We start from the raw sequence: 72,089 nt of genomic DNA on the forward strand, positions 1-72,089 counted from the left end.
GTCTCTACCCGCACATTGTTTTTGCTGTATTCATTTTGTCCGTTTCTGTATATGAGCAAATAAATAAATAAAATAAAAACACTTCTGCCATCAAGGCTACATTACTAGTTAAATGTCCTTTGCTTTCATTGTTTATATATATTGTTTTCCAGCAACCATGATAAGTCTTCAGATCCATCAATGTGTGCTGAAACTCCCTGCCTTGACTCAACATTCACAATAGAATATTTGAACGTTCTAAACTGGACTCTGCCTGCTTTATTCTTCAAGTGAACCAGTGAGTGGGGAACAGATTAACCAGGTGGAACAACTAGTTTTTAGCTGTCATTAGTGTATCAGCCTCAGGAGATGTTTGTGTGGTAGCTACACTGTATCAGCCTCAGGAGATGTTTGTGTGGTAGCTACACTGTATCAGCCTCAGGAGATGTTTGTGTGGTAGCTACACTGTATCAGCCTCAGGAGATGTTTGTGTGGTAGCTACACTGTATCAGCCTCAGGGGATGTTTGTGTGGTAGCTACACTGTATCAGCCTCAGGGGATGTTTGTGTGGTAGCTACACTGTATCAGCCTCAGGGGATGTTTGTGTGGTAGCTACACTGTATCAGCCTCAGGAGATGTTTGTGTGGTAGCTACACTGTATCAGCCTCAGGAGATGTTTGTGTGGTAGCTACACTATCAGCCTCAGGAGATGTTTGTGTGGTAGCTACACTGTATCAGCCTCAGGAGATGTTTGTGTGGTAGCTACACTGTATCAGCCTCAGGAGATGCTTGTGTGGTAGCTACACTGTATCAGCCTCAGGAGATGCTTGTGTGGTAGCTACACTGCTGCTGCTGCTGCTGCTGCTGCTGCTTCTGTGTCTTGACCAGTGGGCATTTCAGCCTGCCTATTTTTGACGCCTATGCGGAAATTGCATTCTTTCAAATGGCCAGTGGGGGTCGCAGCTTGTGTAGCACTCCCGGGAACATCCATTCAACTATATGGGAAACGAGCCAACTTCTCTCTCGGTCTAGGTCATAAATAAACACTTTCCAAATTAGTGTATGGTCTGAAAAAACAATTTCAAGTCTTTTTCATGCTCTAACGCGCTCCGTTTTCCAAATGATAGCCCCATTTTGAGGAAAATTGACGACAAATATCGGATAATAAGAACAGTAATACTTCCGACCGGTAGAGGCAGCAATGTGCCGCAAGGCATCAGGTAGCAAGTAATAGTTGAGCAAATTATCAGAAAATAGCGTTACTTTATGATATTTTAATAATGTTAGTAGACACACGTAACTATATAGATACCATACATCTAACGTCCATAACATGGCGGACCATTTAACGTTATTTATACCGTTAGATAAAGCCTTAAGCCTTCTCTGTATTCAGACATTCAGACCATTGGATTCAGCACAGAAACCGGAGTACGTTATAAGGTTTTAAATAGAGTCACGTTATAAACAACTAACCAACGCTGGGGGTCCGTATGGAAACAGTGTTACTCGAAATGGTTAAAAGTTAAATCAATTTGGTCATTCAGTGCCGTTTTACTGCAATGTAAAGTAAGTAGCGTTAGCCGATACATTAGCCAAAGTAGCTGACTACCCATAATGCATTACGGCGATAAGGGAGACAGAGCAAATTCGGAAACTCCCCCGGCAGCCGCTAGGGGCAGCCGCCCCCTCCCCTCGTACTTCCGTGTAGCATTCATTCATTCAACCAATCAAACGAAATCAAACAATATCTGGAAGTGAGCTTCATTTTGCTGTGTCAAAGTCAATGAGCTATGTTGGTCCATTATATATAGGTCAATGGTCTTGACTGACATTAGGTGAACGTTGCTCTCCTGACTGATGAGGCTGCTTTAACGTCTGCCAGGCCCCCATGCGCCACAGAGAACACACGGCGACATCATCTAGTTGGCTTGTCAATCAAATCTGATGCTCTAATACAAAATAACCCTAACCCAACGGGATTGTTGTTGATAAACTCACCGCGGTCAGTAAACTGCCATTGTTAAAGTTAAAGGTGTTAAAGTCAGTTTGAAGCGGGTCAGTCCCGTTTGTGGCTTTTTGCGCTATTAACTCTTGAAGCTACTACTGACTATTTACGAACGCACCCTTTGTAGATTTTCATTAATATTCATTTTCATTTTCTCTGGAAGTGGATCACCACTTATTTGTGCTGTTATGGTTATTAGCTTAGTCACTCACGTCTACACTAGCTTCACTGCTGCTACTTTTAGCTAAATCTCGCTTCACCCAAAATGTTATTCACATAAAAAGACTATATCCACAATGTTAATTATTTTTAGAGGACTGCATCTTGAACTGGAGACATCAAATGGAATTCACGGTTTTGCTAACTACAGTAGGCTATGACCTGTGATAGTGGTGGTAAAAACAGCTCACTGCCATAACAGCTACATGACATGTAGCTAAGCAACACGATTGAGGGATGGCTAACATTATGCTAACTTTAGCTGCCTGGTAGCCAACAATGCAAACTATGCCTATAATAACTGACAGCATTTCATTTTCACACGTTTGAAAAGGGGGATTGATGCTCTACTACTAATGCTCTACTGCCATGAATTTTGTAAAACAAATATTAATAATCATATAATCCTAATTATCATAATGATTTTAGGGTTGTCCCGATACTGGCCTATTTTGCTGTACTCGATACCACTTTACACCTATGGCTCACACAGCAGAGAAGCTTGGCTGTAGTGTTCACTATGACAGTGTGTTTGTTAGCATCTCTGCCTGGAGCGCTTTGTGAGGACAAATAAAAAGCTATCAGGTCAGTAATCAGCTGATGCCTGCACCGCATCACTCGCCCATTCACTGTCTGACTGCGTCTGACTAGCAGTTAGCCGCGTAGCCTGCAACAAGATAGAACACTTTCTGTTCAACTTACAGGTTAACATTAGTTGCTCTTCTAGCAGACAACACAGTGCTGTGGAACAAGCAAAGGCTTACCAGATCGTTGTAATACGTGCTACGTGTCCCGTAATCCATACTGCCTTAAAGTTTAACGTTTTAAAAGTGGAACGTAACGTTAATGTCTGTTAAATTAGCGACAATTTTTACAATTTCACTTCCGGTTTATGTGTTTTGCCTTCAAAATAAAAGCACAATAAAGTTCGTTTTTACAATAAACATTCAAGTAGTAGCCTAATCTAACTATATGAACATAATGAACATAAGAACATGAGGAACCTCTACCTCTAGTTTAATGTTTGAATGAAAATAGACCAGCAGAACAAATACAAAGGAGATGCACAGATGTGGTTCAAATGGTTGATTCATAGCATACTTTATTTAATGGGAAAACTTATTTCCTTATTTAAGCGGAAACTTTTGATTATAAGGCATCAAGAGAAGAGACAATCAAGTATAGGCAATAGCCATTATGCGAAATTTGTGTGGTCTTGTGAAAACTAGGTACTTCTGCAGATATATACTAAAGAAAATGACTAAAACCCATAATCTTGAAAAGTTATCTTTTAATTAACCATAAGGGATAAAGAAAACAACGTTGTCAACCCAATTAATACTCAGTATCGGTATTCGGTATCGACAAGTACCCAGATGCCAGTACTCGTACTCGGTCAGCAAAAAAGTGGTATCGGGACATCCCTATATATATATACCGTATATATATATACTGTATATATATATATATATATATATATATATACATATACACATATAAGGCTGTACATGCATGTGTACATACAGGCTGTATATACATATATAAGGCTGTGTGTGGCTGCTCTAACCTGCTAACATGGCCGCCGAAATGAAAACCAACAGGTTCCACCAAACACATGCTGCTGCTCACGCAGGATGTGTCCCGGGTGTTAATGTGTAGTTGGAGCAATTTAACTTCCCAAGACATTAACATCTGTGTGACTTCCATCACAGCCACACATCATCATTCAATCAGAATCCTACCTGAACAGGTGATTACATTCACCTGTGTCACTCACAGGCTTCATTCAGCTGCCTGCTGCTGCTCAACACAAACGCATGCGTGATTCAACAATAGACCATTCTCATGGGGGCCATTTTGTGTCAAAAAGGCAGGATAAACACAGGTGCAAGCAAAACACTAATGAGGGTTTCAAACTTCCATGATTGGAAGTTGGAGTTATTTCAGTGGGTGTGAGTACTTGCCTTGATAGACAACTCCTTCAGCCAATCAGTGTCGCCAAATCCAGTCCTTAAGCCAATCAGTTAAATCAAAATCCAAAATCCACTTGGAAGATCAGTAAAAATGTAGAAACTCCGCTGTTGCATACTCCTGTGTCCTGTTGTTGTGTCATTGTTGTTGAGTCTATTTCTACCATAACTGCACTTATGGCTGTCTAAACTTGACGAACGTGATGTTACTGCTCGAGCCACAAAGCCCTGGGAGCAGCCATTACTGCTTTGCCGATGATTGGCCGGTTACCATGTCAACTACGAGACGGCTCCCTGATTGGTGCACTATGGAATTTCTGAAAACACCTGCAGCCCCGGTCCCACAGAAAGAAAAACAAAAAAGAAAAGTGAGTTGACGTGAGCGGATGGTTTACCAGGCTAGGAGTTCACTAGCTGTCGTAGACAAATGTCCAATGTGGGAATGAGACCATGAGCGTTTTGCTGGAGTTGTGGCGCGCTCCCGTCATCTCAATCGTTTGGTGTACATACAAAGACAAGTCTTGCTGATTCTCAGTTCATTTAATATGCTATTACATTGTTATCCATTTACATTTTCACACTCTTTTACAAAACAGAATGACACCAATAACATCAGCATAATTGGTACAGTATGTAAATGTATCCCAACACGTCTGAGGAATGTGACTTTCCATGAGTCCCTGACGCGTTTTCAACAGTTTGTTGTTTACACAGTATTTACACATCTGAACTGAGCTAACGGGCACCTGGACCCGGCACAGGAACCACGTGTTTGTAGCCATCTTATGCCGCCTTCCAGTTGTTCTGGGAACTAGGAATTTACCAGCTCACTTCACGGGAACGCCCCCGTGAGTTACCTGAACTGGGTTTTCCTGCTCTGAACTCGGGGGAACCTCACCAGCCCTGACCTCAAAATCCAAAATGGCAGCTCCGTGCTTCAACAGTACTGAAAACGGTAGTAATAGTAGTTTATTAGTACTTCTGTCTTATTTGTCTAATTAAATCACTTGTACACATGGTACTGTCTACATTGTATCTATCTTGCTACCGTGTTTGTATGTGCAAAATACTGCGTAATGCATTGACCTGGCTAGAGCTAACCCTGGCTGCTTTTGCGACTGTTTTACTGGAACGCGGTCAACTTGGGTGTGACGTCATTCAACTGTGAAATTCCTAGTTCCCAGTACAACTGGAATGCACCATTAGTTTGGAGTGTGTGCGTCTCCTTTGTGGATTTAATGCAGGGGGAAATCCCAGCATGCACAGCACTGGGACAGGACAGAATGTGCAGTCCCTCCTCCAACCTGCTATTTTTGCTTCATGTTTAAAAGGGCACTGGCCCAAACCTACATGTGTTCAGTTCAACATACAACACAACCAGCCTACATGTGTTCAGGTCAACATACAACACAATCAGCCTACATGTGTTCAGGTCAACATACAACACAACCAGCCTACATGTGTTCAGTTCAACATACAACACAACCAGCCTACATGTGTTCAGGTCAACATACAACACAACCAGCCTACATGTGTTCAGGTCAACATACAACACAATCAGCCTACATGTGTTCAGGTCAACATACAACACAATCAGCCTACATGTGTTCAGTTCAACATACAACACAACCAGCCTACATGTGTTCAGTTCAACATACAACACAACCAGCCTACATGTGTTCAGGTCAACATACAACACAACCAGCCTACATGTGTTCAGGTCAACATACAACACAACCAGCCTACATGTGTTCAGTTCAACATACAACACAACCAGCCTACATGTGTTCAGGTCAACATACAACACAACCAGCCTACATGTGTTCAGGTCAACATACAACACAACCAGCCTACATGTGTTCAGGTCAACATACAACACAACCAGCCTACATGTGTTCAGGTCAACATACGACACAACCAGCCTACATGTGTTCAGTTCAACATACAACACAACCAGCCTACATGTGTTCAGTTCAACATACAACACAACCAGCCTACATGTGTTCAGGTCAACATACAACACAACCAGCCTATGGACAAATGTTTAAAGGGATAGGCCAACGTTTTGAGAGATTCACCTATTTGCCATATTGTCCATACATAAACAAGATAACCAATGCCTTTACCATCACTCTGTGAGGCACAGCCATCCAGTTAGTTAGATTCGCAAATGCGCGCGTGTACAGCGCCTCATGGCAAACAAGGAAGTAACTTGAGTTACTCTTGCTTAGTTTGGCTAATCTGTTTAGTTCTCAGTGTGTGGATTTACTATCAAAATGACCGTTTCACGGAATTTTGGATTATTATTTCATCAAGTGGTGAGTACACGAGTCACAACATGTACATGTGAGTGTTTGTGGCGCTGTTGCAATGTGTATTTTGGGTGACTGAATGGGAGTATGCAGCTGTACCGGTCACCCCCGTTGTAGCGCTAGCTAAGTAGCAGCGATGGCTACCGCTCTTTGTAGGGCACGCAGATTGAAAATAAAACCATTGACAATATGATAATGGCCTAAAGTCCCAAAATGTTGGCGTATCCCCTTAAACCTGATATATAGGCTAACTGGGTTGGATTTAAACACACCTGAACACCAATTTATCCGCTGGATCATAGTAAGTCAATGGCACAAAAATAAGTTAGTGGTACCATATTAAAATAAGGGTGCAATGCATGCTTTTGCACCCTGTAAAACGTTGCGTTTGTGTGTGTGTGTGTGTGTGTGTGTGTGTGTGTGTTTGTGTAGGTGTGTGTGTGTGTGTGTGTGTGTGTGTGTGTGTGTGTATAATGCATACGTGCATGCATTGGCAGTGCACATTGTGGCAAAAATCTAATCTAAATCTACACTGACTCTGCGTCAGACTGTTGTAATCCATTCCATTTACTTTGTTAGCCTGTGAAATGTCCTTCCTTCTTTTTTTAATCAATAACCATAAAGATAACTCACTGCAGCTCAGCTACTCCAGATGAAGTACTCATACTTGTCCTGCAGTCACCCTCTCAGATGCTGTCTCCTACTGTGTCTCTAAGACCAGCAGGTGGTGCTGTTTCATAATTTCACAGCACCTGAGTCCACTGAGCTTCTTTCAGCCAGCAGCTTTCAACAGCTCAAGAGAATATAATATAATATAATATAATATAATATAATATAATATAATATAATATAATATAATAGAAGAGAATGTAGTATAATAATAGAATAGAACAGAATAGAATAGAATAGAATAGAATAGAATAGAATAGAAGTTAATCACTTTAACTTTCAGACTGTGGTTCAGCATGGCTCTGCCGTGCAGAGCTGTAAACACACAGACTGACTTCCTCCACTGCAGAAAGGCTCAGTGGCGTGTCTAGTGAGTGGCCTGGGGTGGCATGGGCCACCCCTAGAATCTGATTGGCCACCCCAGGTGCCACCCCATATGATTGGCTCTCTGCACAGTCAGTAAACCAAGCTTCCGTGTATAGGCGCAATCCAGTCTTAAACCTGAGAGGCAGTAATGAGCCATAGTAGTGTCTAGCCTGCCGAAAGCCCCAGAAGAAGATCTTGATTTGAGGATTTGGCGCAGCTGAGCAGCAAACAACTTAACGCTAAACCAATGTCGTGTGTGTGTGTGTGTGTGTGTGTGTGTGTGTGTGTGTGTGTGTGTGTGTGTGTGTGTGTGTGTGTGTGTGTGTGTGTGTGTGTGTGTGTGTGTGTGTGTGTGTGTGTGTGTGTGTGTGTGTGTGTGACGAAGTGAAGTGTCCTCTGTCTGATTCCTGGCGGCTACATGGACCAGGTGTGTTGATTCAGGAAGGTCTTTTTCTGGTACAAGGCATAAGTTATCAGAAGGTTAGTTTAGCCAATCTCTACTCTGCCTTCCCGGCGCGTCCCATGGAATGGTGAAGTAAAATAGAGTGAGACAATTTGTTACAGTATATCTGACATTTATTTCTGAGAATTAATTGACAACAGACATTGAATATAAAAAGCTCAATACAATACACAGATCTGGGTCAACTCCTCTCCTGGTATCAATCGGCCATCAGAGATTGACCCTTGACCATATCCACAGACCCTCTTAATAAGCAATTACAAAAGTGGGTGGTCCTCTGTCTTCTGACAATCATTTCCCGTCACTCAACTTCTCCTTTCGTATTTTTCCAGTTGGGGAGGGCTGGTGTTCTCCGGAACTGGAAGCTTTCACTTCCAGATGTGACACTGCCTCTTCAATCAGGAACTGGAGACTTACACTTTCAGATGTGACACTGCTTCTCCACAAACATGCATGCTCCCACATTTCATGCAAAACTTTCATATCTTACTTTATTTTATTAACGCTTAATATGCAAACAAATGGCAGAGGTGCCAGAGTAAAACAATTATAAATGATAAGCTATATTACTGAGTTCCTGCTAAGAATAACACATTTCATCCCCTTTACCTTACATCCCTTATGCAGCATTACTATGGCACAAAGCAACATTTTGCGACTGGTCTTCATGCTCGAGTTAAGTGTTGATGGAAAACCCCAGGCTTTTGCTATAAGTTTCTGGTAAACCTCAACATGGCAAATGCCACCCAATTCCGGCCTTCTCGATAAAAACATGGACCGTACAGTCTATAAGCCAGCAAGTAGCCTTTTGTTAACATTTACTATAACCCTTACTTCTATCAGAGACACACATAATGTTAACATTTTACTTAATTTGTCAGTACAAAGGAAACATGTCAACATGTCTACCTTAACACGAGAATCATGTGATTTTGGTGACCTTAATTTTAGAGAATTGATCAGATACATTTCAGAGAATCTGGGGATTTTCGATGGAACACTGCAAGGAAAGAGGAAGTTTGACGACACAGACAGGAGGGTTTCAGATATACATTTGACTCAACTTTACTATAGAAACGGATGTTTTCGTCTGGAGATTGGAATAAACAGGGAACAGAAATCATAGTTTCATTTTTAGACAGCATACCCAGCAGAGCCCCGTACACACACACACGCACGGACACACACAGACACACGCACGCACACACAGGGCCGGACAACATTATCCTACATATCAATACTGGGTATCATACATTAGGATATGGCACAAGCGCCATATACCCTCCATGGTATATTTCCGCATCAGTGTTCTATATGCTATTTATTTATTGTGGCATGCATGAGTAGACTCTTTGATACACATGACATAGCTACTGTGCCAGTGGTTTAAAGAAAGACAACATACTGTACATTACCTGCCAACAAACACGGAGATTTTCACTTTGAAATTAAGCACCCTCGCTAAAAAAAATATCATGACATGTTACGGTAGACTTGAAACTTCACCCTGTCTTGATGGAAAGGTTTGAAACTAAGCCTGCTACTAACAGGGTAAAGGGACAATACACCTGTGTGCTAGGCTACGTGATAATGTGGTGCAGCAGGTGTGTTTTCATCTCAGCTTGCTAGTTGCTAACATGAGCAAACCTGTCGTCAGTCATTGTTTGGATGTCAATGCTAATGCTAGCTAGGTAAATCTGTCTTGTGTAACTTTGTAGGCCTGATGTGAGCATGTCAAATGTATCCATGCATACACAAGGAAATCTATTGTGCAAGAGATATATAAAAGTGACATACAGTATGTATTCATGTGACTATTACAGTATGAAAAGAAATCAGAACATTGAGGATTTATTCTCCATCAAAACAAAGAAATTAAAAACTGCACAGCAGGACAGAGCAGCCAGCAGCACTGCTACCAGTCAGTTACAGTCAGAGCTACAGGAGAGAGCAGCAACAAGCTCTCCTCCTTGTCAGTCAGATGAGTCAAACCAGCAGCTTGACAGCAGGAGCCCCCAGCTGTATGTGTGCGTATGTATATACTGTCAAATCCTAATAGTTCCAGATTTCTCTTTAGTAAGCTAAGCACTTATCTTGATATTGCCTTGATGTCAATGGAATTGTGGTTAATTGCCAGACATTGCAACTAAAGTTGAAACTTGTCAATTATGTGTGTAGAACTGGGAAGCTTTATATTACATTTGTATGGTGCTACTCTGTGTGATTGATGGGTCTATTTCTCTTAAATTATGCTTTAAACACAGGAACGTAAGACACTGTAATGTTACTAATTAAAGTAGATATATGTAGTCTAGTTGGGACGAACATGGTAAATTAACGCTATTCTGACGTGTGCCGTGTGCGTGCACAGTGCGAGCGAGTGCGTGTGTTTTTTTGGCTAAAAGTCAAAAAACCGTCAAATTTTCTTCGGCACCGCCCTTGCGGGTGGCGCCGTGGCCACCCCTTCGTAAGTCTGTGCCCCACTTGTGCCACCCTGGTAAAAAAAAGTCTGGACACGCCACTGGAAAGGCTGCAGCACATTCAGCAAGAAGGACACTTCCTTTTCCTCAAACACATTTTCTCTTTATTCAGATTTCTTGGGGGGAACAAAGAACAAACATCAAAACAGAGAAAATATAATAGTGCCGCAGGAATGAGTCCAGAAGACCTGCATGTTAACACTTCAGGTTTCTACAGTATGTGTAAAAGTCAATGGGGTTTTTCTATGGGGATTTTGGTTAAATGTTTGAAATAAGGTCTGTGTTAACAACATTTTATGAAACAGAGAACTTTGTGTTGTGCAACGATACTTTTCACAAATGAGGACCACTTTTATGATTTTAGAAGCGTAAATGCATTTTTCCCCTCAAGAAAATGCTTCAAAAGTCATACAAGTGGTTCTCATTTGTGAAGATGATATCTTGCTGAATACAAAGTTCGCTGTTTCGCAAACCTTTGTTAACCACAGACCTTATTTCATGCATCTAATCAAATTTCACAATACTTTTACACATAGGAACCAGGAAGTGCAGGGACTTCTGGGTAAGCCTATAAAGATCCGTCATCCCTGTGGTACTATGAGAAATAGAAAGTTTGAAGTCTGAGCTCTGAGATGATTTTCTTGGGCTGAGGCTCGTTGACAGCAGACCATACAAACCTTTCATTCAAGCTAAATCTTCAAAAACAGCATAGGCCAGCATGGCCACGCACAGATGCATTCTGTTTCGAACATGTTGTGATCCAAACTGGAGCGGGACTGAGCGGTACTGAGCAGGTGATCGGTACCGCTCTGGTCCCCGCTCCCCGCTCAAGCCAAAATCCCCCCGCACGCTCCACGCTCCGCTCCGCTCACATGCTCTGATAGGGACCTCCAGCAGCAGCTGGTCAGCTGACCTCAAGGCTCTGGGTGGGGTATGGTGGTACAGGAGCTCGGTGAGGTACGGTGGGGCCAGCCCGTTTAGTGCTTTAAAAACAGTCAGCAGTCATTTAAAATCAATGCGGAAGTGGACGGGGAGCCAGTGGAGTGAGGCCAAGATTGGTGTGATGTGGTCGCGCTTCTTGGTGCCAGTGAGCAGTCGGGCAGCTGCATTTTGAACCAGTTGTAAGTGACAGAGCAGCGACTGATCCATGCCAACATACAGCCAATTACAGTAATCTAGCCGAGTTGTTCTGAAGGCATGGATCACCCTCTCCAGGTCCCTCTGGGGAAGATAGGCCTTGGTCTTAGCTAGGAGTCTAAGCTGGAAAACGCTGATTTTTACCACAGAGCTGAGCTGTTTAGAGAATTTAAAAGGGTATTATGGTCATGCTTAAAGGAGAAAATCGGAAATTGTGGGTTAAGAAGAGCTTGTGGTGGAGGGGTTTGGCCTTTGCCTGCAGTGCAGGGGAATGAAGGTTGATTTCATTTAAATTGTTAAGAATATTTTTCTTATTGGTTAATGTTATTCTTAATGTTATTCTTAAATGCTGAATTACAAAAGGTTGGTTGTTACAGTTAAAGGAACAATTCCACATTTTGGGAGATTCTCCTAGCTACCATGGCAACAGCACCTGGGGGTGGGAGTGGGGGGGGCTATGATACTCAAACACTGTTCAGATTTGATAAGGCCTATCTCCTGAGCTCTTCTGCAGAATAGTCTTAGCTCAATGTGTACTTCTAATTATCTGAGGTTTGAATTCTGCTACTTTCTTTCTGGCAAATGTTTCTGACAGTGTAGCAGAGGCTGTACTGTTCCTCTTGGCCCACAGTAGTCACATCTCTGCTTGTATTAGAATGATGTTTGTCACAGATGTATGGCTGATTTCATGTGGCCAGTAGGTGGTGCTATGCCTACAACTCAATATTGGCAGGTGGGCCTCTTCTGGCTGGGATGCTCATCAAAATATGACATTTGGAGCAGCTGTGACCCTGTACAGTCGAGTTACACACCACTGTTGTTGTTGCCAGTAGGTGGCGCTGTGACTATAACTGGATATTAGCATGTAAATAAAGACGGACACAATTCTGTCGCTTTCAGTGCGTTTAATTCCATTACTTTGCTCTGAAACAGTAATCACATAATGCACCAGCAAGAAAATGAGCAGCAAACTTTACAACAAAAAATATATTTTTTTCCGCCAACATGGACGATAGCATTTTGTCTTTTCTTTTCCTTTTTTTACATTTCTTTTTTTTCAGCACTACAATTTCTACTACATGGACTCTATAACATTGTATCCCTCTGTTAATATAATTCATCATTTCAGACATTACAGTACAGTGCATCTTACATTCAATAGAAGAACACAATGCAAAATGATATTTTAGGGACTGCCTCCTAGTCCGACACCTCATGCGTCCGACACCTCAATAGGCTGAATAATGAAGCATTGGACAGATGTCTCATTAGTCCGACAGCTCGTTATCACAGAAATCAAAAGCTCATTGTTCTGACATCTCGTTGGTCCGAAATGACCCTGTCCCTGTCCTGCAGTCAGAGATGGGAAGTAACTAAGTACAAATACTTTGTTACTGTACTTACAGTAAGTAAGATCAGGTAGCTGTACTTTACCGAGTATTTATTTTTCTGACTACCTTTTTACATTTACTCCCTACATTTTAACCCAACTATCTGTACCTTACATTTTCAAAACAGAGTTACTTTAGTTTTAACGCACAACAGACAAACATGACGTACTGTAACTGTTGTTTGTCTCTCTCTTCTCGCAGCCTCCCAGTTGTCACGCATTATGTGCACCTTTTTGGTGGAAAAATCAGATCACACAAACTATTAAACAAGTATCTTTATACACCTTAAAACATGTTTGGAGGGGATCTTTCAAGTTTAATAGTCTTTGAATGATATTAATATGACATGAGTATCAGTTAGCTTTGCACAGAAACAGCCGGTAGAAATACTTATACTTTATTAGCCTACATTTCAGAGGCTGTATATATTTTTTTACTTTGACTTGAGTAAACAAGTTGAATCAGTACTTCTACTTTGACCAGTCTTTTCTTTACACAAGTAACTGTACTTGTACTTAAGTAAAGAGTGTGTGTACTTTTACCATCTCTGCCTGCAGTGTAAGATTCATGGCTCTTAATCAGTCGGCCCTGCCTCCTAATGAGAGCAATAATGTAGTTCTGCATGATAATGATTTCATTTCATTGATTTATATCAGAACAGATACACAACGTATAACATGTGTCAACATCTGATGACATGTAGCATAGCATTTATAGCCTAGGCTCATTTGCAGTGCCCGTATTACATGTTATTAAACACACCTGTTAGAAGCAAAGTACATTAAAATGCAGTAAAATATACAGTAAACATAAACAAGGATATCATAAAATCATAATATCAGTCCATCATGGAGCAACACAAATAATCATATACAAAGGATATAAACATTATATAGGTCATAACCCACACACCCACAAACAGTCAATTGTGGGACCATTGGTAGTTATTCTTCAGTAACTCCTTTATATTGGTTTTAAAATTCTCCTAGCTATGATGCTGTTTAATTTGTGTGCAGACTTCCACATTTGGACCCCCTGTACAGTGAGGGCTGTTTGTCCTATAGGGAGGTTTTCCAGAGCGGCACTTTGCAGTTCCCTGCAACAGCACCTCTGGTGGCTGTGCCCGAAGCCCCCCGAGGTTTGACCATATCACAGAGAACATGAGCATGAGCTTCTGTCTGTTACAGAAACCATCATTCCATACAGTAATAATGTGTTTGTTTGAGAAACTATGACAAATAAATTTGCCTCAGATTCATTTCCTTCTCATTATTTGGAATGTTAGTTATTATAGTAGTTATTATAGTATTACTAAACTGTTCCCTTGTTGCACATAATAATGATCAGATTTTCATTTGATTCGTTTTGATATGTCCTTATTCATTTACTCTTTCTGCTAATCACCAGCACACTCAAGTGGAGAGCAGTCTAGTCAAGTCAAGTTGATTTTTGTAACAGCGTTGTGTTGATGGTAGTTGCAACAACCCATAAGAGGGCTTGCCCAGGGGTGGATTCCTGGCAATTGTCATATCATCACGATATGCCACTTAAAGACAAAAAATGATAGTACTGAAGTATCGCCCAGCCCTATAGGGAATACATACAGCTGTTACTCATTCTGACCGGCCACTCCGCCGCAGCACCAGTGCCACACCGCCACCGAGGCAGCAGCGGCACACCGGAACCGGCAGCAGAGCAGCCAAACCAAACGAGCAACAACTGCAGACATGTGACTACAGTCTGACAACACCGGCCTTCCCTCTGGCGCACACACAGTGTTGGGCATATGGCACTGAACTCAAACCACTTCCATTTACAGCCTTCAAAATAAAAGCATACAGTGCTTTGTAATATTATTATTATTAATAATAATAATAATAATAATAATAATAAAGGTAATAATAATAATAATAATAATAATAATAATAATAATAATAATAAACAATCATAATAATACTGACTTCAAAAGTTCCCCGCTGTGAAATAAGTTTGATTTTGAAACAGTACTGTGTTTGGTGTTATTTAGCCTTTTCATTGGCTATTGCATGGTTAAATCAATTAATTGAATTAAACCTACCACCAGAGTGATTTTAGGTGGTGACCTGGCAATCTGCCCCAGTTCATATCATGGTAGAATGGGTGAAATATTCAGGGGGGTCATGTGGGCGTGACCTCCAGTATATTTCAATATACTATATTTACACTTGAAACAATGACTCAAACGGGTAGCTTGATTTTAAATGTCAGAAGGGTAGGCTACTTTTTGAGTTCATTGAGTTGCCTCCTATCTGGCTCTGAGTGATTTAAGATTATTTTGGTAAGAATTTACGCAGCACAGAATGTATGTTTTTATTTTGAAGGCTGTAAATGGTTGTGTTCAGTGCCGTTTGTGTGCCCCTGCTGGGGAAGGGGGGGAGGGACCTGGCCTCTTTTGTTCCTAAATTGAAGTAGCCTCCGTCCATCAGCGATCCACTGCCTATTCAAGATGGCTGCATCTGTATCTTCAGTAGCTCCTGCAGTTTCTGCTTGTATCAAAGCATCTCTGATGTTTACTTCACCTGTTTGACAGTAGAGTATGCCTGGTCCTGATCCATGGTGGCTGGATTGAGGCTCTGGTAAGTGGAGTCTGGATTGGATTTAGAGGCTGGAACAGACTTCTTCTTGGTGGGAATCTGCAACAAACAAGGTGAAGTTTAGCAAGGTGACAAGACAGGACAGCACACCTCAAATACAGTGGGAGCCATGTATCTGTTCTGCATTAACACGACACATTCTAAACCACACATGGGCATCTAAATCCGGCCCTTAACGTTCTCAAAAGAAAACAAAACAACCCCCCAAAAATCAATAAAAGGCAGCATTATGTTAATACATCTGCAGGTGAATGTCTACAATGAGCATGTACTGCTGTTTAACTCCATTCCAACAGAGGTCGCTGTCTACAGTTAGATTGGACTAAAGGACTCAAGTTGACTCTTGCTCAACTTCTCTCAAGAGAGCCTGGTGCACATTACTACAGGCAGGAAGACCCGCCCCGTATTCTGGTGCTCTTTCCGCTTTGTCCTCCATAGAAGGATGGTTTTATATGATGTTAGATCATTTTATTTGTGTAGCTACATAGCTAGATAACGAGCATCACATTTATTTACGTTACTATGATGCCCTGTTTTCACAGCAGGATTACTTTTTTGGGCCGTTCCCTGCATTTCCGCCGGAATACCAAGTGTGTTTGCACCGGATGACGTGGTGCTACGCTTTTGGCCCCAGACTATGCTCAACTCAAGTGGCAGGTTAGTAACGTTGTAGACACACATTCTTAAATGTTACAATACAGAGAGATGCAAGGGCTTTCATCAATGGGCGATGGGCTCAATCACCATTGTGTTAAATCACTTGAGGATATATAGTGACTTTAAAGATATTTTTTTGCATTAAAATCTTCGTATTCTCACTTTAAGTTAAGTTTCTGTGTTATCTTTGTTTAATCTGCCAAGGACCTGTCAGGGATCCACCACCAATTCAAGTTGGCTGCATCTGTATCTTCAGTAGCTCCTGCAGTTTCTGCTTGTATCAAAGCATCCCTGATGTTTACTTCACCTGTTTGACAGTAGAGTATGACTGGTCCTGATGATCCATGGTGGCTGGATTGAGGCTCTGGTAGGTGGAGTCTGGATTGGATTTGGAGGCTGGAGCAGACTTCTTCTTGGTGGGAATCTGCAACAAACAAGGTGAAGTTTAGCAAGGTGACAAGACAGGACAGCACACCTCAAATACAGTGGGAGCCATATAAACAGTTCTACATCTTGCATGTACCCTACATCTGTTCTGTTTTAACACGACACACTCTAAACCAGGGATACTCAACTTGCTTTGCCAGGGGCCCACTTTCGTGAAATGATAGAAGGCCAGGGGCCAGTTAATAAACAATCAATATAAATTTTTCTGTAGCAGATTGTAGGTTTTTGGGGTGTCCGCCGGAGTTTAGTCTGACAATGTTGTGCACACCGGATAGTTAGTTAGGTTAAGTTAGTACATACATAAGTGCCTGGGTAGCGAGCAGATGGCGGTATTTGACGATTTAGCAGCTAAATCATAGCCTAGGTAAACCCAGCCACCACGTGACCTGCTCTCTCAGTTCCCAGTCACTATCGTCTAGCGAACGGGCCATTCAAATCGATTTCCGCGGCGGTTGAAAGACTCCCGCAGACCCGCAGCCACCCCGCAGCCAATGAGTGACGGCGTGACTGCCAACATCAGTCCTGCCGTGATCGGCCAATCAGAGAGTGCGTCTTTGTCAATGACGTATAACAGCTGCAGCGGCTAGCCATTAGCTTTTGGTCTTTCCAAAGCATAGCTCCCGAGCTAGCTACTAGCTATGGCTATGAACAGCTACAGCTACGTATTGTTGTGTCGCCGTTAAATGCGCTAATGGAGGACCAGATACGCGAGGCTTCTAATCTGGGAATCAAGGCGTTGCAGATCGGTGGGGTGAATGATAAAGACAAGGACATGGACGCTGCAAGCTTGTGTATGCAAGTCCAGAGGCCTTGATGAAGAAAAAGTGGCGAAATATGCTGGCACCGGCTACACGAAAATTAACGTTATTAAATGCTGTAACGTTAACGGTAATTCTCATGTGTATGGTTTATTTAGCCTACTCAATCTCTTCTGAGATTATAACGTTAACCTGTTAGGACGCTGTGAGCTTGTGTATATAAGTCCAGAGAACTTGATGAAAACAAAGTGACAAAATATCCTGGCATCGGGTACACGAAAATTAACGTTATTAAATGCTGTAACGTTAACTGTAATTCTCATGTGTATTGTTTATTTAGCCTACTCAATCTCTCAGCCCATGTTGATGCTGAACCAAATGACCAGTCCGGCTGCAATGGTTGATTTGTGAGGTTAATGGCAGCCAACAGAACTTCATATTCTTTCCATACTGTACTGCATGTTGTACTGTTCATACTCAAATTGTACTTTTTTGAATGGAACTGATTAAAAATGTTTTTGTTTGATACTCTTCTGTTGTATTGTCATGTGAGAATGAAAACAGCTATAGTAATAGTACTTCAAAACAGTGGTTCTCAAAATGTTTCCACATAAGGATCCTTAAACTGAATAATGTGATGCTAGGTCTGTTGATCAAAATAACACCTATATCGAAATCGGATTTTAGCGGACCATACAAGCCGGGGCTTCAGAGCTGATCACCTGGACACATTTTACGGCGAAATTATCTGATAAACTTGTCTGTGCAGCTCTGTGGTGATCAGCTAATGTCTTCATAGCATTGTGATTATGATTTAATGCATTATGGAAGATAAATGCTGGAAGGCTGGGTAGCATTAGCTAACGTCATCCAGGCTACAGTAACATTAGGCTATTATAGCTATGAAACGCTGATTCAAACGTTACAATAATAAGACACAATAGGAGCCAGTTACCCTACTGTAGATAGAGTAATTTCAGACCACCAGATATCACCATATTTATGTTATTAAATGCTGTAACGTTAACGGTAATTCTCATGTGTATGGTTTATTTATAAGCATTCATTGATTGAAGCAGAGTGCTGGTCGGTTAAGTTTCTCTGTAGTCATGTCCTCTGCTCCAATCTTCGGTTTCGTAGTTTCTTCTGTCTCTCGTCCAGCAGCTGCAGATGTCATCATTATCCACGTTATTAAAGATTATTTATAAAAAAATCTCATTGTGTAAATATTTTGTGAACGCACCAATAGTTAGAGAAGGAAACCTCTCTTTGCATTTTATTTTGTTTTTTAATAAAAGTAGGCTACTTAATATCTCACGTGGCTTTGATTCATCATTGCAAATTTAGCCCAATTTGTATAAAATGCAGATGTGAACAGCTAGGTTTAATGACAAATATGGAATATCACCCAAGGAAATACCACGGTTTAATGCCAACAGATAAACCATACAGATTTGTTGTAATTGTGAACACAAAGGGAGCAAAGACATGGTTTTCAAGTATAACACAATGTACAACTTTTATTCAAAGACAGGATTGAAAAATATAGGTCACTTGTATTCACTTCAGACAAGACACTACGTTAAAGTCTGAAATTTACCTAGATTTGCTATACGAATTGACATTTCAGCTTGTCACCTGATGTCATTATTAATGGACAGTACAGTAGTAAAGATTTTGAAAATTTTGATTAATCAATCCAAGTCAGAAACACGTGTACAAATATTGAATGCAACAGTCTCGTTCTGGAGCGAACCCCTCAGCTGAATTCACGTTGGAATATGATATCAAGGCTTGATAGATTTGATTGTACTCATACAGCAGTGTGGAGCTTAACATCTAGCTAGGTTGCATCTGGAATATGATCTGGATTATGTATAATATACAGTATAACACTACGCTCACTATCATGACATTCACGTTAACGCTATAGCCTCCAAAAATCTACTGTAGCTAGCTAGCGTCAGCTACATCTGTAACCACGCTGAAATGCGAGTGCATTAACGTTATTTCTAGCTAGGTCAAACACACCTTACCGTTATGAGTGTGGCCGTTTTTGATTAACATTAAGTCCACGATCATTTCCGGGCTGCAGCAGAGTCGAGCCCCGGAGGCAGCCTGGAGCTCTGTGAGCTCCAGAGGGGGTGCGCGATGCACTGCTGCTGCCCGACACCCTGCATGAGCTTGATTTGTTTTGAAGGTTTTGTCTGGTACTATTCAATATGATTTATGCAGATAAGACAGCGTGTCCCTGATAACTGTATAGATGATGACTGTTCTTCACAGCCACAAATATCTCTCCAGATCTGCGGCCATCTGCAGCAGGGATCGAGGTTTGGGTCCGTGTAGACAGTTGTCCTGTTCATTCCCTGACCACCGTCACAGGAGTCATTGGCAGAGGCGATGTTCTCTCTTCTTGGAAGCTCTAATAATATAAAACGTAGCAGTTACTGTATGTTACACGTGGCTAACGTTAGCTAGCTTCTGACATGTTTTTCTAGAATTCATTAGATCGTTAAATGCTCCCGTAATCTAGCTAACCCCCACACAGCCGATGAGGAAAAGTCAGTCATTTATCGAATGTCTTTCTTACCAAACACAATTACGCTAGTTTCTGAGATAATATATAGTGTGGCATATACCTGTGAATAACATATTCTTACCTGGAAATCACACATCGATCCGTAGGCCAGCTCTGAGTCTGTTTACATTTCGGGCGGAGGGGGGCTTGGTTGGTTGTAGCTGGTTGTAACCATTTGCGTGTTAGCAGTACTGAAATGAAAAGTGTTAGCTAATGCGCTAACAACAAAGGTCGCAGAGTGATGACGCCATCTGCTGCACTGCGCATGTGCTCTGTGCACTAAACTGGTTGGATGATGGTTGCGTAATGGAGCGGTCTATCGGGGGGGGGGGGCCCAACAACCGCAGGAAATCGTTTAACAATGGTGGGATTCCAGACCATAGTGACTGAGAACAGGTCTGAGAGCAGGTCACGTGGGGGAGGGTTTACCCAGGCTAGCTAAATCATAGATTATTGAAAGATATTCCATATTCCAGATTGAAATGCTATAACAGAAGTGAAGTATTGGCCAGAATCACATGAACATTTGGACACTTATTCACTTTTTTTTTTTTTGCAATTCCATCGCGGGCCACACAGGGGGCGCCCGCGGGCCGCATGTGGCCCACGGGCCGCCAGTTGAGTATCACTGCTCTAAACCACACATGAGCAAGATTCAGCCCCAGGGCCGGACCCCGGCCACTGGACCATATATCATCTCAATCTGGCCCTCAACGTTCTCAAAGGAAAACAAAACAACCCCCAAAAAATCAATAAAAGGCAGCATCATGTTAATGGTGGCTTGTGACCCTGAGATACCTGCTGAAGATGCAGAAGGGTTCTCAACAATGTGGATGCTCTGAGTCTGACCACCCTTCACCAAGGAAGACCACCATGAGGAGAAACCAACTGACAGCACCATACAGTGGCAGCCATCTTGAATTGGTGCTCCCAGCTGGATCCCAGCCAGCTGCCAGGCGGCTGCCATGTAAGGAACTGAACTTTGTTACACCATAAGGGAGTCAAGGGACCCTGCTTTGTAGTAACTAAGAATATCTGTCTTGTTTATTAAGAGGTCAAATTGGTTAAAGTTATAAGTTGAGTCGAGTTAAGTTAAGTATATTCAGTTAAGTTCCTGTGTTATCTTTGTTGAATCTGCCAAGGACCTGTCAGGGATCCACCACCAATTCAAGGTGGCTGCATCTGTATCTTTAGTAGCTCCTGCAGTTTCTGCTTGTATCAAAGCATCTCTGATGTTGACTTCACCTGTTTGACAGTAGAGTATGACTGGTCCTGATGATCCATGGTGGCTGGATTGAGGCTCTGGTAGGTGGAGTCTGGATTGGATTTAGAGGCTGGAGCAGACTTCTTCTTGGTGGGAATCTGCAACAAACAAGGTGAAGTTTAGCAAGGTGACAAGACAGGACAGCACACCTCAAATACAGTGGGAGCCATGTATCTGTTCTGCATTAACACAACACATTCTAAACTAAACATGAGCAAGATACGGCCCCAGGGCCGGACCCCGGCCACTGGACCATCTATCATCTCAATCTGGCCCTCAACGTTCTCAAAGGAAAACAAAACAACCCCCACAAAATCAATAAAAGGCAGCATCATGTTAATGGTGGCTTGTGACCCTGAGATACCTGCTGAAGATGCAGAAGGGTTCCCAACAATGTGGATGCTCTGAGTCTGACCACCAGTGGCGGACTGCATAATCGGGCACGTCGGGCAAATGCCCGGTGGCCTGGCCTGGCCTGGCCTGGCCTGGCCTGCCAAAAATTTTTTTTTTTTTTTTTTTTTTTTTTTGCAGGCCAGGCCAGGCCACTCACTGAACAGCAGGCCAGGCGCCGCCTACTGGTTTACTAGTGGTTTTATTACTTTATTCAGGTTTAAAGTGGGTGCATCTCATTGTGAAATTGGACTTGGCCCAAATTGGGCTTCAAACGGCCCAAATTGGGCTTCAAACGACCCAAATCTGGCTTCAAACGGCCCAAATTGGGCTTCAAACGGCCCAAATTGAGCTTCAAACGCCCCAAATTTTTCGCCGCCGCCCTTCGGACGCCGGCACGCGCGCCGGCCCGTATCAGCCTGGCCTGCTTGGTATCTAATGCCCGGCCTGAATTATGATCCCAGTCCGCCCCTGCTGACCACCCTTCACCAAGGAAGACCACCATCAGGAGGAACCAACTGACAGCACCATACAGTGGCAGCGATCTTGAATTGGCACTCCCAGCTGGATCCCAGCCAGCTGCCAGGCGGCTGCCTTGCAAGGAACTGAACTTTGTTACACCATAAGGGAGTCAAGGGACCCTGCTTTGGAGTAACTAAGAATATCTTTCTTGTTTATTAAGAGGTCAAATTGGTTAAAGTTATAAGTTGAGTCGAGTTAAGTTAAGTATATTCAGTTAAGTTTCTGTGTTATCTTTGTTTAATCTGCCAAGGACCTGTCAGGGAGGCGCTGCCAATTCAAGTTGGCTGCATCTGTATCTTCAGTAGCTCCTGCAGTTTCTGCTTGTATCAAAGCATCTCTGATGTTGACTTCACCTGTTTGAAGTCAAACTCTACATCTTGCATGTAACCTACATCTGCATTAACATGAAACACTCTAAAGTTTAAACCACACATGAGCAAGATACGGCCCCAGGGCCGGACCCCGGCCACTGGACCATCTATCATCTCAATCTGGCCCTCAACATTCTCAAAGGAAAACAAAACGACCCCCAAAAAATCAATAAAAGCCAGCATCATGTTAATACATCTGGAGGTGAATGTCTACAATGAGTCTGTACTGCTGTTTAACTCTCCTCCAACAGAGGCCGCTGTCTACAGTTAGACTGGACTAAAGGCCTCAAGTTGACTCTTGCTCAACTCAAGTGGCAGGTTAGTAACGTTAGCGGTTGCGATGACAGAAACAGAGTTAGGATGAATTCTTCAAAAAAGAGAAATGTTGCCTCTGAATGTCGAGTTTCTAACTAAGAGAGGACATCTAGATATTTTGGAGCCTGAAAAGGTGTGTTTTTAGTCTTTGCCGAAAGATCGGCAGTGATTCGGCCGTCCTGACCGAAGGTGGGAGCTCGTTCCATCATTGAGGTGCCAGGGACGAGAAGAGTCGCGATCGGGATGAGCGACTTTTGAGCCCCCGTAGCAGAGGAGGGGCGAGGCGTCCTGCACTGGTGGAGGGCGGACCTTCTTACAGAAGGTCGGCTTGGAACCCAAACAAGTGAAGGAAGCCACTGGGGAGATGGAGCCATGCTCCGGCTGCGCTCCGGTACGGCTTCGGAGCCGATACGTTTCCACTCTAATCAATGTGTCAACTTCCACCAACTCTGCTGCGTTGTGTGTCTACTCCGTCCCAGCTCCAACAATCCAGAGCTCTCCGAAGCAGATACGCAAGGCTTCTATTTTTACCGGATGTCGGAGCAAAGCCGCAGCAAGTTCGCACAGATAAGGGTAGAGTGGGACAGGAAGTACGACACAGAAACAAAATAAAACATCCGGTGGTTTTCAGAATAAAACACTCCGTGTTGACCCCAGATCGTATTTCACATAATCACATCAACATAACGTCACAATGGGCGGAGCCAGGCCTGGAGTCAACAGGTCAGAGGTGCTTACAGCATTCAAGATCAAGCCAGAGGACAAACATGGATGAGCAAAAGTTCATCATTGAAGTGGAAAACCACAAAATAATATATGACACGACACATCCTTTTTACAAGGACAACACCAAGCAAGTCCACCCCTCCTACAATGATCAACAATGATCTTCTGCCTGTTTGTTGTTGTATTTATCCCACATACAAATTGTCTCGCGTGAATGCACGCGATTTCACCGCAAGAACTTGTCGGTCTTGTCACTCCAGCTGTCTGGCGGAGCGGAGCCGTGACGTGCTCTGCACGCCACCGGTTAGTGTTGGCGGAGCACGGAGCAAAACCGGAGCACAGCAGCAACTCAATGCAAATGCACTCAGTGGAATCCCGGCATCAGGAACGCTTGTGAACCTGAGATAACTGCTGAAGATGCAGAAGGGTTCCCAACTATATGAATGCCTTGACCACCCTTCACCAGGGAAGACCACCATGAGGAGGCTGGCAACACCATACAGTGGCAGCCATCTTGAATTGGTGCTCCCAGCTGGATCCCAGGCAGCTGCCAGGCGGCTGCCACCCAAAGAACAGACCTGTGTTACACCATAAGGGACCTTGGTTTGGAGTAACTAATATACATATTGTTTATTAAGAGGTTGAATTGGTTAAACTTAGTTAAACTTAGGATAAGTTGAGTTGAGTCAAGTCAAGTATATTAAGTTAAGTTTCTGTGTTGTTGATATTTTTGTTTAATATGCCAAGGACCTGTCAGGGAGCCGTCGTCAATTCAAGGTGGCTGCATCTGTATCTTCAGTAGCTCCTGCAGTTTCTGCTTGTATCAAAGCATCTCTGCATGATGTTTACTTCACCTGTTTGACAGTAGAGTATGACTGGTCCTGATCCATGGTGGCTGGATTGAGGCTCTGGTAGGTGGAGTCTGGATTGGATTTAGAGGCTGGAGCAGACTTCTTCTTGGTGGGAATCTGCAACAAACAAGGTGAAGTTTAGCAAGGTGACAAGACAGGACAGTACACCTCAAATACAGTGGGAGCCATGGAAACAGTCCTACATCTTGCATGTACCCTACATCTGCATTAACACGAAACAAAACACAAAACAAAGTTTAAACCACACATGAGCAAGATACGGCTCCAGGGCCGGACCCCGGCAACTGGACCATCTCAATCTGGCCCTCAACGTTCTCAAAGGAAAACAAAACGACTCCCAAAAAATCAATAAAAGGTAGCATTATGTTAATACATCTGGAGGTGAATGTCTACAATGAGTCTGTACTGCTGTTTAACTCTATTCCAACAGAGGCCGCTGTCTACAGTTAGATTGGACTGGCTCTTGTCAAAGGATGGCACGCAACCTTATTCCCCACTGAAGTCAGCTGCTGTGGTTTCCCAGCAACATCAGTGTGATATTTCTTACAGAAGGTCGGCTTGGAACCCAAACAACTGAAGAAGGCACTGGGGAGATGGAGCCATGGCATCTGAGACCATCTCAAGATGGTTGTGTTGACGAGAGCCCGCAGTTGGAAACCTTCTGCAAGTGAAGGCTAATTTGCTCTTTGTTGCCCCCCTCAGGTGAGGCGTAGCCTACAGGCTAAGGGACAAAACACTTGTGAACCTACCTGCTGAAGATGCAGAAGTGTTCCCAACAATGTGAATCCTCTGACCACCCTTAACCAAGGAAGACCACCATGAGGAGGAACTGGCAACACCATACAGTGGCAGCCATCTTGAATTGGCGCTCACAGCCAGATCCCAGCCAGCTGCCACGCGGCTGCCATGCAAAGAACTGAACTTTGTTACGCCATAAGGGACCCTGCTGCTTTGGAGTAACTAAGAATATATGTATTGTTTATTAAGAGGTTGAATTGGTTAAACTTAGGATAAGTTGAGTTGAGTCAAGTTAAGTTAAGTATATTAAGTTAAGTTTCTGTGTTATCTTTGTTTCATCTGCCAAGGACCTGTCAGGGAGCCGCTGCCAAATCAAGGTGGCTGCATCTGTATCTTCAGTAGCTCCTGCAGTTTCTGCTTGTATCAAAGCATATGTGATGTTTACTTCACCTGTCTGGCACTAGAGGATGACTGGTGCTGATCCATGGTGGCTGGATTGAGGCTCTGGTAGGTGGGGTCTGGATTGGATTTGGAGGCTGGAGCAGAGTTCTTATAGGTGACACTCTGTAACAAACAATGTGAAGTTTAGACAGGACACCTCAAATACAGTGCGAGTCATGGAAACAGACCTACATCTTGCATGTATCCTACATCTGTTCTGTATTAACACACACTCAACACTTTAGATCCTGCTCAGGTGTAAATAGGCCACCCTTCTCATAATTATATATATATATATATATATATATATATATATATATATATATATATATATATACTGTATATATATATATATATATATATATATATATATATATATATACATACATACATACATACATACATACATACATACATACATACATACAGTACATACATACATATTATATATATATACATAAATAGTCATAGATGTAAATAGTTTAAAGAATCTAGTTAAAAATGCATAAATACAGTTTAATACGTACAGTATGCATGGCTAAAGTAAATAAATAAGTATAAAACTGTACATGGATGATAAAATGTATAAATTAGAAGTCATACTGTTTACAGCTTTAAGAGTCAAAGTTTGATGCAAATGACCATATAGTTTGTTTGTTCATTCAAGGATTCAACTCGTGTAGTCAGACGATCAGCCTAACTTGCTTTGTAGCCTAATCTGTCCATCATTGGTTTTCTTTAATGTAATTGGAAGTAGTAAATCAAACAGCCAACCCAAGTCAGGGTTGGGGGCGGGACTTAGTGGTGAGCTGATCGGAGTTGGGGAATGAAGCGATTTGTCACCATTCAGAGAACAAGATATATTTTACTGACAGCATTCCGTTCACAACTCAAGGGTTTGACGAGCAGTTATCCTGTGGTTTTGGACGTTGTGTTATCTACAAGAGGTAAATACGAGTCTGTGTGTTGTTTTCTATGCTGTAACTGAATGTTAGAAGTGTAAAAACGATGTTTTGTTGCTAATAGCGTTTAGCCGTTAGCTTAGCTAAATCGTCATTAGCATTGAAGTCGAACGGTTAGCTTTGCATTTGCAGCAACTGAGACAAGCTACTTCTCAATCGCCATGAAATAGTGTTTGGACTTGTTGCTTGGCTGATATATTTGAATCAGGAGACGGACAGTGGCCACTGAGAGAGAGCGGACCAGGAAAGCTCTGTTTGGACCATGTGGAGAAGTTCCTCCTCGGTCCTGTGGGTGTGCTGCTGCTGTTGGACTGTCTGCTGTTTCTTCTGACATTCTTCCGCTCATCCATTCCCCGCGTTTGCCATTCATCTGCCCCTACTTCCATGAACTACCCCCTTCTGATTAGTCCCTGGTTTCCGTGAGTACTGACTGCACGTGCCTTTTGTTTACCTGCTTGTGTGAACAAGTGAAGCAGCCATTTCAGTTTTCAGGCCTCCACGCTCCCAAGCTACACTCAGGCCTGCAACATGTGTTTCTGGGTTTGAGTGAGTGGTGTGTGAGTGTGGGCCCACAGTATATTTTTGATAGGGATGTTCGATATTGGCTTTTTTACCGATATCCGATATCCGATAATGTCCAACTCTTAATTTCCGATACCGATATCAACCGATACCGATATAAGCGGGCTTTTTTTCCACCAAAATTTCACGTAACAAGTTACATAATGTAGCTTAATGTAGCTGAAGAGTTTAATATGCATGTTGTGTTAAAGTTGTAAGTGTTAGAGAAGCGAGCTTGTGACCAGAAGGTTGTCGGTTCAATCCCCGGGACCGGCAGGATAAATCTGGGTGGGGAAAGTGAAAAGGCAGCGCTTGCCCCTCCCTCATTACCACCACTGAGGTGCCCTTGAGCAAGCCCCTTAACCCCAACCGCTCCAGTGGAGCTGCTCAGTGGCCAACAGATCAGACTGTGGTTGTACTGGTCAGCTTCCAGGTATGAATGTGTGTGTGATTGTGAACAGGGCACTCCTGAAAAAGAGAGCATTCCTCTCAGTGAGACTCCCCCTGTATTTAACACGTTCACTGCCGTGGACGAGATATCTCGTCAAGCAGAAACCAACGGTTGACTGCCAATGACGAGATATCTCGTCCAAAAAAAAAAAAAAAAATTTTGACGGTGGGACGTCGATGAACCCCTTTTACATCTCCTATTAAAATATGGGAGGTATTGAATGTGTATAATCTATTTTACCGACCCACTAAGTGGCGACAGTGCTCTCCAGACGAGAGAAAGCCAAGCAAAAACAGCCGCGTGAGGAAGCCATTCTCATGAAAATAGATTGGCGAAAACGCTTTCGCTTTCGCGCAGGGAGCTGGCGGTGGGGGATTGCAAATTTGCATAATAGATTATGGGTGCAACACACTTTGAAACACGCAGCATAAATAAGACCAGAATCGCAAAAGCTTCATCAAAGCTCTCAACCGAAACCCCAAGAAACGAGCGAGCCCATCCAGACTCGCCCGACGAGGGGCAGCCAGGCAGCACAGACAGCAACTCGCTTGTCACACACCCGCTGCAGCCACGGAGGCAGGAGGAGAACACACACGGAGGGAGGAGTTTGAAGGAGAGGGGGGTTTCCTGCTGTTATGGAGGAAATTACTGTTCAAAACTATTGTTTAGATGTCTGACGTCTTACTGATGCCAAAAATAAATGGTTAAAGTGACTGTTCTATCGAATTTCACAAAAAGCCATTTATCTCAGCTTAAATTTTCAGATGCTGAAACCATGCTGTATTCAACTGCTAATCCCTACATAACTACTAACTCTACAAACTAACTCTTTTAGACAGAGAAAGCACACATTCTATTAGTTCTTTTGAGATATTTTGTGTTCACAAAATACTAGCAGAAGATAATCCTCGGCTCTTGAAAGATGAGCCAGAATCCTCAAAAAAAAAAACTTTGCAGAAGCTACCTACAGTAAAAAAAAAACTGGTGGCAGTGAATGTGTTAAAAAAAAAAAAAAAAAAAAAAAAATATCGGCATGAAAACCGATACCGATATTTTCCGATATCGATTTTTTTAATGCTAATATCGCCCGATAATATCGGTAGGCCGATAATATCGGACATCCCTAATTTTTGAGGTGTATTGTTTTCAAAGAGGTTATACATAATAGTAATTGGACATATAAATCAGAGGTAACGGATAAATCAATAAGAAAGAATTGAAATATAAATAGATACATTAATAATAATTGTTGTTTGTCAATTGTCCATATTATTTTATTTGCATTTGTTTTGTGATCCGAAGCACTTTTTTCTACATTTTGTTACCTATAGTAATAAATCCCCACGTTTTGGGTTTATTGCAGTTAAAGCATACTTGTTGTGTAATTCATAAGTAATTCATATTTGGGTAATACATATTTGTTTATAAAGGTAGATTAAAAAGACACAATATACAACAACAGGGATATATATATATTTTACCCACATGGAAAGAATCTATATGAACATATATGCAACTATATGCAACCTATATGCAACCTATATGCAGCATATATGAGCATATAGGCCATATATATGCCGCATATAGGTTGCATATAGGCCAGACTTAGGTGCATATATGCGCATATAGGAGCATATAGGCCATATATATGCCGCATATAGGTTGCATATAGGCCAGATTTAGGTGCATATATGCGCATATAGGAGCATATAGGCCATATATATGCCGCATATAGGTTGCATATAGGCCAGATTTAGGTGCATATATGCGCATATAGGCCACATTTATGCCGCATATAGGTTGCATATAGGCCAGATTCAGGTGCATATAAGTGCATATACCGGGCATATAGGTCTCCTATAGCTTCTTTATATCCACATATAGGTACTATATGTGCACATACAGGGCATATATGTCTCCTATATAGCTTCTTTATATACACATAAAGGCCCTATATGTTCATAATACAGGTCATATAGGTCTCACTTCTTTATATCCACATATAGGCCATATATGTACACAATACAAGGTATATGCCTCCTATATAGGTCATTTACAAATCTGTTTGTATACACTGTGTCATAATCCATATATACCCAGCGAGCACAAAACGTTTTTTCAACGTTGATTTTTAGTTTAAATCTGGGTGATATTGGGTTTGAACGTCTAAGACCTAATTTCACCCTCTTTTCAACCGGCTAAAATGCGGTTACAACGTAAACGTGTAAAAAAACACAATTTGGTTCATCATATTGTTAAAACATTTGTTGTAGTTTGGAATAGAGACAATATTGATAGTGTGTGAATTGGCATTTTATTGTCTTTTATTGTGTAACTGAGAGTTGAAATCTGGTCTACACGAAAACTACATTTCAACGCATTTTATAAATATGGGACTATAGGCTATGTGGTGCCAGCAAAAAGCTTCCAGGACACAACTATGGTTAATAGTTTAGCGCAATACTATAAAATAATGAATTCAGTTCCTGCAGCAACGCGCATGCGCAAGTACTTACTAGCTGTGACTGACTAGACCAAAGCAAGTCTGCACCGGTCTGCACCAAGTTCGGAACGAGGTGCTCTGGGCACACTATGTTATTGTAACAGACTATACGAGGCTCTGTGTAGGCCTACCTCCTGAGTCTCTGGTGTTAAATGAAATTAACATCTGAAGCCGTACAGCCTACAGACTATAGATGGACACACACACACAACATAATTTTAGTCTGTTACATAATATGACTCGTACGCATCACATAAAATAACTTCCCGATCGCTGACAATTGTGGTCTACGTTGTGTGTGAGAGAGTATATAATGTGCCCGGCTCTCTGGTTAGTATAAGAAAATGTATAGCTCAGCACGTGTGCGCTGCTAATTTTTTTATTTAAGATCCTACATATAGGTACATATATGTACATATAGGTTTCCCATATATAGTGCATACATAAAATTGGCCGATTTCCTATATTATATGTACATATAGGTACATATATGTACATATAATATAGGAAATCGGCCAATTTTATGTATGCACCATATATGGGAAAACTATATGTGGCCCTATATTAAAACATATAGGGTACATATAGATTCTTTCCATGTGGGTATATTTCCTGAACTTTATTGGAGGCACCACCAGTTATTTAGTTTTATGAATAAGAGTGAATATTTAATGAACAGTTATAGCGCCATTAACTCATTGAGTGCCAGCCACTTTTGGAGAACGGACGTTCCCAGTGCCAGAGTTTCAGAGCGTTTTCAGTGATTTCTCGAGGCCCACAGAATATTGTGTGATATTACTATGTAAACACCGAACACACACAAAGAACGAGGAGACTCTATTGTATAATCAGCAAAAAAAAGTTTATTGATACCATTTTCCGTTCTTTAGTTATCAGCCGGAGAAGATAGGTTGTTTTCAGCAAAAACAGACGTTTCAAATTAGAAGCTGAGATAATTGTGAAATGAAGCATTTCAAGCACATTCACTGACTCTGAAGCTAATATTTTCTGATATAGTGACGTGGTGTAGTTGTGTGGTGCCCTGCGTGCCCCACCCCCCTCTCCCCCCCCTCAGCTGCAAACTCCTCCCCACACTAACACACAGCCTAACACGCACCCAGCGTCTATTTTCGGAGCGCTCCGTTTTTGTGCGCCGGCTCCCAGCGCGACACCGAAAAGCCAAACCGGACTGCTGAGAATGGTTTGGCCCTTCGGCGTCGGGTGCTGCTTTTCTGGCAGCTAATCGTGTGGAGAAACTATGCAGCAGAGACAGAGGGGCTCAGTTGTGGGCGCGGATTGACTGCTGTTCGCAGCTAACGTTAGCTCCAGCCAGAGCAATCTTTACGGCTCTGGCTCCAGCATCGGTTTCCGTTTCATCACGGGGCTTCTTCTGCTGTTTTTCCTCACCTTTCTCTAATCTGGAGAGCACTGTCGCCACCTAATGGGTCCGTAAAATAGGTTATACACCTTCAATAGCTCCAATATTTGTACAGGAGATGCATGAGGCTTTGATCCACGTCCCACCGTCAAAAAACGCATTTGACGCCGATCGACGTCATTGGCACTCAACGTTACTATTTGATTTGACGCCGATCGACGTCATTGGCACTCAATGAGTTAAATTTGAAACCATGACCCAGGCCCCGCCCCATAGTACTATCACACTAATGGCCCATTTCCACCGCTGGTATCAGCGCGGCCCCGCCCAGCTCGTCTCGCTTTTTTGTCTCATTCCACCGATCAAAAACGTGGACAGCCCGGGTTGAGTCGGGGTTGAGTCGTGCTAGTTTTGGTCCCTGATTGGTGAGGTTCCAGCGCTGTGGACCCGGTACCATACCGTGACGTGAAAACACTGCAGACGACTGATTGGTCAGGCAGAATCGTGTTTACTGTCTACTGTCAATGCTGGATACCAGTTTAGTGGGGCTTACCCTCTCTTCTGTTATTTCCATCAGTCTTTTGTGTTGCTGCCTTCGGCTCTGGTGAAATAAAATCGATCTCCTTGCTCAGCTTTAACATGACGGTGGTTTTCAATTGTTTTGAGAGAGAAAAAGTCCGGATCATCGTAATTCATTATGTGTTCGAATTAAAATTGTGCCGTTTTAATAATAAAACAGGCCAAGTCCACTTACCATGACGCACGGGGGACGCGCCGGCGGCATTAAACAAGCGCACCCAGTTCACTTCAGGGAAGACTCACCTGCAAGTTTCTGCTACCCGAGTTTCCCCTGGAGTTCGAACCTGTGGACAGACAGTACACAGGTTTGTGTGTGTGTGTGTGTGTGTGTGTGTGTGTGTGTGTGTGTGTGTGTGTGTCTGTGTGTGTGTTTGAGGTGGGGGGGTACTGTATAGTAATACTATTGTATACAGTAATAGGGGACAGTGGGCTAACCGTAGACTTCAGAATTGATGGAAACCTTTTTAACGTCAGAAGGCTTCAAGCAGTCACAACAATAACATGTGAGCATGTCATGGAGCTACAGGATGCAGATGACTGTGCAGTTGTGGTCGACACACCGGAGGCACTGCAAGCTACCCTCACAGCTGCTGCAAGAGCATATGGCAGGCTGCGTCTCTCTGTACATGTGGCAAAGACCAAAGTAGTATGCTAGTGGGCATCTACTCCCCTATCTCATATACCACCATGGTATATGAGACCATGGACCATGGACCGCAGGGCGCTACGGAGAGTGAGACGCGCGGCACAGCACGTAACAGAATGTGAGTTGCCAGATCTGCATGAACTGTATAAACAGCGGTGCCTCAGGAGGTCCCTGAAGATCATCAAAGACACAAACCATCCCCACAACAGCCTGTTGTCCCTGCTACCCTCAGGGAGAAGATACAGGGTTCCGAAAGCACGCACAAATCGCTTGAGGAACAGTTTCTTCCCGCAGGCCACGAGACTCCTTAACATACACAAATAGTGTAGTAGCCGCACTGTACCGTACTGTAGCTGCTACCATTACGTATGTCTAACGTTTAATTGTATGTTTAATAAGGAATATGCTATTTGCACCTGTATGTCAAATACGCAGAATTTAAAATGCCGAGTTTAATTGTATGTTTAATAAGGAATATGTTATTTGCACCTGTATGTCAAATACGCAGAATTTAAAATGTTTAAGAACGTCTAAAGTATGCACCCGACACGTGCACCTATGTGCAGTGAATATGCCACTGTCTGTGACTTGTCTTATCACTATACTGCCTTATGCTTGTTGTGTCTCTTGTTGCTTTTGCACCCATATGCCCTGTTATAATTGTACTATTTGCACTATGTTGTAAACGGAGTCCACAGCACAAGAATTTCACACGTGATACTTGTACCATGGAGTGACAATAAAAATCTTGAATCTTGAATCTTGAATACCAGCTTTCATCATATCTGACAAACCACTTGCAATAGTGGAATCTTCCAAATACCAGGACAGTTTCCTCTCTGACCAGTGCAGCATCGAAAAGCGAGATACAAAACCGGATTAAACAAGCATCATCTTTTCTTTTCTTTTTTTTTTTAACACATTGACTGCCAGCCGTTTTTTTCTTGCTGTAGGTAGCTTCTGCCAAGCCGTTTTTTGAGGATTGTGGCTCATTTTACAAGCGCCGAGGATTATTTTCTGCTTGGAGTTTGTGAACATACAATATCTCAAAAGTACTAATAGAATGTGTACTTTCTCTGTCTAAAAGAGTTAGTTTGTAGAGTTAGTAGTTATGTAAGCATTAGCAGTTGAATACAGCATGGTTTTAGCATTAGAAAAAATATTCAGAGAAATTCGATAGAGCTGTCACTTTAACCATTCATTTTTGGCTCTCTCTCTCTCTCTCTCTCCCTCCCCCTCTCGCTCTCTCTCTCTCTCTCTCTCTCTCCCCCTCGCTCTCCCTCCCTCTCTCTCTCTCTCTCTCTCTCTCTCTCCCTCCCTCTCGCTCTCCCTCCCTCTCTCTCTCTCTCCCTCCCTCTCGGGAGGGAGACGCACTAGGTTTAATCCTAGTGAGAGGGGGAGAGGGAGAGAGAGAGAGAGAGAGAGAGAGGGAGGGAGGGAGAGAGAGAGAGCGAGAGAGAGAGAGAGAGAGAGAGGGAGAGAGCGAGAGGCAGAGTTGCTTCAACTCCTCCCTCTTCTTGGCTGGAGCGGCCGTCACAGTCTCAGTGCTTTTGCTGCTCCTGTGCCTGTCTGCAGGCTGCTGTTTGAGGAAGTCGGCATGGACTCGCTCGCTTCTTGGGAGTTTTGGTTGAGAGAAGCTTTTGCGATTCTGGTCATATTTATGCTGCGTGTTTCAAAGTGTGTTCCACCTGTAATGTATTATGTAAATTTGCAATCCCGCATCGCCAGCAATCAGCGCGAAAACGAGAGCGTTTTCCCCCAACCATTTTCATGAGAATGTAATACTGTAAAATCGCCTCGCCATTTCCTTGAATGGCTTGCTCCCTTTTTCTTTGATTTCGCTCGTCTGGGGGAGCACTGTCAACACTTAGTGGGTCGGTAAAATAGATTATACACATTCAATACCTCCAATAATTGTATAGGAGACGTAAAAGGGATTGATCAACGCCCCACCGTCAAAAAAAAAAAAACGATTTTTTTGACGTATCCATACGTCGCTGGCAGTCAAGCGCTGGATTTTTTTTGACGTATGCATACGTCGCTGGCAGTTAACGTGTTAACCTTTATTTATACAGACTCTCCCTGAGAGCAATGCTCTCTTTTTCAGGAGCGCCCTGTTCACATTCACACACACATTCATACCTGGAAGCTGACCAGTACAACCACAGTCTGATCTGCTGGCCACTGAGCAGCTCCACTGGAGAGGTTGGGGGTTAAGGGCCTTGCTCAAGGGCACCTCAGTGGTGTGGATGAGGGAGGGGCAAGCACTGCCTTTTCACTTTCCCCACCCAGATTTATCCTGCCGGTCCCGGGGATTGAACCGACGTCCTTCCGGTCAGCTCGCTTCTTTGGCAGACTCAGGAGAAGTCTTTCCAAATAAAGACCTCAACTTCTACACCAAAATATCTGCTTAGCTGGCAGACGTCATGACAACTCTCCTCTCCAGCTGTAAGGTGTGAACGCTGTACTGTCGCCACCTCAGGAGGCATGAGGCCTTCCATATCAGATGTCTGCAACACATCCTGAGGATAACCTGGCGTGACCAAGTGCCCCATAATGCAACACTCCACAAGACCAACTGCAGGCTACCGTCACCCAACACCAAGCGCGTCGATTTGGGTAGGGTTGCTAGGGTCCTGTCCCTACCAACATTTCAGGGTGTCCAATTGTCCCTACCAACTTTTAAGCAACCTTATTTGCATTATCTTTGGAGTGCAGTTATATAGGTCATTTAGATTGTCTTCCCATATTTTGCAAGGATAGAATTGACCTGACCATTATTGAGTGAAATTAGTTTGCAATATGTTCAAAGTTACATTTACCCCTGTTTTTCACAACTGAATGGGCCAGTCCAGTTTTTTTTCCCAAAACTCCCGTTTGATTGGCTCATTTGGCTGATGACCAAACAAACGCCCACCCACACACAGTTTTCCGGGTTATAGAAATCACGCGCAGCAGACAGACCCTCCTGTTAGCGACAAATCTGGAGACTTTTTCTGACATGGGATTAACATTACCAGCAAGCAGCAGTGATGCAGCAGTGCAGCAGTGCAAGCAGCAGCAAGCAGGTAAGTCCCGCTAGCATCGATGCTAATTTAGCAAAGTACAGCGCGCAGCTGAAGCACATGGCTATAATATGGACGTTAACGTCCATATTAAGTAGCCATGTGCTTGCGCGATGACAACAGTGTATTGGCGATGTCAAATGGTGGCAATTGACATCTGACTGAAGATCGTGCAACTCTTAGGAGGAAGAAATGTAGGATGTATGATGTGTGGGATTCAGTGGCAATTTTTTCTTTCCAAACCGGCTGTTTGTGAAAGAACATGATTAGATGGCTAAACCTCCAGTTTGTGTTTGTTAGTTACAATTATGCTGACAGGAGAGCTGAGCAGGTGGTGACATGAAAGTTATTGAGAAAAGGAGAAGATACTGAATAATGACATCACAACAGTATAATCCTAATGTTGATTTAAAATGAGATATTCGTCTAAATATGGCTAAAAAAGGGATCATGTCTATGTTCCCCGGGTTCTATGTTCCACGGGTTCTATATTCCCCGTTTTTCACTAACCCTAAACCTAACCTCCCCCAGACCATAACCCAAAACCTAACCTCTCCCACCCCCCATGCCTAAACCTAACCTCCCCCAGACCCTAACCCAAAACCTAACCTCTCCCAGGGAACATAGCGGGGAACATAGGACCCTATTTGGGAAAAGCGGGGAACATAGGACCCGGGGAACATAGGGATGACCCCCTAAAAAAGGTAAAACAAAAACCTCAAATTTTTTCCGGTGGCGGGCGCCGCCGGAAAACACCCTCCCCTCATGCCGTCCTCGACCCTACCAACTTTGACACCAAAACGACGCCCTTGCCCAACACCAAGCAAGAGAAGCACGTGTGTGGCTAAAAGGTGTGTGTGTGTGTGTGTGTGTGTGTGTGTGTGTGTGTGTGTGTGTGTGTGTGTGTGTGTGTGTGTGTGTGCGTGTACGTGCGCATGCGTGCGTGTGTGTGTGTGTGTGTGTGTGTGTCACTCACCATCATTGTCCCTCTTTGTCTTCTTCCACTTGTAGAGCAGCAGCAGACTGACGGTCAGCAGCACAACCACGACCACCACTGTCACACAGATCACCAACACCTGCAAGTCAACTGGGTGAGAGACTTAGAGGGAGAGTGGGGAAGATGGGAGAGAGGGGGGGGGCAGAGAGAGAGCAGGTTAGGGCCATATTATTATTATTATTTGTTTTGACAAAAACTCTTAAAAACAGGCTTCAGACTGCAGAGAACAAATTGATGAGGGTAATATTGAAACTGAGCCCTCGGTCACACATTGGCAGGGGCCATTTTCAAATTATCAGCTGGCTTCCAGTGGAGGCACAACCACGGGAAAGGGTAGACTTAGCATGGTCCACAAGATCATTTATGGCTCTGTCCCCGAGTTCTTACACAAGTATTTTACTCATGTCAGGGAAACTCATAGTGTTTTTACTAGATCGTGTATCCCTTTAAGACCGCGAACGCAGTTCCCGGTCTTAAAGGGATACACACACAAATGCTGCATTAGGTATCAATGGGTTAAAAACATTAACTAGAGCATGGCTGTTGGATAAGGTGCATCTGTATTGTCTCCCTGTTTTATATAGGTTTCCCATTTTGTTATCTTGTATTGCTTTTTAATTTACCTTTATTGCTATTTTTTTCAAGTTCTTACTATTGATTGATTTGTATTGCTTTCTAATTGACTTTTATCTGTCTATTGTCTATCTAATTCTTACCATTGTTTCATTTGTATTGCTCCCTTAATGTTGTATGTTTTTGTATGTCTTGTTTTTTTGGCATACATTATTAAATAGGTGCACTGAATACCCAGGTATTTGAACTAAAACAAAAGAAAAGTCATTTTTGGGTTCAGCTTGACTTTAAACTTGATTTGGTCATTTATTATACATTATTGTTCTTCTACCCATAGATGGATTACTGGACGGACCAACGGGGAACTGGCCCAGAGGCTCAAGAGCTCAGGGGGGCCTTAACCCAGAGCTCATCAGACAATCCCCCCCCCCCTCACCCCCCCCCCATCCGCTTCTATGAAGCAACATTTCTCTGAGCTGTGACAGAGGGAGGTGTGACAATGCCTCTTCTTCTTCTAACCTCATCCTGTTTAACAGAGCTCTCTGTTTCTCAGTATTGCTCAAGGTTTCCTGCCTGTCAGGTTCTCTCTCACACTCACATGCAAACATCACCTGACTCAAGGTGTGTTTTCTCTCCAGAAGCTGTATGTGTGCCCAGGCACGCTTTGTCTCATCATCTACCTATAGGCCTACGTCTCAGGCTGGACTAGATCCAGAATGCTGCTGCATATCTTCTGATAACAACTAGGAATATGCATATATATATATATATATATATATATATATATATATATATATATATATATATATAATAGGCATATTTCTCCATACTGGCTTCTCTGCACTGGCTCCCTGTAAAATACAGAATAGAATTTAAAATCCTTCTCCTCACCTACAAGGCCCTTAATGGTCAGGCACCATCATATCAGAGTTCATAGTACTACTACTACTACTCGTGGTTCATATAGTTCTGAGAAGTAGAGCTACCAGGCTCATCTTCTTTGGAACCATCTTCCAGTCTCGGTCCCGGAGGCAGACACCCTCAGTCTCCACATTTAAGAGTAGACTTAAAACTTTCCTCTTTGATGAAGCTTATAGTTAGGGCCCCTAGTTATTCTGCTATAGGCTTAGACTGCCTTCTCTTCCAATTAAAGGGGAGTGTTTTCCATGAGACACTGAGCTCTATCTGCTCTCTCTCTTTGTCTCTCTCAAGCCAACCAGTCAAGGCAGATGGAAGCCCACCTAGAGCCAGCTGCTGAAGGCTTCTTCCCGTTAAAGTGGTCTTTCCTAGGCTGATATGTTACGTTCTGGCTCACCTTCAACTTTACAGGCTGATATATTATGTTCTGGCTCACCTTCAACTTTACAGGCTGATATGTCATGTTCTGGCTCACCTTCACAGGCTGATATGTTACGTTCTGGCTCACCTTCACAGGCTGATATGTTACGTTCTGGCTCACCTTCACAGGCTGATATGTTACGTTCTGGCTCACCTTCACAGGCTGATACGTTACATTCTGGCTCACCTTCACAGGCTGATATGTTACATTCTGGCTCACCTTCACAGGCTGATATGTTACGTTCTGGCTCACCTTCACAGGCTGATGTGTTACATTCTGGCTCACCTTCACAGGCTGATATGTTACATTCTGGCTCACCTTCACAGGCTGATATGTTACGTTCTGGCTCACCTTCACAGGCTGATATGTTACATTCTGGCTCACCTTCACAGGCTGATATGTTACATTCTGGCTCACCTTCACAGGCTGATATGTTACATTCTGGCTCACCTTCACAGGCTGATATGTTACATTCTGGCTCACCTTCACAGGCTGATATGTTACGTTCTGGCTCACCTTCACAGGCTGATATGTTACGTTCTGACTTACCTTCACAGGCTGATATGTTACGTTCTGGCTCACTTTCACAGGCTGATATGTTATGTTCTGGCTCACTTTCACAGGCTGATATGTTACGTTCTGACTACTTCACAGGCTGATATGTTACGTTCTGGCTCACTTTCACAGGCTGATATGTTATGTTCTGGCTCACCTTCACAGGCTGATATGTTACGTTCTGGCTCACTTTCACAGGCTGATATGTTACGTTCTGGCTCACTTTCACAGGCTGATATGTTACGTTCTGGCTCACTTTCACAGGCTGATATGTTACATTCTGGCTCACCTTCACAGGCTGATATGTTAGGTTCTGACTCACCTTCACAGGCTGATATGTTACGTTCTGGCTCACCTTCACAGGCTGATATGTTAGGTTCTGACTCACCTTCACAGGCTGATATGTTACATTCTGACTCACCTTCACAGACTGATATGTTACATTCTGGCTCACCTTCACAGGCTGATATGTTACGTTCTGACTCACCTTCACAGACTGATATGTTACATTCTGGCTCACCTTCACAGGCTGATATGTTACGTTCTGACTCACCTTCACAGACTGATATGTTACATTCTGGCTCACCTTCACAGGCTGATATGTTACGTTCTGACTCACCTTCACAGGCTGATATGTTACGTTCTGACTCACCTTCACAGGCTGATATGTTACGTTTTGACTCACCTTCACAGGCTGATATGTTACGTTCTGGCTCACCTTCACAGACTGATGTTACGTTCTGGCTCACCTTCACAGGCTGATGATATGTTGTATTCTGGCTCACCTTCACAGGCTGATAATATCTTGCTTGCAGTGGCGTTGCTAACGTGATTGTTGACCAAGCAGACGAGCTCTCCTGACAGGCCTGGTGTCAGAGTGATGTTGTTCTTCTCATGATCCCCAGAGAGGAGCTGCTTGTCTGTCAGTGTTCGTCCATCCAGAGTCCAGCTGTACTGAGGACTGTCCCCCTCACAGGAGCAGGACACCCTCATCCCCCCCTGGGACAGACACTCAGAGAGCAGCAGGGGGGAGGACACAGGGGCTGAGGGAATAGACTCACATCAGTTTGGACTTTGACAGAATCAGCAATGCAATTAGTAGGTCCATATGATTTCTGCAATGCAGAAATCATAATCTAATCTATCTTCTTCAGGGGTAGCATTAAACCTGCCAGTCTCTAGTGCCAAGGGAAGAGTTCCAGAGCGTATTTTCCGTCTGTCCAAATCAAACTTCACATAGGGTTCTACACAGTAACTGTCTTTTATGAGACAATAGGTTATTAGCTTTGGTTTATACCATATCGTATCTTATGTTTATACAGAAGAAAGATATTACTCTAGAGGGAGTGCGCTTAGGGGCACCTGACAGAGTTCAGTGCCGAGTTTCGTGCTATTCGGCATAGCGCCACCTACCAATACCTTACACATACAACACAATCTTGGGCCGGAGTCCCAAACTAGACTTGAAGGCCGCGTAGTATTATAAATTATATGAATCACACATATTATTCTCAGTTAAATTACTGATATTGAGTATTCCCATGAATCCAAATTGAGACAGCATGCCCTCTACAGTCGGGTGGGTGGGGGGTAAATTGGGTGCACGGAGGGAGGGGGTCCCCATGTAATCCTCAAGGTGTCCACATGTTAACATCAAAATTTGTTTTTTGATGTTAACTCGAAATATTGTCGCAACAAGGGTCTGTTTGGTAGCAATCTTCGCAGCCATCTTGGATTTCCAATGAAAATGAATCATCGTCGTAACTTTTTAATTAAACATAGAGAGACAAATGACAGAGTTTCTGTGTAATTTTGGCACCAGTTATTGATTTGAGAGGGTTATTTTCACTTTTAGCAAGTTTGGTATAGTAAAAATCGCAAAATATGAAAAAACTCTATATAATTTACACACTTAATATTGCAAAATATTTGCCTACATATTAGTCGGTGAGCCATCCCCATGCAAAACACACTTCAAACCTATTAGTGCATGGGAAACCTGCTTCCTACTAGACCACTACTTTGTGCTGCAAATTGACAAGTGGCTATGATACTGGAATATGTGGCCTATCATTATTACCAATCTCTCCAACGGTTTATAAGAGTAATTATTTACCTTGAATTAAGAGGTGTAGTTTTTGCTGTGTGATTGGATCTCCATTTTGTTGATAGATGTGAAGGGTATATTCTGCACTGTCAGTCGGGTTGATGTTACTTATCCTTAAAGTTGCATTACTAGGAGTAAAGGAGGCTCTGTTTCCTAACTCATTATATGTAACTATATTATTATTCACAAAGAAAACTGTGTGAGCTTTGTTTTTTTTCCATTCATAACTACACGATTCGGAGAACTGAGTGACCAGTTGGAGAACGACAGTTCCTCCCAGAGCTCCAAAACATTGAGTTCCAGTTTGTCTGCCATCACAGTAGGTGTCCACACCTATAGACATTCAGAAAAATAAGACACAAAAAGTAACAATCAATATCCATATCCATGATTTGAGGTTAAATATTCATGCATTGAATGAAACAGTGTATATGGGTATATAGCATCTCCCTGCAATGAGTCAAGTCAAGTCAAGTCAAGTTTATTTGTATAGCACATTTCATACTCAGAGGCAATTCAAAGTGCTTCACATAAAATGGTTGACAGGAAAAAAAAAAAAAAGAATAAAAGAAGAGAATAAAATGGACATTTAAAAGCATCACAACAAAACTTAAAAAAAAGAGTATAAAAAGTGCATTAAGCAACAGGCGCAGCAGTTGCAAAAAGAGCTAAAAACTTATAGAGGACTCATTGGGTTTGCCTAATAGAACAAATCAATTTACTTGAGTCCCCCGACATCATGACTATATAAGAAACATGACTACACACACATACAACTCATAAAACTCAGGTCTGGGTACGGTGTCCTCTTTTCCTCTATACTGCAGTTTGGATGCCAAGCATACCCCCGCTTGTACCTTGCGTCATCTGTTGCCCGTTGACAAACAGGCTGTTTTTTTTCCTCTAAACCTTGCTTAAAACGAGTACGGCTCTAGTAAGCTCCCCTTACGCGTGCGTCCCTCCTGACGCATCACCTCACCCTCTTGTGAGTATATCCGTAACCATCCCCCAGACCTGCAGCACAGCACTCAGGTCTGGGTACGGTGTCCTCTTTTCCTCTATACATACATAAGCCAACTAAGCAGCTGCTTAGAGGCCCACAGCCACCAGGGGCCCCTGTGGGAAGAAGAATATGGCACAGTGCAGTCCATGTTTGTTGACTGGAGTTCTGGGGCTCTATCATATGCCTTCGTTAAACAGCATTTGTGACTGTGACTTGCAGCCATCATGAAGGCCTACTATTTTCCACGCCTCGCAGCTGTCAATTTGGAGCTGCGCGGCCGTGCTGCAAGATATCAATCAGGTTTGCACACCAGACTGCACGCCGTGGCGCAGCTTTGAGTGTGCCCAGCTACAATCAGGCGTGGCCACGTCAAATCCTGGCGTTATGCTATCTTACATGACGGCGCAAACAATTCAGCAACAAGTGTGCAACAACTGAACACTAGCGTAGAAGGATCAGGCATTTTCATTAAGTACCATTATCCTCTTCCACACATCAAAACCAATTAGATAAACTCAAAAATGCTCAGTCCTTAAACTGAAAATGAAATATTCGGGAAGTACTTGTTTAGCAGAAATAGCATCTTAAATATCAAATAGCGTCATTATTCAAAAGAATTCAACATATTCAAAACAATGTAAATAAGAATCAGGGATGCAAACTCATGAAGACTAAACAAGGGCAACTTCAGCCCAGGACCACGTGCGTCATGTAGCAACCAGGCGACCTCATGCAACTCAAACCCATTCAAGAAAACTTCATCTTTCAACAGCATGGCAGTTTGGCACTGATGACATCACTGATGACATCGCCGTTTCAACAGCCCAAGTTTGGCACTGATGACATCACTGATGACATCAACACTGATGACATCATCACTGATGATGACATCATCACCACCGTTATCCATTCCTGATGAATGAATGCCTGACTCACCCCAAAACTCCATCTCTTGACCATATATACGCACAAACGCAGACACAAAACCATTCAAATCTTAAGTGCCCTATCAATTAGCTGAAATGCTAACTAGGACTGAGATGATGTTACCATCGCTATTGACGTTAGCGTCTTCTTCTTATCGTGTCCACAAAGAAATGTCAGTTACAATGCTAGATGTGTTTCAGCCACAGCTGAACACACTGCTGTCCTTTCTCATTAAACTCCGCCAAATCCGATGCTGTGCAGGGGTGTTCCAGCAGGGGGCATATCAGGAGGTGCTGCATGTTTGTGGTTTGGTGCCGCAGTCACACACAATGTCCCCGTCATTCAAATATCCCCATTTTGCGAGAGTGGCTTTTGCTCGTCCAACACCAGATCTTAGTCTGTTTAGGCATTTCCACACTGCATAGTTTGTGTCTGCTCCAGGGCGCAGTGCCTCGCTCGCCTGAGTGACTCTTTCACTGCTTGTGCTCGATGTTCTGAGCGGCGTGTCTCTTTAGGAAGCTGTTTCTAGATGAGGGGCGTGACACTCTTTAGGAAGCTGTTTCTAGATTGAAGGTGGCTTTTGGCTGGCACATGGCCGAAGAGAGGATGTCTTGGATCTGTAGCCTGTTGTCGATGCTCTTTCTTGCTTGCTGCAGTCGTATCTCTGGTGGGGCTGTGCCTGCCAGGATGTACAGACGGTCCGTAGGTGTTGATTTCAGGCAGCCTGTGATAAGGCGGCGGCTAGCATTGAGGGCAAGATCTAAGTTCTTTGCATGGGTAGATCGCTCCCATACTGGGCAGCTGAGCTGCTGCCGATGTGATGGGGCCAGTTTTTGTATTTACTTTCTTCAGATTGTTTGGAAACCTTAATGCTTTGTATGCCATGTTGTGTCTGACTGTCCCTGAAGGCCACAGCTAGCTGTGGCCACAATCACAGAAAGTACCCTCACTTGTGCAGGCAGCACAGGTGCGGGTATATAAGCAGCATGAGCCACAGACAATGGGAGAGACCAGAGGGGAAGGAAGATGACATGCTGACAGCAGGAGTCCATGGAGGAGCGGCTGAGAGGGGGAGCCATGCCCGCGGCTTGGGTAAGATGCAGGTGTGAGCGGCTTCGGCTGGGATGGCTGACAGAACAGACGGCCCGACACAGTCCAGGACAGAGGAGCCAGCAGCAGCACCACGACGATCAGGACGAACCCAGGACCACTCCACCTGAAGCGTAGCAGCCAGTGTCTGTTCTGCTCTACTACTCCATCCTGGGTTAATAGCAGGACGCTGTTATTGCCCAGGCAAAGAAACAGGCGAGGTGTGTGGCACCGGACGAGGGCCTGTGGTGGAGTGGAGCGTCTCATCGGTGAAAGGAAGGGGGAAGCCATTGGACCGCAGCAGAGGGGCGCCGTTTCGACGAGCCCCTCTCTCGAGTTAAGTACCCATTTCTATGCCTCCGCCGGCGATAGCCAGGCCGGAGGCATTATGGATCCGGGTTGTCCGTCCGTACGTCCGTCCGTACGATGTTTGTTAACACGATATCTGAGGAACGCCTTCACGGAATTTCATCAAATTTCCCTCAAACATCGACTTAGACTCAAGGATGATCTGATTAGATTTTGGTGGTCAAAGGTCAAAGGTCAATGTCACTGTGACCTCTCGAACGCCATTTCAAGCTTGTTAACGCGATATCTCAGGAATGCCTTGACGGAATTTAATAAAACTTGTCTCAAACATCGACTTGGACTCAAGGATGAACTGATTAAATTTTGGTGGTCAAAGGTCAAAGGTCAAGGTCACTGTGACCTCTCAAACGCCATTTTTCAGCTTGTTAACGCGATATCTCATGAATGCCTTGACGGAATTTCATCAAATTTGCCTCAAACATCGACTTGGACTCAAGGATGAACTGATTCGATTTTGGTGGTCAAAGGCCAAGGTCACTGTGACCTCTCGAACGCCATTTTCAAGCGTGTTAGCGCAACATCTCAGAAATGCCTTGACGGAGTTTCATCAAATTTGCCTCAAACATTGACTTGGACTCAAGGATGAACTGATTAGATTTTCGTGGTCAAAGGTCAAGGTCACTGTGACCTCACCAATGCCATTCCCAAGTTCATTAAAGCGATATCTCAAGAACGGCTTGATGGAATTTCTGCCAATTTGGCTCAAACGTCGACTTGGGCGCAAGGATGAATGGATTACATTTTGGTGATCAAAGGTCAAGGTCACTGTGACCTCTCCAACGCCATTTTCAAGCTCGTTAACGCCATATCTCAGGAATGCCTTGACGGAATTTCATCAAATTTGCCTCAAACATTAAGTTGGCCTCAAGGATGAACTGATTACATTTTGGTGGTCAAACTTCAAGGTCACTGTGACCTCACGAACACCATTCCCAAGTTGCTTAACGCAATATCTCAAGAACGGCTTGATAGAATTTCTTCTGATTTGGCTCAAACATCGACTTGGAAGCAAGGATGAACTGATTCCATTTTGGTTATCAAAGGTCAAGGTCACTGTGACCTCTCGAATGCCATTTTCAAGCTTGTTAACGCGATATCTCAGGAATGTCTTGATGGAATTTCTTCGAATTTGCCTCAAGCGTCCACTTGCACTCAAGGATGAACTGATTACATTTTGGTGGTCAAAGTTCAAGGTCACTGTGACCTCACACACCCAATTTCCAAGCTCTGTAACGCAATATCACAGGAGCACCTTGACGGAATTTCTTCCAATTTGCCTCAAATGGTGATTTGGACTCAAGAATGAACTAATGGCAGAGGCATAAGTCCGCGTTGCGGTCGTTCTAGTTACCCCTTGCTCCTTCCTCCTCCTCCCAGTATTGCATCGAATACAGCGATTGCCAGATTTTAACCTCCTTTTTAGCGTTTTATCCTGGACATTTTTATTCATTGTTTTTATCTTAAAGCAGCTACGAGCAACTTTTTCGATTGTTATTAAACAGTATAAATTTAATATCAATGCATCACATCTTACCTCTAATAGTCGACGAGACCAACGCAGAGTAGTCTCGCTTGAACCCCGAGTGAATCAGTGTTAGTGTGTCTGTAGCCAGGGCAGATCAGGAAGTGAAATGAAACGGTTTGCAGCAGCCACTTCGGCCATAACCACAAAATAACTTCCAAAAAACCTGTTAGAATATAACGAGAGATGTTCCCGAGAGTATGCGTGGCATTCACATTGTTTATGTTATGTTGCTAGGCAGCGCAAACGGCGTAGGAAGGCAGCTGCGTTTCACTTCCTGGTTTCACTTCCGCGTTTCACTTCCGGGTTACCCGGTCCGGTCGCTCTAGAGAGCCCCCTGTTGACGCGAGTTTAGACAGACTATAGACTTAATAATCACCTAAGGGAGCAATCTCAGATACACACGGCTTTGGTCTCAGCTACTATTATAGGTAAGATGTGATGCATCAATATTGTAATTATACTGTTTAATAACAATCGAAAAAGTTGCTCGTAGCTGCTTTAATAGGCCCTTTTATCCCCAGCCACTTTTAATTGTCCCACCGTCCTATTTTATTTTATTACCCCCTTGCCAAGGCCACCGGGACTTTTTTTGGGCTGCTAACAGCAGATCACCCCCTAATCTCGATCACAGTGCTGTGTTTGACTGCATGTTTTTTGAGCTTACTACCTACGGGTTCTTTTTGCACAAAGGGTGCAGTGACCTGCCTGCGGTGACGACGATTTTAAACGACGACGAAACAACGATTTTCAGACGGCAGCCCGTCTTTATTGTCACACAACACACTACAACACATGCACGGAGGGCCACAACACACACATGCTGACGGTGGCCGGTGAAATTTGTCCTCTGCATTGTCATGCACTAGGGGATGCATGGCAAAAACAGGGAGTCCACACAAGAACGTAACGTTTTATAATTATATTTATTGTATTAAAGTAAATAAAACATAGAAAAACAACGACGTGTGGGATGTGAGGATATCAGTTATCAGTAATGTGTGCAGTGTATGGATGTATGGAGAATGGTGGGTGCGTGTTGTATTACCTGATGCAAAACATAACCTAACAAAAAGGGAGGTTAGGCCCTTGAGCCGGGTGGCAGTCCTGCCTGCAGGAAGGACAGAGAGAGACATGAGCTGCAGCCAGGGGAGCTCCCTATATAGTCCCCTAAGCCACACCCACCTCAGGTGAGCACAATTGGGCTGACGGCCTGCTGCACTCTGCCATCACAGAGGCTTCCCTCTAGCTTACAGTGAGGCAGAGTGGGCAGGGCCGTCACAGCATTTAACCCATCCTGGCTTTGTCCTTTCCTCCGGGGGCAGGCCAGGAGCAGTGGTCGCTTTCTCGTACAGCGCCCGGGGACCGACTTCGGATGTTGTCGTCACTGGTCGGATGACGATGACGATCTGATCTTCTGCATGTTTTTAGTGGGGGGGGTTATATACGGAGGAACCCCCCTGGGGGAGCACGGGGAGAACATGCAAACTCCACACAGACAGAAAGGCCCTTACGACGAGATACCCCACCTGGGCAGTAGGCACTGAAGATATGGGGGGGAACACAACCACAGCGCCCACAGTGTCCCAGGCGAGAATCGAACTCAGGACCTTCTGACTGCGAGGCGACAGCTCTACCACTGAGCCACCGTGCCCATGGTGCAGTGGATACTTGTTGCAGTGGATTTTGTGTGAAGTGAGTGGCGGTGGCTGATGCTGTGTCTTGGTCCCCTAAAGGAAACCGGAGGAAAGCGGGAGGACCAAAGCGGGAGGACCGGACTCGCGGACTTTGATTCCAGCAGTGGACTTGGGGCTGGGCCGGGACAACCTTTTAACATTATTTTATTAATAAACATTGTTATTCCTTTTACCTTGGTGGTAGTTTTTAACTCTGCTCACTCCTGATTTTAAAACTCCTAATAATAAAACAACCTAGGTGGCGTTGTCGGACAACACTTTTATTGGTTGGAAATCCTTGAAGCAGTTTTAACGTGGTAAAGTGGCCCATGTTACGCCTACCGTTGTGAGGTCGTTTTCTCTGCAAGCACCCTCTCTCCCTCTCCCTACCTCTACATCTAGTATCTATCTCTCTCTTTCTCTCAGCAATGGTGCGCTGCAGTGTTATGTCAGTCAGCCCACATAATCAATCAATCAATAATAAGAGTTAATTTGCCAAAACAATGAAATGACATTCTTAAAATGCACATTAAAAAATAACATGATTGGGGTGATTTATGTGAAAATTATCAGGTGAAAATGTTTTAATTATGATCGATAATACATATATAATGTGTCGGGTTCTCCACTTTACTGTAAGGCTGTGGGGCTTAAGTCTGTGGTCTCGCTAAAGAAACATTCTGACCCTGGCTAAATAAATGAGACTGCGTGTGCGATTTTGACTCTGATCACATAGTGTCGAAACGTTAGTCACCTGTTTGCACAGTTTAAAGCTGCAAATCACAGATGTTTTTCAAAGTGTTATTGGTAGATATGTATGATGAACAGTGTTTAGAGATTAGGCATGGAGAATACCAGTATGCTCTCATCACACAGAGTATCAAAGGGAGTGAGAGAGGTGAATTTGATTGGTTATGTGGATCTAATGTCCTAACCACGCCTGTGAGTAATTATAGCAGTAAACCCCGCCAATTTAACCTTTGCACCCCCGGAAAGGAGCAGATGTGCGCTGCGGAGAATTGCATAATGACTTGCTGCCCCCGTGCACACTACTGCGAGGAAAATGGACGATATGGCCCCTGGTGCACCACAGTAACGATTCTGGTATTGGCGGAAACTAGACATCCAGACGAATACGTACTTATCATGTTATGCTAGCTCGCTGGCAAGCAGGCAAAGAAATAGCTCTGAATTTGACAAAGTTTCATCTGTGATAGTAGCCTAACCATTTCAATGTAATGGCAGTATTTTCTAAATAAAATAACTTACCCCTGGATTTAAATTAATTTACACTCAGCATTATTTTCTGCTCAAAATAATTGTACAAAAAACAACTCAGGACAAACACTTCTCAGGAAGAGCAATACTGAAGTGAAGTTTGGACCCGTCCAGTCGACAAACACAGTTACGGTAATGCTATTTTACAATTTTAAACTAGAACGACCGCACTGCGGATATATGCCTCTGCCAACAAGTGAGCAGTAGACCTCCATGTCTGACAAGACTGATGTTTTTAAGCCAAATTGGAAGAAATTCCATCAAGGTGTTGTTACTGAGTGTTAACGAGCTTGAAAATGGTGTTCGTGGGGTCACAGGGACCTTTAACCACCAAAATGTAATTAGTTCATCCTTTAGTCCAAGTGGACGTTTGAGGCAAATTAGATGAAATTCTGTTAAGGCGTTCCAGAGATATTACGTTAACGAGCATGAAACGAGCGGTCATGATGTCACAGTGACCTTGAACTTTGACCACCAAAATCTAATCAGTTCATCCTTGAGTCCAAGTGGACGTTTGAGGCAAATTCGAAGAAAATCCGTCAAGGCGTTCCTGAGATATCGCGTTAACGAGCTTGAAAATGGTGTTCGTGAGGCAACAGTGACCGTAACCTTTGTCCTTTGACCACCAAAATCTAATCAGTTCGTCTTGGAGTCCAAGTCGACGTTTGAGCCAAATTGGAAGAAATGCCGTCAAGGCGTTTCTGAGATATCGCGTTAAAGAGCTTGGAAATAGGGTTTGTGAGGTCACAGTGACCTTGAACTTTGACCTTTAACCACCAAAATGTAATCAGTTAATCCTTGAGTCCAAGTGGACATTTGAGGCAAATTTGATGAAATTTCGTGAAGGCATTCCTGAGATATCGCGTTAACGAGCATGAAAGGAGAGATCGTGAGGTCACAGTGACCTTGAACTTTGACCACCAAATTCGAATCACTTCATATTTGCGTCCAAGTCGACATTTGAGCAGAATTGGAAGAAATTCCGTCAAGGCGTTCCTGAGATATCGCGTGAACGAACTTGGGAATGGCATTCGTGAGGTCACAGTGACCTTGAACTTTGACCTTTGACCACCAAAATGTAAACAGTTCATCCTCGCATCCAAGTTGGCATTTGAGGTAAATTTGATGAAATTCTGTCAATAACATAAATGACACATAAATTAATCATGTGTGTGTGTGTCTATATAAAATTCCGTCAATAACATAAATGATACATACATGATACGTGTGTGTGTACATATATATATATACATACACATACATACATGGCTTATTACTGGTTCAACACAATACAGCTTTTTCACACAATATACAATAATCAATGTATTTATGTGAAAAATAGTGAAACAGCTCACCATGAGAGACTCCAAGTAGCACCATCAACAGTCCAATCACAGCTTCCATGTCTCTGTTCACCCTCAGCTGAGCTGGGCACCGCTTTCAGACAGATGCCAAACTGTAGCATAAAAGGGTCAAACTGTACCGGCCATAAAAAAGGCAAACTGTCAAACTATCAAACTATACCCTAAAAAAGTCAAACTGTCAAACTGTGGTTATACACACACACACACACACACACACACACACACACACACACACACACACACACACACACGTATCAGCCTCATTCGTCCCTAAGGCCCTTGGTTTGGTGTGGAGTCCCTTCCCCTTCAGCTCGCTAACCCAACCTTAGCTCACATAGGTCTATAGAAGGTGGAAGAGAGATATTCCCTGAGTTCTCCCAAGAGGGCTAATAGTTTTACTTTGCTAGATTGTTGACTTCTCCTTGTATCTAGTCTTTATTTTAGCCAACCGAGTTTAAAATACAGGTCACCCTGCTGAGAGCAAACTATTACCCCTGAAAAAGTATCAGTATAGGCTTACCTTCTGTTGTCGCAGGCTCAGAGAAAAGGAAACCTAAAAACAAAAGAACGGTGCAGTGTTGGCTTTGTTTCTCTGAGTTTTTAGTAAAGTAAGTCCACTACACAACAGTAGCCTACCTGTCAGATGGAGGCTCTCTGACTGAAGAACACAGGAAATGGTCTCTGTCTTTCTGCAAGAGAAGAAGCAACACTTCAGAAAAGAAAAAAAATGTGTAAATTCACAACAGCTGCACCAACTTCAGCCCCCTATAGGTGTGAAAACTGTGGCCGCCAAAGTAGTGTTCATTTTGACGGCTATGTGTTTTTTTAGTCGTAGTCTTAGTCCTGTGTCAAATGTCCTTGATAGTTTTTATCACATCAGAATCAGCTTCATTGGCCAAGTATGTAGACAAACAAGGAATTTGACTCCGGTGTACGTTGCTCTAGGGGGTGACCGTTATAAATATGTGGAGAAATAGGAGAAATAATAATAACAATAGTTGAATACCTATATATGTACAAACTAAGGATATGTAAACCACATCGGATTGTAAAAAGGCTATAAGTCAGTCATATTGCACATTTGTTTATAGATCTATATAAGCAAAGCTTTGGGACAGTAATTGCACAGTTATTGAGTTTTGGGACGGTCATTGTATGGTTATTACACATGTAGCACTTCTTTAACCCCCTTTGTTTTTACAGGGTAGTGCCACCTGAATTCCCTCTTGTATCGCTACGTTATAAGTATATAATTATAACCCTTGAGGTTTGGTTTAGTTTTGAATGTCAGTAATGTCTAGTTATTGACCCACAATTCACCCTTGCAGTGAACCTTCACCATCAGCTCTGGTAAGTGCCCTTTAAAATTTAGTCCCATTAGTACACTATATTATCTAAATGTTAATCAATTATCTATATAAATAAATGTACAAATATGATAATATATCTGTCTAATATACTAATCCTATGTACTAATTATTTGTTTTTTCCCTTCTCCCTTCTAGTGTATGACCCAGGACCTTAAGGTAAGTACCTCTTAACAGGAAATGATGTCACTCATACAAGGTAAGTTTATAGAAAAATATAGTATTTAGTATCTTAAATGAAATGTCAATACACTGGAGCAGTATTTCAGGAAATCAAAATAATAAACAAACTCTCTTAGTTCTTTCAGAAATTCAAATAATAACACAGTATCTCTGTTGGTGCTTTCAGATACTCTCCATCCTCAATGCAACCTGTGGAACACACTCAACACTCTGATAGAAGATAGCAGGCTAGCATGCATAAACAAATAAACAAATAAACCAATACAATCCTGTGTGTCTCTAATATCAGCAATGCTACCTCGAAACTACATCGTTAGCATCCACAGTTTCCCAAAACAAATCCCACCCTCGTTGCAGATCTGAGTCGTTGCTCGGGTACGTTGAGGCTTACAAACTTTATAGCCGCTTCGCTCCTGAAGTGAGCTAAAAGAAAGAAAGGTACCTGTAGTCCTTGATGTGAAACGAACGAACACAGGGCAATGGTGTGCGAGTGACTGGCAGGCAGGCCGTAGATTGAGCAGAGCGGTCCTCCCTCCTGGTCGGCTAACGTTGATGGCAGCCTTGGCGTGGAGAGGCACAGGAACAAATCCCCCGACGTCACCTTTACTCTGCGTTCAAGCCGAACACCGTGCAAACGTCGGCTAAACAGACTTCGGTCAACGTGTGGTACTCACTTATCTGGCAGGCACCAGTTAACACGAAGCTAACCACTGACTGAGCTAGTACAGTGGCCCTACAACACGCGATAACTAACTTCACTAGCCGAGAAGCTAATGTCATGCGCCCGTAGCATCAAATTGTCCAGCAGACTCCAGGCGTTCTCAATACAGCTCTCACAGGCTGTCCGCCCTGGGATTCCCGTAGCTTTCACCGGAACGTCGGCTAAGTCTATACTGGTTATCAAAATCAAACAGATCTCTCTCTGTGTGGCTCGCTCTCCGCTGCCGTCTCTCTCTCTGGCTCGCTCTCCGCTGCCGTCTCTCTCTCTCCGTCTCCTAGCTCGTTCTCCACACCACTCGTGCTCTCGCCCGTTCACCGTCCAATCCTGCTCCGCGCTCTGCTCATGTGATCCTCCCAGCCAATCACTCGACGCCAAAACCATGCGGTCGCTATCACGCCCCCTAGACCAGGAAATGAACTGTCCAATCCCCGTCCCAGGAAACCAAACAAGGAAGGACCCCACGGGCACTCCCACTGAAGTCAATTAAAGGCACATTTCCACTTTCCTAAACATTTACAGATTACTGCATCTTCACAGGTAATTATTATAACACAGGTAAGTATATAACACAGGTAAGTATGACACAGGTAAGTATATAACACAGGTAAGTATGATAACACAGGTAAGTATGATACAGGTAAGAATGACACACACTCCCAGACACACACACAACTTAAAGAGCCCAAAACGAAAATATTAAACCCCACTTAAACACCTGGGTTACACCCTCCCCCCCCTTAAATGTGAATGCCCTCATTCACCTAGCTACTCGGGGCAGGTTGGGAAAACAAATGTTTCAACAGGGCATGAGCTACATCCGGTCCACTGCCGTTTGCTTGAATGGTAACACCCACCCCCCGATGTATGATGGTAATAGGCTGATCCCTGGATCTGCCTGGCTCGTCATAGGTAAGTTTAACCACTGGTTTAATGGTCCTTTTCCCTGGCGTTGCTGCCTGAGCGGGTGCACCTGTCTGTTCGGGTGTCGATGCATGTGTGATGGTCGGTGCGATTTCCTCTACATCCCTAACCTCTTCGTTCCTAACTATTTCCTCCCTACCTACTTCCTCCTCTGGCATCACCCTTACTTCTACCTCAGGAGCTCCTTCTGGATTGATGTCTGAACCCTCTTCTAGTTCACCTGGCTCTCCCTCACTCGGGTCCTCCTCGACTACGAGTGGTGGTTCCCCTGGGGAAGGAATGTTTACAACTGAGTCACGCCTAACCCTGACTTCTGGCCTTTGCCTCCGGTCATAGAAATCTTCGTAAGGCGCCCTGGCTAAATTCTCTTCATCGTCTGAAGAAGAATCAGACAAGCACCCCTCCTGTTCACTGACAGGCGGGGACACCGGTATAGGCGGGTCCCTCCTTTGCCTGGCTCTGGTTACCACCCTAACTGGGCTCGGCTCCCTTTCGGGCCGGGATAGCCGCACTAACTGCCCTATGGGCAAAAGATGATCCCGATGTATGGTCTTCACCACTCCATGCCCATCCTCCGGCTTTATACGATACACTGGTAAGTTAGGAAGCTTACCTTCCACTACATAAGGCAACGAACTCCATCGGCTCTGTAACTTATGTTTCCCCTTCAGACCTAAGTTCTTGAGAAGGACGCGGTCCCCTGGTTCTAACTTATGGAAACCTACCCTCCTATCATAGGCCTGTTTGTTTCTCTGATGGTTCTTTGTGGCTTCATCAGATGCCAGTTGGAACGCCTGTTTCAAATCCTCTTTGAGCTTGGACACATACTTACCGTGGTGACCACCCTCCTTGCCATCAGGGGAAGTCCCAAAGCAGATGTCAACCGGCAACCTGGCTTCTCTCCCGAACATCAAGTAATACGGGGAATACCCCGTGGCATCACACTTGGTGCTGTTGTAAGCATGAACCAGATAAGTGACGTGCTGACTCCACCTTCTTCTCTTTTCCTGACTCATGGTCCCTAGCATGGACAGAAGGGTCCGGTTGAAACGTTCTGGCTGCGGGTCTCCCTGTGGATGGTAAGGGGTGGTACGCGACTTGCGGATGCCAAGCGTCTTCAACATCTCCTTAATCAACTTACTCTCGAAATCTCTGCCCTGGTCAGAGTGAATCCGTGCTGGTAGCCCGTAATGAATGAAATATTTGTCCACCAGGATCTTTGCCACAGTGAGGGCCTTTTGATCCCTGGCCGGAAAAGCTTGAGCGTACCGCGTGAAGTGATCGGTCACGACTAACACGTTGCAGATACCCTTAGAATCTGGTTCCATGGACAGGAAATCAATGCAGACTAAATCCATAGGACCTCCGCTGACTATCTGCTGTAAAGGCGCGGCTCGCTGGCAGGGGCTCTTTCGAGTGACGCACTCTCCACAATTCTTGATGTGTTGTTCAACGTCCCAGGCCAGGCGCGGCCAATAAAATCTGGTCCTCACTAAGTCAGTCGTCCGCTCTACGCCTAAGTGTCCCAAATCGTCATGCATAGCCTTCAAGACATTGGCCCTGTACTCAGCTGGCAACACAAGCTGGAAAACCTCCCCAGTAGACCTCTTGCTCTGCCTATGGAGTAGCCCGTCTCTAAGTACTAGCCTTCCTAGCTCCTTCTTCATCAACTTCAATGGAGTACTCATGTCTATGCTTTCCGGCCACCTACCCTGCTGCAATGCCTGTATGACCGGTCCAATGACTTCGTCGCTCTGTTGGGCTGTCTTCAACTCCATACGAGATAGCTGACCAGGGGCACTCACGTCTACTCTCGTGGGATAGGCATAGACGGCTGGAATAGATTCAGGGGAAGCACCTAGTTGCTCTATGTATCGGGGCGGGCAAGCCCAAGAGCTCTGTGCACAGATGCACCGGCAGATCGATGTAACCCCCGCTTTGGGAATGGTCTCCCACTCGGCGCCTTCCTCTCTACTCTCCTGTCTAGACAACAAATCAGCGTCTATGTTATTCTTCCCTGGTCGGTAAGAAATGTCAAATTCGTACGCTGACAGGGCGGCCAACCAACGGTGTCCCGTGGCATTGAGCTTGGCAGTAGTAAGAACGTACGTCAACGGGTTGTTATCAGTACGCACCGTGAAACGAGCTCCATACAGGTAATCATGGAGTTTATCCACTACCGCCCACTTTAAGGCAAGGAACTCTAGCTGGTGTATGGGGTAATTTTTCTCGGACGCACTCAGTTTCCGGCTCGCAAAAGCCACAGGCCTCAAACCCTCAGCATATTCTTGGTAAAGTACCGCTCCCAACCCGGAAAGGCTAGCGTCTACATGCAGTATGTAGGGTTTGTTCGGATCAGCGAAGGCCAATACCGGAGCATTGGTAAGACGGTGTATGATGCTCTGAAAAGCCTGAGTGCATGCCAAGTCCCATCTATCCCCAAAGGGTTCCGCCTCGTCAAAGTACGGTGGATCGGGTTGTGTTCTCTCCCCTCGCGAACGCGTCTTAGGTTTCCGCCCACGCTGAGTGGGTGGGTATCCTCTGGTCAACTCCGTGAGCGGGCGGACAACGGAAGAATAATTGGCGATAAAGCGTCGGTAATAGCCACATAAACCTAAGAAAGACCTCAGACCCCTAAGGTCAGTAGGCTGGGGCCAAGCGGTGACGGCCTCGATCTTGGCCGGATCGGTGGCCACGCCCTCTGCCGACACGATGTGCCCAACGTATTTCACTTTGGGCTGGCAGAATTGGCACTTGTCCAAAGAAATCTTGAGCCCTACTTCCTGCAGGCGATCCAAGACTTTCATTAGTCTCTCTTCATGTTCTTCCAAAGTCCGTCCGAAAATGATCAGGTCATCGAGGTAGACTAATACCTGTAAAAGGTTCATGTCCCCCACAGCTTTTTCCATTAAACGCTGAAACGTCGCTGGAGCCCCAGTGACGCCTTGCGGCATCCGCTCGAACTGATAGAACCCCAGGGGACAAATGAACGCGGTTTTCTCTTTGTCCTCCTCTTTCATGGCGATCTGATAATACCCGCTTCTTAAGTCCAAAACCGAGAACCATTTACTGCCTGACAGACAATCAAGGGCGTCATCGATACGTGGAGTAGTGTACTGATCGGGTATCGTTCTATTGTTCAAAGTGCGGTAGTCGATGCACATACGCACTTTACCACTCTTTTTCCGAACGATCACTATCGGCGATGCGTACGGGCTCCTAGACTCCTTGATAATTCCAGTGGCTAACAACTCCTGTATGTGTCGCCTCACATCGTCTATATCCGCTGGTGCTAGACGCCTCGATCTCTCTCGGAACGGTCGATCATCAGAAAGTCGGATGCTATGTTCCACTCCCTTAGCAAGCCCAACGTCCCACTCGCTTAAAGAGAAAACATCTGCTCGCTGGGTCAGTTTACACCGAAGCCTTTCTTTCCATTCCTCTGAGATATTAGAGTCACCAAAGTCAATATCGGACGCCTCGAACCCTTCCCTCGGCTCTGGCTCTGGCTTCGGAACGGATTTCACAATGTCTGTCGGATAGAGATATCCGATAATGGTGCCTTCAGCTATCGCTACCTCCCTCTGGGACTCATTCTGGAGCAATACCGTAAGCTTCTGTGTGTCAATAGCGTAACGAGGAACTACCATGGGTGTTAACAACACTCCACCCGGGAGAGGGTCGTTGGGCGCGACGTCTACCAGAAGGATGTCCTTCTCGCCTGTCCGCTCAAACTCTACGTGGCACAGCACTGGGCAGCTAACTCCCGGTGGCAGTTTCAAACTCCCGGGCCCAGCCCACTGCACATATCCTACCTCCTCATCCTCAGTCTCCTGCGGCCATGCCTTGGGGCTCTCGGGTGCCTTGACCTCTCCGACTTCCCCGCTCGGGGCACGGGCTATTTTGACTCCAACTTCCTGTCCATAAATTCTGGCTAAACGCTGAGGCAGGCTTGCCTTGGCATTGGTGCCAATAAGAACAGGCGTTTGCTCTGGCCCCTGTGATGAGGGGCAGATCAAAGCCATCACGGAAACGGAAGTGGGAGCGTCTTTGGTCTTTTGTGGGAATTCCATCTCCACCACCACATAGCCTCGGTATGGGTAACTCGAATCACTAAGACCCCCGATGTCCAGACCAGCCACAGGGTGAATCGGAACATCCGCCAGGTAAGTGTTGTACCATTTTTCAAAGATTATGGTTACTTGTGAACCACTGTCTAACACCGCGTCACAAAGATGTCCATTTATCCTTACAGCCTCGATGGAAGGGGGACCCACTAAGCCTTTGGGGATCCCTCGACTACTAAGAACGTCCACCGCGCTCTTCTTCGAGTGACACGCTACGTTTCTAGTGTCAGCAGATGAGTTAGGCCTCTCATAGGGACCTCGCGCCTTTTTAAGAGACCGGATAAGCTTCTGAATGACTTGGGCCTGGTTTTCAGGGTTCTTACACTTACCTGCGTAGTGTCCGTTTTCACCACAACGGTAACAGAAGTATTCATCAGGGTCAGCGGGGCCCCTCCGTGGTGGCGGATGGGAAATGTTGGTACGCGACGCCTCCACTGCCAATGCGGCCACGGGCACCTCTACCGACTGCAGTTGTTTATTTTCTACCTTCTGTTTCAAACGCTTTAACTGTTTTTTTAACGCTACTACTTCGTCATCTTTACTGGCGTCAAGACTAGGGGCAGGGGCAACCTGGGCCGGTTTATCCCGCTCCTCCTTAGGCTCGAGGTTTGAGCTCACCATAGCGACGCACAACTCCTTGATTTCTTTCATTTCAGCCTTAAGCAGCCGCAACTCATCTCGCTTACCTTCAGTGTCTGCTTGCACATGCCTAGTTAAGACGGACGGATTCAATTTGGTACGAGAGGCCTCATACTCTTCCTCTGAGCGCACCTCTTGTAACAACTGCAAGAAAGTGGGTGGAGCGACTCGTCTTTCTCTCAACCGGAGATTCACCAGCATGATGTCTGAGGCGACTGAGCCTCTCAAGAGCTGTTCCAGTCGCGCCTTATCGGCGCTACCTGGCAAAAGTCCCCCTCTCTCCACTACTTTGGAGAGGGCCCGATCCAGGCGCCTTAAGAAGTCTGACAGCTTCTCATTGTCTCGCTGGCGCATCAACCTAAACGCAAAGTACAGGTCCTCACCCGATTCCACTGTCCCGAATACCTGCTCTAATGCCTCTAAACATATAACAGGGCCCACATTAGGGTCACTGGCGCGCGCGGCTTTCACTATGGCCAGGGCAGGCCCCTTCAAACTCTCAACTACTCGACGACGCTTCTCCTTCCAGGAACACTCGCTTTCTTCAACCATAAGTTTGGCTTGCTCCAACCATGGCTCAAAGGATTCTTCCCCCACGGGGACAGGTGAGTTACCAGAGAATTGACGTAAACGTCGATAGTTGTTATGTTCATTGGGCGGCCTAGCCCGATCCAACAGCTCCCCCAACGCATAGGACTGGATCTGTGGAAGGAGAAGGAACGTCGGGTACCCCATACATTTCTCTCACGTCATCGATAGACTTACCTTCACCTCTTAGGAGAGACTCTAGTTTCTCCTTAAAACCCAATTCAGGTTCCTCTGCAGAAGGACCTACTATTATAATAGGCCATGATGCAGAACCGTCGGATGGAAACACTTCCGTGGGAACCAATGCCGGATCTGTGGCCTCCTTACACTCACATAAGACAGAGTACTTCCCTGTCTGCTCGTGTGGGACCTTACCTCTAACCCATACTCGCCCTAAACACTTAATGGCTTCCAAAGTATCTTGTATAGTGTCTATCTCCTTGTCCTCCGGTATCACTACCATTAAGGCGTGAGTCACATCTACCGTTTCCTTACTGCACCATTCCTGCAACTGGCATATTAATCCTGCCTTACCCTCCATAATGAGAGTGGTTTCCCTATACTATACTATAGTGTGTTTGTTAGGTCTACCAAATTACTAGGTTATTACTATTCAAATCCAAAGTATCTCAGTAGTGCCTCCATTTATGTAGCACTTCTTTAACCCCCTTTGTTTTTACAGGGTAGTGCCACCTGAATTCCCTCTTGTATCGCTACGTTATAAGTATATAATTATAACCCTTGAGGTTTGGTTTAGTTTTGAATGTCAGTAATGTCTAGTTATTGACCCACAATTCACCCTTGCAGTGAACCTTCACCATCAGCTCTGGTAAGTGCCCTTTAAAATTTAGTCCCATTAGTACACTATATTATCTAAATGTTAATCAATTATCTATATAAATAAATGTACAAATATGATAATATATCTGTCTAATATACTAATCCTATGTACTAATTATTTGTTTTTTCCCTTCTCCCTTCTAGTGTATGACCCAGGACCTTAAGGTAAGTACCTCTTAACAGGAAATGATGTCACTCATACAAGGTAAGTTTATAGAAAAATATAGTATTTAGTATCTTAAATGAAATGTCAATACACTGGAGCAGTATTTCAGGAAATCAAAATAATAAACAAACTCTCTTAGTTCTTTCAGAAATTCAAATAATAACACAGTATCTCTGTTGGTGCTTTCAGATACTCTCCATCCTCAATGCAACCTGTGGAACACACTCAACACTCTGATAGAAGATAGCAGGCTAGCATGCATAAACAAATAAACAAATAAACCAATACAATCCTGTGTGTCTCTAATATCAGCAATGCTACCTCGAAACTACATCGTTAGCATCCACAGTTTCCCAAAACAAATCCCACCCTCGTTGCAGATCTGAGTCGTTGCTCGGGTACGTTGAGGCTTACAAACTTTATAGCCGCTTCGCTCCTGAAGTGAGCTAAAAGAAAGAAAGGTACCTGTAGTCCTTGATGTGAAACGAACGAACACAGGGCAATGGTGTGCGAGTGACTGGCAGGCAGGCCGTAGATTGAGCAGAGCGGTCCTCCCTCCTGGTCGGCTAACGTTGATGGCAGCCTTGGCGTGGAGAGGCACAGGAACAAATCCCCCGACGTCACCTTTACTCTGCGTTCAAGCCGAACACCGTGCAAACGTCGGCTAAACAGACTTCGGTCAACGTGTGGTACTCACTTATCTGGCAGGCACCAGTTAACACGAAGCTAACCACTGACTGAACTAGTACAGTGGCCCTACAACACGCGATAACTAACTTCACTAGCCGAGAAGCTAATGTCATGCGCCCGTAGCATCAAATTGTCCAGCAGACTCCAGGCGTTCTCAATACAGCTCTCACAGGCTGTCCGCCCTGGGATTCCCGTAGCTTTCACCGGAACGTCGGCTAAGTCTATACTGGTTATCAAAATCAAACAGATCTCTCTCTGTGTGGCTCGCTCTCCGCTGCCGTCTCTCTCTCTGGCTCGCTCTCCGCTGCCGTCTCTCTCTCTCCGTCTCCTAGCTCGTTCTCCACACCACTCGTGCTCTCGCCCGTTCACCGTCCAATCCTGCTCCGCGCTCTGCTCATGTGATCCTCCCAGCCAATCACTCGACGCCAAAACCATGCGGTCGCTATCACGCCCCCTAGACCAGGAAATGAACTGTCCAATCCCCGTCCCAGGAAACCAAACAAGGAAGGACCCCACGGGCACTCCCACTGAAGTCAATTAAAGGCACATTTCCACTTTCCTAAACATTTACAGATTACTGCATCTTCACAGGTAATTATTATAACACAGGTAAGTATATAACACAGGTAAGTATGACACAGGTAAGTATATAACACAGGTAAGTATGATAACACAGGTAAGTATGATACAGGTAAGAATGACACACACTCCCAGACACACACACAACTTAAAGAGCCCAAAACGAAAATATTAAACCCCACTTAAACACCTGGGTTACACCCTCCCCCCCCTTAAATGTGAATGCCCTCATTCACCTAGCTACTCGGGGCAGGTTGGGAAAACAAATGTTTCAACAGGGCATGAGCTACATCCGGTCCACTGCCGTTTGCTTGAATGGTAACACCCACCCCCCGATGTATGATGGTAATAGGCTGATCCCTGGATCTGCCTGGCTCGTCATAGGTAAGTTTAACCACTGGTTTAATGGTCCTTTTCCCTGGCGTTGCTGCCTGAGCGGGTGCACCTGTCTGTTCGGGTGTCGATGCATGTGTGATGGTCGGTGCGATTTCCTCTACATCCCTAACCTCTTCGTTCCTAACTATTTCCTCCCTACCTACTTCCTCCTCTGGCATCACCCTTACTTCTACCTCAGGAGCTCCTTCTGGATTGATGTCTGAACCCTCTTCTAGTTCACCTGGCTCTCCCTCACTCGGGTCCTCCTCGACTACGAGTGGTGGTTCCCCTGGGGAAGGAATGTTTACAACTGAGTCACGCCTAACCCTGACTTCTGGCCTTTGCCTCCGGTCATAGAAATCTTCGTAAGGCGCCCTGGCTAAATTCTCTTCATCGTCTGAAGAAGAATCAGACAAGCACCCCTCCTGTTCACTGACAGGCGGGGAAACCGGTATAGGCGGGTCCCTCCTTTGCCTGGCTCTGGTTACCACCCTAACTGGGCTCGGCTCCCTTTCGGGCCGGGATAGCCGCACTAACTGCCCTATGGGCAAAAGATGATCCCGATGTATGGTCTTCACCACTCCATGCCCATCCTCCGGCTTTATACGATACACTGGTAAGTTAGGAAGCTTACCTTCCACTACATAAGGCAACGAACTCCATCGGCTCTGTAACTTATGTTTCCCCTTCAGACCTAAGTTCTTGAGAAGGACGCGGTCCCCTGGTTCTAACTTATGGAAACCTACCCTCCTATCATAGGCCTGTTTGTTTCTCTGATGGTTCTTTGTGGCTTCATCAGATGCCAGTTGGAACGCCTGTTTCAAATCCTCTTTGAGCTTGGACACATACTTACCGTGGTGACCACCCTCCTTGCCATCAGGGGAAGTCCCAAAGCAGATGTCAACCGGCAACCTGGCTTCTCTCCCGAACATCAAGTAATACGGGGAATACCCCGTGGCATCACACTTGGTGCTGTTGTAAGCATGAACCAGATAAGTGACGTGCTGACTCCACCTTCTTCTCTTTTCCTGACTCATGGTCCCTAGCATGGACAGAAGGGTCCGGTTGAAACGTTCTGGCTGCGGGTCTCCCTGTGGATGGTAAGGGGTGGTACGCGACTTGCGGATGCCAAGCGTCTTCAACATCTCCTTAATCAACTTACTCTCGAAATCTCTGCCCTGGTCAGAGTGAATCCGTGCTGGTAGCCCGTAATGAATGAAATATTTGTCCACCAGGATCTTTGCCACAGTGAGGGCCTTTTGATCCCTGGCCGGAAAAGCTTGAGCGTACCGCGTGAAGTGATCGGTCACGACTAACACGTTGCAGATACCCTTAGAATCTGGTTCCATGGACAGGAAATCAATGCAGACTAAATCCATAGGACCTCCGCTGACTATCTGCTGTAAAGGCGCGGCTCGCTGGCAGGGGCTCTTTCGAGTGACGCACTCTCCACAATTCTTGATGTGTTGTTCAACGTCCCAGGCCAGGCGCGGCCAATAAAATCTGGTCCTCACTAAGTCAGTCGTCCGCTCTACGCCTAAGTGTCCCAAATCGTCATGCATAGCCTTCAAGACATTGGCCCTGTACTCAGCTGGCAACACAAGCTGGAAAACCTCCCCAGTAGACCTCTTGCTCTGCCTATGGAGTAGCCCGTCTCTAAGTACTAGCCTTCCTAGCTCCTTCTTCATCAACTTCAATGGAGTACTCATGTCTATGCTTTCCGGCCACCTACCCTGCTGCAATGCCTGTATGACCGGTCCAATGACTTCGTCGCTCTGTTGGGCTGTCTTCAACTCCATACGAGATAGCTGACCAGGGGCACTCACGTCTACTCTCGTGGGATAGGCATAGACGGCTGGAATAGATTCAGGGGAAGCACCTAGTTGCTCTATGTATCGGGGCGGGCAAGCCCAAGAGCTCTGTGCACAGATGCACCGGCAGATCGATGTAACCCCCGCTTTGGGAATGGTCTCCCACTCGGCGCCTTCCTCTCTACTCTCCTGTCTAGACAACAAATCAGCGTCTATGTTATTCTTCCCTGGTCGGTAAGAAATGTCAAATTCATACGCTGACAGGGCGGCCAACCAACGGTGTCCCGTGGCATTGAGCTTGGCAGTAGTAAGAACGTACGTCAACGGGTTGTTATCAGTACGCACCGTGAAACGAGCTCCATACAGGTAATCATGGAGTTTATCCACTACCGCCCACTTTAAGGCAAGGAACTCTAGCTGGTGTATGGGGTAATTTTTCTCGGACGCACTCAGTTTCCGGCTCGCAAAAGCCACAGGCCTCAAACCCTCAGCATATTCTTGGTAAAGTACCGCTCCCAACCCGGAAAGGCTAGCGTCTACATGCAGTATGTAGGGTTTGTTCGGATCAGCGAAGGCCAATACCGGAGCATTGGTAAGACGGTGTATGATGCTCTGAAAAGCCTGAGTGCATGCCAAGTCCCATCTATCCCCAAAGGGTTCCGCCTCGTCAAAGTACGGTGGATCGGGTTGTGTTCTCTCCCCTCGCGAACGCGTCTTAGGTTTCCGCCCACGCTGAGTGGGTGGGTATCCTCTGGTCAACTCCGTGAGCGGGCGGACAACGGAAGAATAATTGGCGATAAAGCGTCGGTAATAGCCACATAAACCTAAGAAAGACCTCAGACCCCTAAGGTCAGTAGGCTGGGGCCAAGCGGTGACGGCCTCGATCTTGGCCGGATCGGTGGCCACGCCCTCTGCCGACACGATGTGCCCAACGTATTTCACTTTGGGCTGGCAGAATTGGCACTTGTCCAAAGAAATCTTGAGCCCTACTTCCTGCAGGCGATCCAAGACTTTCATTAGTCTCTCTTCATGTTCTTCCAAAGTCCGTCCGAAAATGATCAGGTCATCGAGGTAGACTAATACCTGTAAAAGGTTCATGTCCCCCACAGCTTTTTCCATTAAACGCTGAAACGTCGCTGGAGCCCCAGTGACGCCTTGCGGCATCCGCTCGAACTGATAGAACCCCAGGGGACAAATGAACGCGGTTTTCTCTTTGTCCTCCTCTTTCATGGCGATCTGATAATACCCGCTTCTTAAGTCCAAAACCGAGAACCATTTACTGCCTGACAGACAATCAAGGGCGTCATCGATACGTGGAGTAGTGTACTGATCGGGTATCGTTCTATTGTTCAAAGTGCGGTAGTCGATGCACATACGCACTTTACCACTCTTTTTCCGAACGATCACTATCGGCGATGCGTACGGGCTCCTAGACTCCTTGATAATTCCAGTGGCTAACAACTCCTGTATGTGTCGCCTCACATCGTCTATATCCGCTGGTGCTAGACGCCTCGATCTCTCTCGGAACGGTCGATCATCAGAAAGTCGGATGCTATGTTCCACTCCCTTAGCAAGCCCAACGTCCCACTCGCTTAAAGAGAAAACATCTGCTCGCTGGGTCAGTTTACGCCGAAGCCTTTCTTTCCATTCCTCTGAGATATTAGAGTCACCAAAGTCAATATCGGACGCCTCGAACCCTTCCCTCGGCTCTGGCTCTGGCTTCGGAACGGATTTCACAATGTCTGTCGGATAGAGATATCCGATAATGGTGCCTTCAGCTATCGCTACCTCCCTCTGGGACTCATTCTGGAGCAATACCGTAAGCTTCTGTGTGTCAATAGCGTAACGAGGAACTACCATGGGTGTTAACAACACTCCACCCGGGAGAGGGTCGTTGGGCGCGACGTCTACCAGAAGGATGTCCTTCTCGCCTGTCCGCTCAAACTCTACGTGGCACAGCACTGGGCAGCTAACTCCCGGTGGCAGTTTCAAACTCCCGGGCCCAGCCCACTGCACATATCCTACCTCCTCATCCTCAGTCTCCTGCGGCCATGCCTTGGGGCTCTCGGGTGCCTTGACCTCTCCGACTTCCCCGCTCGGGGCACGGGCTATTTTGACTCCAACTTCCTGTCCATAAATTCTGGCTAAACGCTGAGGCAGGCTTGCCTTGGCATTGGTGCCAATAAGAACAGGCGTTTGCTCTGGCCCCTGTGATGAGGGGCAGATCAAAGCCATCACGGAAACGGAAGTGGGAGCGTCTTTGGTCTTTTGTGGGAATTCCATCTCCACCACCACATAGCCTCGGTATGGGTAACTCGAATCACTAAGACCCCCGATGTCCAGACCAGCCACAGGGTGAATCGGAACATCCGCCAGGTAAGTGTTGTACCATTTTTCAAAGATTATGGTTACTTGTGAACCACTGTCTAACACCGCGTCACAAAGATGTCCATTTATCCTTACAGCCTCGATGGAAGGGGGACCCACTAAGCCTTTGGGGATCCCTCGACTACTAAGAACGTCCACCGCGCTCTTCTTCGAGTGACACGCTACGTTTCTAGTGTCAGCAGATGAGTTAGGCCTCTCATAGGGACCTCGCGCCTTTTTAAGAGACCGGATAAGCTTCTGAATGACTTGGGCCTGGTTTTCAGGGTTCTTACACTTACCTGCGTAGTGTCCGTTTTCACCACAACGGTAACAGAAGTATTCATCAGGGTCAGCGGGGCCCCTCCGTGGTGGCGGATGGGAAATGTTGGTACGCGACGCCTCCACTGCCAATGCGGCCACGGGCACCTCTACCGACTGCAGTTGTTTATTTTCTACCTTCTGTTTCAAACGCTTTAACTGTTTTTTTAACGCTACTACTTCGTCATCTTTACTGGCGTCAAGACTAGGGGCAGGGGCAACCTGGGCCGGTTTATCCCGCTCCTCCTTAGGCTCGAGGTTTGAGCTCACCATAGCGACGCACAACTCCTTGATTTCTTTCATTTCAGCCTTAAGCAGCCGCAACTCATCTCGCTTACCTTCAGTGTCTGCTTGCACATGCCTAGTTAAGACGGACGGATTCAATTTGGTACGAGAGGCCTCATACTCTTCCTCTGAGCGCACCTCTTGTAACAACTGCAAGAAAGTGGGTGGAGCGACTCGTCTTTCTCTCAACCGGAGATTCACCAGCATGATGTCTGAGGCGACTGAGCCTCTCAAGAGCTGTTCCAGTCGCGCCTTATCGGCGCTACCTGGCAAAAGTCCCCCTCTCTCCACTACTTTGGAGAGGGCCCGATCCAGGCGCCTTAAGAAGTCTGACAGCTTCTCATTGTCTCGCTGGCGCATCAACCTAAACGCAAAGTACAGGTCCTCACCCGATTCCACTGTCCCGAATACCTGCTCTAATGCCTCTAAACATATAACAGGGCCCACATTAGGGTCACTGGCGCGCGCGGCTTTCACTATGGCCAGGGCAGGCCCCTTCAAACTCTCAACTACTCGACGACGCTTCTCCTTCCAGGAACACTCGCTTTCTTCAACCATAAGTTTGGCTTGCTCCAACCATGGCTCAAAGGATTATTCCCCCACGGGGACAGGTGAGTTACCAGAGAATTGACGTAAACGTCGATAGTTGTTATGTTCATTGGGCGGCCTAGCCCGATCCAACAGCTCCCCCAACGCATAGGACTGGATCTGTGGAAGGAGAAGGAACGTCGGGTACCCCATACATTTCTCTCACGTCATCGATAGACTTACCTTCACCTCTTAGGAGAGACTCTAGTTTCTCCTTAAAACCCAATTCAGGTTCCTCTGCAGAAGGACCTACTATTATAATAGGCCATGATGCAGAACCGTCGGATGGAAACACTTCCGTGGGAACCAATGCCGGATCTGTGGCCTCCTTACACTCACATAAGACAGAGTACTTCCCTGTCTGCTCGTGTGGGACCTTACCTCTAACCCATACTCGCCCTAAACACTTAATGGCTTCCAAAGTATCTTGTATAGTGTCTATCTCCTTGTCCTCCGGTATCACTACCATTAAGGCGTGAGTCACATCTACCGTTTCCTTACTGCACCATTCCTGCAACTGGCATATTAATCCTGCCTTACCCTCCATAATGAGAGTGGTTTCCCTATACTATACTATAGTGTGTTTGTTAGGTCTACCAAATTACTAGGTTATTACTATTCAAATCCAAAGTATCTCAGTAGTGCCTCCATTTATGTAGCACTTCTTTAACCCCCTTTGTTTTTACAGGGTAGTGCCACCTGAATTCCCTCTTGTATCGCTACGTTATAAGTATATAATTATAACCCTTGAGGTTTGGTTTAGTTTTGAATGTCAGTAATGTCTAGTTATTGACCCACAATTCACCCTTGCAGTGAACCTTCACCATCAGCTCTGGTAAGTGCCCTTTAAAATTTAGTCCCATTAGTACACTATATTATCTAAATGTTAATCAATTATCTATATAAATAAATGTACAAATATGATAATATATCTGTCTAATATACTAATCCTATGTACTAATTATTTGTTTTTTCCCTTCTCCCTTCTAGTGTATGACCCAGGACCTTAAGGTAAGTACCTCTTAACAGGAAATGATGTCACTCATACAAGGTAAGTTTATAGAAAAATATAGTATTTAGTATCTTAAATGAAATGTCAATACACTGGAGCAGTATTTCAGGAAATCAAAATAATAAACAAACTCTCTTAGTTCTTTCAGAAATTCAAATAATAACACAGTATCTCTGTTGGTGCTTTCAGATACTCTCCATCCTCAATGCAACCTGTGGAACACACTCAACACTCTGATAGAAGATAGCAGGCTAGCATGCATAAACAAATAAACAAATAAACCAATACAATCCTGTGTGTCTCTAATATCAGCAATGCTACCTCGAAACTACATCGTTAGCATCCACAGTTTCCCAAAACAAATCCCACCCTCGTTGCAGATCTGAGTCGTTGCTCGGGTACGTTGAGGCTTACAAACTTTATAGCCGCTTCGCTCCTGAAGTGAGCTAAAAGAAAGAAAGGTACCTGTAGTCCTTGATGTGAAACGAACGAACACAGGGCAATGGTGTGCGAGTGACTGGCAGGCAGGCCGTAGATTGAGCAGAGCGGTCCTCCCTCCTGGTCGGCTAACGTTGATGGCAGCCTTGGCGTGGAGAGGCACAGGAACAAATCCCCCGACGTCACCTTTACTCTGCGTTCAAGCCGAACACCGTGCAAACGTCGGCTAAACAGACTTCGGTCAACGTGTGGTACTCACTTATCTGGCAGGCACCAGTTAACACGAAGCTAACCACTGACTGAGCTAGTACAGTGGCCCTACAACACGCGATAACTAACTTCACTAGCCGAGAAGCTAATGTCATGCGCCCGTAGCATCAAATTGTCCAGCAGACTCCAGGCGTTCTCAATACAGCTCTCACAGGCTGTCCGCCCTGGGATTCCCGTAGCTTTCACCGGAACGTCGGCTAAGTCTATACTGGTTATCAAAATCAAACAGATCTCTCTCTGTGTGGCTCGCTCTCCGCTGCCGTCTCTCTCTCTGGCTCGCTCTCCGCTGCCGTCTCTCTCTCTCCGTCTCCTAGCTCGTTCTCCACACCACTCGTGCTCTCGCCCGTTCACCGTCCAATCCTGCTCCGCGCTCTGCTCATGTGATCCTCCCAGCCAATCACTCGACGCCAAAACCATGCGGTCGCTATCACGCCCCCTAGACCAGGAAATGAACTGTCCAATCCCCGTCCCAGGAAACCAAACAAGGAAGGACCCCACGGGCACTCCCACTGAAGTCAATTAAAGGCACATTTCCACTTTCCTAAACATTTACAGATTACTGCATCTTCACAGGTAATTATTATAACACAGGTAAGTATATAACACAGGTAAGTATGACACAGGTAAGTATATAACACAGGTAAGTATGATAACACAGGTAAGTATGATACAGGTAAGAATGACACACACTCCCAGACACACACACAACTTAAAGAGCCCAAAACGAAAATATTAAACCCCACTTAAACACCTGGGTTACACACAGTTAACACGTTTCGCCTTAGAGTTGTGTGCGTGTGCGTGTGTGTGTGTGTGTGTGTGCGTGCATACTGTATATGTGTGTGTGTGTGTGTGTGTGTGTTTGTGTGTGTGTCGAGGTGTATTATGTGCATGAGGTGCAATAGGTAATATTCAATGAAGTGATCAAGTGATTGTATTAAGTGTTGATCAGAGTGATGGCCTGTGGGAAGAAAGTGTTCTTATGTCTGGTTGTTTTGGTGTATGGTAGTCTGTACTGCCTACCAGAGGGGATTTGAACAGGTCATCTGGTCATGAGGTGTGTGCTTTGAGATTTCATCTTGCCCTTCCCAGCAAACTTTTCCTCCACCTACATCGCTGTTAATGGATCCAATCGACGTTGGATCAAGATGTCATTTAATTATTATTATTGCCGAGATGAAAACTTAATGGGATGGTGATTTATTTTATTCTTCTATTTTAGTGTGCAATGGAATAAAAAAGATTTACGCCTCCTACGTCACGTGACTTTATCTTGGCCATTATCCAACATGAAAACAATATTTTGGAAAATACTTTGTTAGTTGTAGCTTGAAAGACAATATTGATTATCGAAGGCATTTCTGCAGCTCTTTGTAACAGGAGCCACACTGGCACAATCACACCCCCGTCTCAAAAAGCCGCACACAGCTCACGTACGATATCATTCCCCTCAAAAAACTGTAATTTCAACCCTCTGGTTGATCATTTGACATTTCCCACCTGGCAACACTGGCTGGAGGCGAGAGCTGCCTATAAGCTGTGACTAGACTCAGACTCATAACACATCAAGACAACTCGGACCGCAGGAAGTTTCAACATGGACCCTCTGGCCCGCACAGATTTGCGTTCACGCTGCACCCCCCCCCCCCCCTCGCTATATGTTTTTCCCCATGATGGCGAGGGCTAGGCGAAGGCATGACCCGCCTCTCTGTCTCTGATTGGCCTAGCATCAAACGTTCATCCAATCACATTTGCTTGGCTATCCTGCATCTCTTTCTACAGACAGTCTGTGGTCAGACCTGGGTCAGACTCAGTGGGTCAGACAAACAGTTTCGCTTGCTGGCTTGCATGATGAAAGATGCCACTGTGTGTTTCTGTTTTTAATATAGTCTGGTCTATGGTTCATGAGAATTGATCATCACCACTAATATCTAGGAATAATGCTTGGAAGTAGCCTACTTTTTTCTCTTTTTTTCCACGCTGCATCGTAACATTGAATGAAAGTAGATATTAGGCTCGTTTGAGATGATTTCTGGCTCACATGGGGAGGAAGAGCTTGGTGACGCGAGGTTACATGGGGAGCAGGCGAGAGCAGCAGAGTGCAGTCAGCCAATCAGAGGCAGAGAGGGGCGGGTCATGCCTTCGCCTAGCCTTCGCCATCACTGGGAAAATAATATTGCCTCTTACAGGTCAGAACCCATTTTTTCCGGTGGTCCGGGTTGTCTTGAACGGGGTATCAGAACTGAGTCCGAAGCAACAGCACCAAGCGAGATGATCTGGGCTTCACGCTATGTTGTGAGGTCTCCAGACCAAATTTCAAGCAGAAGGCCACACATGCATAACCTGATCACCCCACGACGTCAGTCAAGTTCTAGTATGACGTCAGCTATGTTGTGGTCAGTCAAGTCCAAGTACGACGACGTCCGCAATGACGTCACATATGACATCAGTTCATCCTAGTATATATAGCAAGGGTTCTACGTCACCTCTCTCTCTCTGGCCGATCATAGCAGCAGCCGGCTTCACGGCAGTCCATCTCCCCTGAAGCTGTCCTCTGAATCGTCGTTTTGCCCCACCCACCTCCCCAGTCCGCCACCAACGAGTCTTGACTCCTGTAGGATCCCCAACGGGGGGGGGGGGGATCCCCTATCCTAGCCTATGCAGATGCCCTCCTCTTGCCACAAGACGTTGTGTCAACCCGCTGGGCCCACGTTGATTAGACTTCTGATAGACATTGAAATGTTTGCTGGCTGCCTCGGGCACAGTTGGAAAACCACTGGAGTAAGCTCTCCCCTGCTTTTGATCAGAATCAGAATCAGAATCAGAAAGACTTTAATGATCCCCGGGGGGAAATTGGGACAAGTTACAGTAGCTCGCTCACAGAACACACATAGCATAAAATTAAATTAAATTAAAATAAACTGTAGTCAATGCAATATTAAGCAAATAAGCAGAAAACACAACATAGCATAAATAACTAGTAAATGCGAAAAATAAGTAGAATGTCTAAGTAGCAAAATACAAATACGTAGAGTAAGTATAGTATACATTCCGTGTCAATTATCATTATTGCACCTGACATATTGCACATATTGCACATATTGCACGTGATTTATATTGTCGGCTTGCCCTATACGTTACACGTGGCTCA

Source organism: Poromitra crassiceps (genome assembly GCF_964638095.1).
Source record: "Poromitra crassiceps genome assembly, chromosome: 16".
NCBI lineage: Eukaryota > Metazoa > Chordata > Actinopteri > Beryciformes > Melamphaidae > Poromitra > Poromitra crassiceps.